The sequence below is a fragment of the Arachis ipaensis genome, chromosome B4, assembly GCF_059453495.1.
Source record: "Arachis ipaensis isolate K30076 ecotype BB chromosome B4, ASM5945349v1, whole genome shotgun sequence".
Taxonomy (NCBI): domain Eukaryota; kingdom Viridiplantae; phylum Streptophyta; class Magnoliopsida; order Fabales; family Fabaceae; genus Arachis; species Arachis ipaensis.
This window is the reverse complement of record NC_142439.1, coordinates 34,312,966-34,385,054: the sequence shown is the minus strand read 5'-3', so window position 1 is coordinate 34,385,054 and position 72,089 is coordinate 34,312,966. Positions and strand designations below refer to the sequence as shown.

The 72,089-nt window shown below is 40.2% G+C and overlaps 5 protein-coding genes and 1 non-coding gene across 6 annotated transcripts; 2 read left to right on the top strand and 4 right to left on the bottom strand.

The window, feature by feature from the left end:
* The first annotated feature begins 13,199 nt into the window (after positions 1-13,199).
* On the top strand, positions 13,200-13,589 carry LOC148567146 (uncharacterized). The gene has a single exon (XM_088484526.1). The coding sequence runs from the start codon at positions 13,200-13,202 to the stop codon at positions 13,587-13,589; it is 390 nt and encodes a 129-aa protein (XP_088340652.1).
* A 3,488-nt stretch (positions 13,590-17,077) lies between these two features.
* On the bottom strand, positions 17,078-17,536 carry LOC107636384 (putative F-box protein At1g67623). The gene has a single exon (XM_016339901.1). It carries the CDS (start codon positions 17,534-17,536, stop codon positions 17,078-17,080), a length of 459 nt encoding a protein of 152 aa, XP_016195387.1.
* Positions 17,537-20,983: 3,447 nt separating this feature from the next.
* Positions 20,984-21,595, bottom strand: LOC107636385 (uncharacterized). Its single transcript, XM_016339902.1, has one exon. The coding sequence runs from the start codon at positions 21,593-21,595 to the stop codon at positions 20,984-20,986; it is 612 nt and encodes a 203-aa protein (XP_016195388.1).
* Positions 21,596-23,252: 1,657 nt separating this feature from the next.
* LOC107636386 (uncharacterized) lies at positions 23,253-23,648 on the bottom strand. Its single transcript, XM_016339903.1, has one exon. It carries the CDS (start codon positions 23,646-23,648, stop codon positions 23,253-23,255), a length of 396 nt encoding a protein of 131 aa, XP_016195389.1.
* Positions 23,649-50,082: 26,434 nt separating this feature from the next.
* LOC148567144 (uncharacterized) lies at positions 50,083-52,890 on the top strand. Its single transcript, XM_088483543.1, has 2 exons — positions 50,083-51,651; positions 51,706-52,890. Exons 1-2 carry the CDS (start codon positions 50,083-50,085, stop codon positions 52,888-52,890), a joined length of 2,754 nt encoding a protein of 917 aa, XP_088339669.1.
* LOC148567145 (small nucleolar RNA R71) lies at positions 50,668-50,771 on the bottom strand. The gene has a single exon (XR_015883014.1). It is a non-coding gene; the product is annotated as a small nucleolar RNA R71 (small nucleolar RNA).
* Positions 52,891-72,089: the final 19,199 nt, after the last annotated feature.

The window sequence follows — 72,089 nt, the reverse complement described above, 5'->3', positions numbered from 1 at the left end:
TCAGGGTGGACGCCGTCCATTACATCGGCCTGGTTACTCATGGAGTATTCAGAGGTTGAAACAAGTCACCGTGCATATCAACAGTACATGGTTCGTGTTAAAACAGAGAACGTTAAATCATAGTTATGCATTCAACTAAACCACGTAATTAGGATTTGGCCGTACTGCAAAATTCGAATGCAAGCACCACACCGTTCGAGGATGATCTCCATCGGTTTCTCCCTCTGATGCAACCATGATCGTGATCAACTCCATTATCTGCAAATCATACCTGACAAAAAATCAGACTTCGCATGGAAATACTAAACCCGGGTCAGCGGAAAAATTTCATTAATTCGAAGAGGATACGATGGACTACTACGTGCCTTCGGGGTTGGTTGCCGTTTGTCTACCAGGCATCCCATGTCAGAACGAGTTGCATGTTGCGACCCGACGCGTACAACGATCTCTCTGCGGTCAACAAATGGAAGATGCTACATCCGCTAGCCCAATTTAACTGCGGCCTTCCAGCACTAATGACGCCACACGGCAGATTCAGTCATTGATGTTCAGATAGAATACTCACGTGGGGTCGGCATCATGATCGTAGACGTACTTACAGATGTCCATCTCGTGCTGAGAGATGGGCCATGCGTTGGTGGTGTTTACTCCCTTCTTGGTCAAGTTTGACAGGGGACATCACGAAATCTGCTTATAGGTGTCGGCTGTCCGTCCGTGGCTACTTTCCGGCTTCGATGAGCTCTCGTCGGATGACGTCACCATGTGGAAGGGAAAACTGCCTTTTCTGTTTTGCGTTGGCTGCAGTCCATTGCGCCCTGTCGGGTTGTCTGCATTGTTGCTCCGTTTAGGCGATATAGTCCCTCGGTTACACCCGTAAACCTTTTCTTTGAATCGAGTGAAGAAGCATGTGGCCTTGCTACCCTTTGGCCCATGTTCGACGCTGTGCGTGTTTGACCTGCACATCTTTGGGGACATGGCCCGTTTCTGATCGTCGTCGTCATCGTAAACAGACATGTCAACGTCTCTGCCGCTGCTTTTTGTCGACGACTGATGTAGTCTCTTTCTCATCATTTTTGGAAGCATCGTCTGTCTACGATTGGGAATGGAGGCACGTGACAATGGGTTCTGCTTGTATTTCCTGTCGGCGACCGGTAGTCTTTGTTTCTCAATCCGGTTTTCATCGGACGTTGCGTTGACTTTATCCGCAGGTCCCCTTTGCGCTTGGGTGAGAGGCTCTCTGAGACCGTCCACCAACAACTGAATCGTTACTATTTCCACTTCGACCCTGTCCATTCGGCGTTGTGTGCTCTTTTATGGAAAATCGGAACAGATCTGTCAGATGGTTGGATTTACCGAAATAGTTAGAGCGGAAATTGAGACGGGTGGTACCAACCTTTGTGTTCTCAGGCACCTCTCATTATTTCCAGCAACGCGTCGTTTGAAGTGTTGTCATTTGGGCCCGGTGCTCTCTGGTCCTCCTGGCATTGGGCGCTTGTTAGTAGGTTGTGGTATACAACTAACTCAGTAGAATCGGGAGCAGCATAAGTATAACTGAATATATATATATATATGTGCAAACTCGGCCAATGCACCACAACTGTACTAAGCCGTGTCGTCGTTCACGTTGTTGGATGCAGAGGGCGTTCCATGATCGGCCATTGTTGGTTGCAGTATCGGTCGTCGGCGTCCGATGGGTCGGTCCGCGTTGGTTGTGCGTGGAGATGGTTGTGTTTCTGCGATGGCTTGAAGTGTGAAGAGGATCGAATCGGCTAGATGTTGCCCGGCCAAAAAGTTGGGTCTGCAAATACCTTTCTTGGAGTATGAAGACGGTCAGCTCCATCGAGGCAGGATGCATCACATGCATTCAGAATTGCACCGCTTACGCAACCTCGGGTGCCGTCCAATGTTCAAGCCTTGGCAAAGTGGTTCCTAACATAGCAAAATGTCACCTGCCATTACATGAGATCAGTAGCATCTGCACAAGGCGATACGATATTAAAATCTATTTTAATTTAATTATGTGGCATGCAAAAAAAATAAAAACTTAATATGCAAAATGACAAAAATTCAAATAAAAACATTTAACATTATCATTATTACGGAGAGTAGAAGCTGAACAATCTATTTCCTATTATTATTTAATCTACAAAATGACGCGTTAATTGTTAGTAATCTAAAGTGATAAGAGTCAATAACTTATAATAGATGTATCAAATTGAAAATGACTTTTATTAATTTTATGTTAACGTTTAATAATAGGAGGTTAGAAGATACATACATATGAATAATTTTTTTCCCAACTATTGAACATACAATGCAGGGATCCTCTTCCACAATATTGGCCTCCGTCGATGCACCGATGCCTCGCTGTCACTATGGCGTGGGCAGCCTACTTGCCGCATATGTGATCGTCTTACACAAGCGGCCGCTCCTTCCGGGAACTAGAGAACCCACCCCCACAATTAAAGAACGCTGAAGGGACATGTTACTCGGCCACTCGCCTATGAATGTGGTGACTCTGTGTCGACTAACTAAATTAATCCTATCCAATGAGATCTCCGTCACCGAAACACCGTTAGCTGCTGTTGCTGCCCGTCTATGAATATTTTCACGCAACATAATCATACAATCACCCATGATTGTCACAGGATTCCATAGAACACCCAACTGACCAGCAACTCCTAGCTTGATGAATGGGACCACGCACATCGATTCTAAGTAAATCTTGCACCATATGGTCGATAGTCCGTGCGGTTTTCGTTCATATCCAACAAGATGTGGGATGCCATCGACCACACGCATAGCCTGCACGTGCTGAATTGAGCTACGGTTTATCCTTATCTTGCTCAGACGAAGGTTGCCTGCATCCAGAACGACCACATGCATTGCAACCATGGCATCACGTCCACCGTAGTTAACCCACAAGGCCTTACCAAGGTGGAACACTGAACTCGCACCGAGGTGAATGAGACGCTGATCGTTTATGTACTCGTATTTCCAGAATCCATCTGCGGAATTGAAAATATTACAGTGCAAAAACCTGTCTTTGAGATGCCTCTTTGAAATATAGACGACGTAGTAATTTTCAGTTCCCGCTGGATATCCAAATGCGTATCCGATAACGGCTTGTTTCCATAGAGTGTCTGCTGGGTCATCCAGTTGCCGAGCGACTCGCAGCAGTGGATTCCATACCATCAGTTCCGTATCAAAACCAGCCCGGCTATACCGGACACAGATCATACCGCAATCAGAGCCGATGACACTCCACCATCCGCGAGGACCCAGCTGTTCTGGCATTGGCGCGGGTACTCTTCCTCCGTCTAGACAGTCCACAAGACAGAAAGATACCCTTGAACAGTATGTATCCTGGTCACCAATCTGGAGTAGCACCTTGTGGTGTTTCCCGATGTTTGCGATCGTGTTGTCCCTCCTAAATTCGTCGAAAGTTAGTCGGAGACGCCAAGTTGTGCTGGCGGTTCTGCATCTCGCCGCCGTCTTCGGGTCTGTCCGGGTGAATATCTCCATCAATATATCGTTCGGAAAGACCTGGTCACCCATTTCATCCACTGAGTCCACCAACTAATTTGCCATATTCTAAGCTGCTTTTCTTCTCTTTTTTTTAAATGTTATCCAGGACTATATGGTTCAAACATTTAAGGAATGCGTGCACTATACACTTCCTCCCTCTTGCTAGATTGTAGCGTTGAGGCACGCGGTTGTGCATGATGATGGTTCTGACCATCCTGTTCCGCGTACAGCTACAATGAGCCGTCACTCGCGTCACATCAACAAACGAAAGTGGCCCATAAATACAAAAAAAGATGAATGTTATGATGCCTAAAAAGTGGTGTCTATTTGTTAAAAAAGGTAAAAAATTATTATTTAATCTAAAAAATAAAAAGAATAAATAATTTTTTAAAAATTAAAACTTACTAAAAAGATAAATTAGACAAAATTTAGATAAAATCCCATAGGCACCATAGAATTGGGTTATAAAAATACAAAACAATTTATTAACATCGTTTTTCAAGGAATAACAAGAAATTAGATAACAATAAATTCAAATTATTCCAATTTCAACAAACTAGGATGACTGCATTGGGGAATGGGGAGAGTCCCGCAACAATGACTACGGAAAATCTTTTTTTATATTTTATGTTTTTTTTAAGGCTTTGGGTCATCAGTCCCACCCGGCTCAAAACAGCATAAACAATTCACCCCGCATCCAAACCCAATCCCCGCACCGACCTAGATAAAACCGGACCCTACATAATATATAGACGATGGTAGCCCATGATTTTTCCGATATTTTTCCTAGAGTAAAATTAAACCCATCGGATATAACGGGGCACATATTTAATGTGAATGGTTTGAATCGTCAGATAACAACTCAGTGGGGGGAATATGCCTCCGCCTTCGAGGCTTTAATCGACCGGGTGGTGCCAGCTTTGCGTCATAGGTGTCAGTCAACAATAAGACCGTTGGAATGTAAAGGCAGGATGCCATTAGTAGAGACTTGAGTATGAACCCTCGTTTGCGCATTGCTATTTCAAAATCCAGTCTTTCACTCTCCCCGTGAACTATTGAACACACAATGCAGGGATCCTCTTCCATGAGCTCATCCTCCGTAGATGCACCGACGCCTCGTTATCACTGTGGCATGAGGTCGCCAATCAGAACTGCCTGGAAATGTGATTATCCAGGCAGAAGGTTTTACGGATGTTCTGGGTACGGAACCAACAGGAAATGCTCGTTCTTTCAGTGGTACGATCCATAGCCCCCGGCTCATTATTCAGATGTCATTTGCAAGTTGCTGGAAACCAACGAGGGCATCAGAAGCGAGAACATAGAGTTGAAGAAGAGCAAACAGGAACTCTTAGACGAAGTGCGTCGTCTGCAACAGCGTGTGCATGAAACGACGTCAGAGCTCGAGGCTGCCGTTGCAGCCTCTATGACTATTGAAGACAACATGCTTGCTATTGTCGCGATGATGAGGAGGCATGAAGTTGTGATTGCCACGCTGATTTCTGTGATCCTTTTGTTGGTTTCTGTTCCGATCAAAGTCATGAGTTGAGGGTTATTTTTTTTGTGTTGATGACTAAAATACGTTGTTAATTCAAAGGATTTGTTTAACATTGATTGTAGCGTGTAGTTGTTTGTATTGACACCATGTTTTCAAGCTAATTAGATAATTTTCATTGCCCGTAAACATTATACTAATTATAATAAACCATGAAACACATCAATCCAGTCAAAAATCATAATTTAAACATACCCAGAATAAAAACAACAATTACATCTGGTCCATACGTACTCGCGACGGATTTACGCAGCGACAGCCTACTTGCCGCATTTGTGATCGTCTCACACAAGCGGCCGCTCCTTCAGGGAACTAGGGACCCCATCCCCACAATTAAAGAACGCTGAAGGGACATTTTACTCGGCCACTCACCTTTGAATGCGGTGACTCTGTGTCGGCTATCTAATTTAATCTGATCCAATGAAATCTCCGTCACAAAACCACTGTTAGCACCTCTTGCCCGTTTATGAATATTTTCGCGCACTCTGATCAAACAATCACCCATGATCATCACAAGATTCCATGGAACACCAAACTGACCAGCAACTCCTAGCTTGATGAATGGGACGAGGCACATCGAGTCCAAGTCAATCTTGCACCATATGGTTGATAGTCCGTATGGTTTTCGTTCATATCTGACCAGGTGTAGGATGCCATCGAGCACACGCATTGACTACACGTGCTGAATTGAGCTACGGTTTATCCTTATCTTCCTCAGAAGAAATGTGTCTGCATCCAGAACGACCACATGCGTTGCTAACGTGGCACCACGTCCACCCCAGTTGACCCACACGGCCTTACCAAGGTGGAACGCTGAGTCTTCATCGAGGTGAGTGAGACGCTGATCATTTATGTACGCGTGTTTCCAGCTTCTCTCTGCGGAATTGAAAACATTGCAGTGCAAAAACCTGTCTAGTACTTGCCTCTTTGACATATGAATGACGCAGTAATTGTCAGTTCCTGCCCGGTATCCAAATACGTATCCGATGACGGCTTGTCTAAGTAGTTTGTCGGCCGGATCATCCAGTTGCTAAGTGACTCGCAGCAGCGGGTTCCATAACAGGAGTCTCAAATCACGACCAGTCGTGCTATACTGGACACAAATCACACCACAATCGGAGTCGATAACAGTCCACCATGCGCGGGGACCCAGTTGTTCTGGCATTGGCGCGGCTACTCTTCCTCTGTCTACACCGTCCACAATGCAGAAAGATTCGGTTGAGCCGTACGTCTCCGGGTCACCAATCTGGAGCAACACCTTATAGTGTTTCCTGATGTTTGCGATCGTGTTGTCCTTCCTAAATTCATCGGAAGTCAGTTGGAGACGCCAAGTTGTGCTTGCAGTTCTACATCTCGCCGCTGTGTTCGGGTCTGTCCGGGTGAATATCTCCATCAATATATTGTCCAGAAAGACTTGGTTACTCATCTCAGCCAACGAATCCGAAAACTGATTTTCCATATTCGAAGTTGCTTTTCTTTTCCCTTTTTTTCCTTTGAATATCGTGAGTTAGACTATCCACAACAATGGCAATCGAGTAAGCATTTAAGGGAAGCGTATAGTATACATTTTCTCACATTTGCTGTATTGTATAGTTGACGAGCGCGTAGAGTTGGGCATCATGATGGGTCTGACCATATTGTTCCGTGAGTCGTCTTGAGCAATCACTCGCATCAAGAAACGTAAATGCCCCTTAAATACAAAAAAATATGAAACAATTAATTACCATCATTTTTCAAGGAATATCGAGATATTAGGTAACAATAAATTCGATTTATTCTAAATTCAAAAAACATGGAAGAGTCCTGCAACAATACCATGGAAAGCTTTTTTTTTTTGGACGCGATTCTGGTCCAACAGTTCGCCCCGAACCAACACAACAGAAGTAATTTGCCCGAGTCCCAACCCAGTCCCCGCACCCGGTCCAGATGAAGCCCGACCATACAGGAACCTTATCTTTACTCTTCGTCCTCCTTCACGCTGTGTTCTCCCACTACTGTCGCTCCTTCAGCTCACCTGGGTTTGATGCATTATAAGATGAGGATATGTAAATTGATGGGTGGGGCTGTATGATCTGGATAGTCTTAACGGGCTTAGCCAATGAACGAAAGAAAAAATAGAACAAATAAATATTAATTTACAAATCACGGAAAAAAGAAAGACTCTAGACATAACAATAACAATAACAATAACAATAACAATAACAATAACAATAATAATAATAATAATAATAATAATAATAATAATAATAATAATAATAATAATAATAATAATAATAATAATAATAATAATAAGACCAGCTGGCCAGGACGAAGGTAGGCAGGTGGCCTCAAGAAATGTAGCGTGGTTTCCCCTCTCTCTTGTAATAATGTGAGGGATAAATGTTAACACTAAATAATAATAATGATAATAATATTAACATCGTTATTTATTTGTTAGCCGTGAAACAATAAATAAATATGGTATTTTAAAAAAGTCCAATTATAAAAAATTGTATTTTATAATACTTTATGTTATTCTACATTGGGGTTTAGGGGATTTAGGGTTTAGGGTTTAGGGTTTAGGGTTTGGGATTTATGGTTCATGGTTTATGATTTATGGTTTAGGGTTTAGGATTTAGGTTTAGGGTTTATGGGTGAGGGATTGGGGTCTATGGTTTATGGTTTAGGGTTGATGGTTTAGTGTTTATGGCTTAGGGTTTAGTGTTTATGATTTATGGTTTAGTGTATATGGTTTATGGTTTAGGGTTTAGGGTTTATGGTTTAGGGTTTAGGGTTTAGAGTTTAGGATTTTAGGTTTAGCGATTAGGGTTTAGGATTTATGGTTTAGTATTCATGGTTTAGGGTTCATGGTTTATGGTGAGGGATTAGGGTTTATGGTTTAGGGTTTAGGGTTTAGTGTTTAGTGTTTACGGTTTAGTGTTTAGGGTTTAGGGCTTATGGTTTAAGAGTTATGGTTTTGTGTTTACGGTTTAGGGTTTATGATTGAGGGATTAGGGTTTATGGTTTAGGGTTTAGGGTTTAGAATTTAGGGTTTAGTGTTTATGGTTTAGTGTTTAGGGTTTAAGATTTAGGGTTTAGGGCTTATGGTTTAAGGGTTATGGTTTAGGATTTAGGGTTTAGGGTTTAGTGTTTAGTGTTTACGGTTTAGTGTTTAGGGTTTAAGGTATAGGGTTTAGGGCTTATGGTTTATGGGTTATGGTTGAGGGTTTAGGGTTTAGGGTTTATGGATTAGTGTTTAGTGTTTAGGGTTTATGGTTTAGGATTTATGGGTGAGGGATTAGGGTTTATGGTTTAGGGGTTAGGGTTTAGGATTTAGGATTTAGGGTTTATGGGTGAGGGATTAGGGTTTAGGGTTTACGGGTTAGGGTTTAGGTTTACGGATTAGGGATTAGGATTTAGGGTTTAATGTTTAGTGTTTAGGATTTATGGTTTAGGGTTTAGGGTTTATGGGTGAGGGATTAGGGTTTATTGTTTAAGGTTTAGGGTTTAGGGTTTTTGGGTGAGGGATTAAGGTTTATGGTTTATGGTTCATGGTTTAGGGTTTGTGGTTTAGGGTTTAGGATTTGGGTATGACGGTTTATGATTTATGGTTTAGGATTTATGGGCGTGGGATTAGGGTTTATGGTTTAAGATTTAGGGTTTAGGGTTTAGGGTTTACGTGTAAGGGATTATGGTTTATAGTTTAGGGTTCAGGGTTTTAGGTTTTAGGGTTTATGGTTTAGGTTTTAGGGTTTATGGGTGAGGGATTAGGGTTTATGGTTTATGGTCTAGGGTTGATGGTTTAGTGTTTATGGTCTAGGGTTTTGGATTTAGGGTTTAGGGTTTAGGGTTTATGGTTTGGGGTTTATAGTTTAGGGGTGAGGGATTAGGGTTTATGTGTGAGGGTTTATGGTTTATGATTTATGTGTGGGGGTTTAGGGTTTATGGGTGAGGGATTATTGTTTAGGGTTTAGGGTTTAGGATTTATGGTTGATGGATTAGGGTTTAGGGTTTAGGGTTTAGGGTTTAGGGTTTAGTGTTTATGATTTAGTGTTTATGGTTTAGGACTTATGGTTTATGGGTTATGGTTTAGTGTTTACGGTTTAGGGTTTAGGATTTAGGGTTTAGGGTTTATATATTAATGTTGGTTAATGAACCAATAAAATTAAAACAAAACAATAAAATTAAACCCTATACTTTTTCCTTAAAAACAACGTAACGAGATTCGTGGGCAATGGTGCTCATAACCGGGAGAGGAATAGATACTACTAATCTGCGCACGATAGTGGAAAGCAACATCCACCACTAATTTCCTCGCAATGCGCACGATGCGAAACTTTATGATGCACTGACCTAGAGCCTGGGTAGCTGCAGACGAGCGGGTGTATATGTCAATTCGGGGTTTGGGACAATACACTGTGTATAGATATTTATGCTTAAACAAGTATGGCACAATCTTTGGACAAACCGGATAAAACATATGATAGGAAGGGAACCGGATAGCTAAAGGCATATAATTTATTAGCCATTTTGGCCTTGTCCCATCTCCCAACGAATGCCTTTTGACGGTGTACTGGTGTAGGAAATAAAGAATGACGCCCATTGCATTTGTAGCTCGCAGTCCCATGCCTGAACTATATAATCAATTAAAATAATGAGGTGGTGGGGAAGGCATGGTCAGATTTAGCACCGTATTGGAAGCTTGTCGATAGTTTTGGATAGATTTGACCGCAATCGTCCCAGAATAAGTGATTGCAAAAGGAAATTTTATAGTATAGTGTCACTCAGAACTTTCACTTTTGGATACGGAACAGACCCTAAAACGAGCCCGCATACGAACGTACCATACGGGTGAAAGATTTATCGCGAGTTTGATGATTACAACGAATACTCGTGACTCCACCCACAATACCCGACTACCCTAAACATAGACGCATCACACTCTGTAAACGGAGCACACAACCGTCGTCATTTGCAACGATCTTTGCAATTAAATAAACCCACTTACCCTTCTAAACCACCGTTATTCGAAACACAAAAAAAAAAAAAAAAAAACAATGGGTGACGGAGAAGCACGCTTGAGCTCCGACGGTGACACGCACAACAGGTTAGACAAGTTTCATTTATGACATTTAAAATACAACAAAATGCAGTACGTTGCATATGCATGGTAGACGAATATTCGCATTAATAACCACGTACGGGGTAGATGCAGGGACGGATGCGAGGAGGTCTACGACGCATATACAGTTGAGCAGTCGCAGACCTCGCAGGCATCTGAAGTAAATCTTCTGCTCAGGTGTACTTCACACATTCTTTCAACAAATAACTTGTTCGATTTTGGTCATTTTTTTTAATATGTAGTTCCTTGGTGGACCCAAAGCTGCCTCCGAAACCTCAGACGAAGCTCCAAAGCCGGATGATGTTAATGCGGTCAAAGGTGCTCAGATCCAGCCGGATGAGGACTGGTCGTTTCTGAAGATCGGTCTCATCGTCAAGGACTTGATGAGGGGCCTCGTGGAAAAGGTCCAGGTTAGGATTTACTCCTTCTTCATGTATGTAACGTGTTTTGTTGGTGTCCCTTATCCTAAACGGGTTTAGCTTACACTCTGACAGAGGAATCTCGAGAAGGAAATCGATAACGCAACTGCTGCAATCCCTGAAAAAACTGTCGTGTTGTTGGACTCCGACGGGAAGACAGATGAACAGTCAACCCGCAGTCCATGAAAGTTGCATCTGGAATCGCAAGTGGAACGCCGGTTGCCCCAGATTCGGCTGAGAAGAGTACTCCACCCTTGTCAGGAACCGACAACATCATGCGAAAGTTATTCCGCACACCACCATCAGCCACAAGGAACGCCAAGCAGCCACGTTTCGGTGAGGGAACGGATAGATCTGTGTGGACTGGCTCCAACAGGGAAAAGTCTACCCATTCAACGAGCAAGAAGGTAAATAATCAGTTAGTTAGTTTAACCCCAAATGCAACTACCGACTGACGTTAGACAAACCTGTGTCGTAGATGAGGTTCAAGATCACTCCTGCCATGGACTTCAACAACCGACAGTCGGCGTTATTCGCATACATGTTCGACGGAAATCTTGATCCATGGTAAAATTCGATCTTCTGTGTGTTTAAACCCACTTATCGCGATTATTTTAATGCCTTAACACTTTCATCCTACTGTAGCGAGGAACTTGTTCGTATTGGAGTCAAGTCGGCGGATAGAGTTGATTTACACAACTTACTAACGGGAAATGATGTTGATGACAAGGTATGGCACCTGTTTACGCTTGTTTTGACGAGGAAAAACACATATAAGGTATTGCGAGACATCATTGGAGTTTTTTTTGCTTTTCTTCGTTACCATATCATCCATATGGTTGCCATGACAATGACCGGTGCTGAGATCCTTGTCACGTCCCCCTCGTACTGGTGCCTTCTGCCGTCTGTCTCGGTAACTTAACTCTCTCTGCTGTTGGTACTCGAAATGAGTCATTGCGCCATTAACGCTCGTTGACAGTCGTCGGCGCTCGGATATATATATATATATATATATATATATATATATAACACAACTTATTTTATTCGTCAACGTTGTCTTTATAGGATGATATTTTGAATGGGGAGACGACAGAGCTAATGCTCAATCGTTACATGGAGAAATGGATGAAGCCATCCAGATTCGTTGAACTTGACTGTTGACGGAGAACTATTTGTTAATCGAAACCCAAACCACGAACAAGTGTCTTCTATGGATTAACTATACATGTTTATTTTGTGCATATATATCTCCCCATGCTGGACGCGTTGGGCCACTGGTTGTTGATGCTTGTGTCTTTCAAAGTCCGGACAGTTTACAACCTTGATTCATCGCCGAACCAGTTCGAGACGCCTCACCGGAAATACCAGATCCGGAAAACGGTTACCAGACAATTTTGATTGTAGTGTTTACTTTAATTTGGCATAGCATGCAACACGACGTGCATAAAAGCGTTCTGACTTAAGTTTCACGGTTCGTGTAGGCAAGGGTATTATACGACGTCACACAGACAGTTTACGAGAAGCACTTGATGAACATACCAAGCAACTTCGGAAATTTTCCGATAAGGAGCCGCATAGGGATACCAAATTGTGGGCAGAGGTACGTTATTACCCAGTAAAACATGCATGTATGACAGCTAAGCATTTCCCGGGTTATCCATAATACGTACTGACGGTTACTGTCTATTCGTCCGATCAACATTCAGTATGAACTCTGGGATATGGGTCATTGAGTGGCTCAACATGGGAGACAACTTCAACCCGATCATGGACGGGATTGTAAGTCCACTCAAATAAAAAAAGTATATTACGGCTATTATATTATACGGGCACATTAAACCCGAGTGTTTACCATTTTACAGTTACGGGAGAACGAGATCAGGGCAACAACTGCGGTGAACCTGACCAACACACCATTTAACAAACTCAGGGAGCGTGTGTTGAGCAAGGCAGAGTTATGGAGGAAGAAATCTAAAAATAACACCTAAGTCAACCGCCTGGTACAGCATAGGATACATGGTTCAACCAGCCATGGCGCTAATGCCCCCATGCCCAAGTTAGTATTAGGTTGCTTCTTTCTTTAGTTTTTTATTTGGGTACACTGCGAGCATGTGTGGCGATTCAAGTTTGTCTTACTCGCAGATTAGAACTTTGTGTGTTTACGGCATTTCCCTTCATGTTTCGTCTTTCGTGCATGGACGCCTGTTGCAATTTCCAGGACTGTATATATATATATATATATATACATATGAATGCGATGATGATTTGTTAAAATATATTTTATTTTGATTTTATTTTAACCCTCATAGCCATCGACTAAATACCCACCAGCGAGTAACGACAAATCTAATAAATGCCCTCAATTAATAATGTTATTTATTATAATTACAATGCAAGTGCATAGAAGCCTATTTTTTTTTCGAAAAAAAGCGAAAATGGATTTCGCCAAGGATAAGATGCGACGGTTAAGTCCGAGGGAAGTAGATTCCAAAGGGCAACCCTAAACCATAAATATACTAGCATGCGTATTCTCAACACCATTGGATAACACCGTGTTAAGCATATACACTGCCAGGCCCTCATCCAACGAAAAGTTACAATGGAGCGTTTGTCTACCGCCCTCGAACTACCCCGCGACGTTTGGTTAGCCATAGCCATTAAAGTCGCGACAAACTCCATTGAGGACCTGTGCAGCTTCCGTATGACGTGTTGCGTTGCGCGTGATGTAGGCGATGAGAAAACTGTGCTCAGGATGGTTGCCATACCACCCCCGCATGAGATGAATTGGTGGTGGATACGGGACCCGGTAGGGCAAAGATTTTTCGAGAGGTGCTTTGAGATTGGTCACCCAGAGCTTCTGTTTCAGGAGGCGCTGTGGGAGCTCTACATACGACAAAACCACACCATCGGATGGGAAATGCTGCAGAATGCAGCAAGCACTAGGTTGGACGCTGCCCAGTACGCACTTTCAATGGAGTTGCTCATCTGAAGGGACGACAGCGAGGCCAAAAAAAAGGTTTGGAACTATTTCGCATGCTCGAATCGGGTGGCTTACTCCCCGCATGTTTCTCGAATTGCTTCACGGTCCTCGCAATTTCTTGGTCGGATGAAGTCCAAATGCCGGAAAAGGGAGACGATCATACGGTCTGTGACTCGACCAGATGCTTGACCCGAGGCCATATGGGTCTTCTGTATGACTACCACCGAAGGGTGGCAGAGCGGGGCTCCGTCCACGGTGTTGGAGGCGCGGACCATATTCCGTGCATTTGGTGTCGCGCCGACTACGAGGTGGAACGATACGTAGATATACCGAGGATTTAGGGTTGTCAGGCATATTGTGGTTGGTTGATCAACACACAGTTTAGAGCATGGGGTTTAAGTACACTATGAAAATATCACTGTTAACTTTAGATTAGATATCTAATTTTGATTCGAACAAACATATTTCGATAGCTAATAAACATATTTAAATATATGAATTATGACTTATTTTGTAGTTTTTTTTACTATTGAAGAAAAAAACTTATTCAAATTTATTAATATAAATATTAATCTAAAAATATGTTGATTTCTTTAAACTTACACCGTATATAATTTGAACCTAAGATTTAATTTAATATATAACTTAATAAAACTAGATCAAGTTAAAGACCCACCCAGCTGAAACATTTGTCTTAATCTAACGGGTGACTTCAGTTAAAGCCATGGATCCTCACTTCATTGTGGTGGCCGCCTATAATTAGTTACGAGTGTCATGACCGGAAAATCTAAAAAAAAAAAATAATAAAAAAATAATTTTAATACAAGGGATGTGATTGCTAAAGGAAGCGGTGTGAGTGGCTGCCTTGGTGTAGAGGCACGGTACGCAACCGATGGGACACCATCGCAAACGGCGCCGGGTGCCTATAAAGGCACCTTAAACAACAGCCATCGACAGTATACTATCGGGTCCCTTCTGTTTTCCACTACTTACACATAACCGCCCATTCATCGATCGTGTCAGGCATTCAATACTAGGAGAGGAGATGGAGCGTCCGACAGGCCCCGCCAACCTTCCCCACGATGTTTGGACCTTAATTGCCGGGAGGACCGCAGCACAGTCCGTCAGGGACTTGTGCAGTCTCGGGATGTCGTGCACCGCTGCACGCAATGCAGGGGAGGAAGATTTCGTTTACCGACACGCCTCGATTCCAGTTTCGGATCAACGGTGGTGGAGTTTGAGTCCCATGCACCAGTCGGCAAGAAACTTCTTAGCGCGATGCAGGCAGAGTGGGCACCTGGATGTTCTGTATCGGTCTGCTGTGTCTGACCTTTTTCTCGGCGGGTGTCGTTTCGCGGGGATGGAAACGATGCACGTTGTCGCAGTCTAGGGCCATTCGGCAGCCCAGTACACAGTGTCCATGATGCTAATGCTACGCGACGACTTCGAGTCAAAGAACAAGGGCTTAGAAACATCTCGTGGGCTTGAGGCGGCCGATGCCCTAACAATTTGAAAATTGGAGTTCCGCGGCGTGCCAATGCTAAACGCAGAGAATCTAGTCTGTTCTTCGCATGCATGTCCAAGCCGTGGAAACATCGGTGCTATTTACCGCCATCAATGCTATGGAAGAGGGTGGCACGTAAACGACGGTGATGGAGGTGCTGCTCATATTCCGTGCGTGCATTGTCGGGCAGACTATGAGTTAATCCTGTTTGTCCGCCTCTTTGACTGATAGGATAGGATTGGGTTCACCATATTTGTTTAGTTATCCTACCTAGTATATGTATTATGTATTATGTATTATGTATTATGTAATGATTTTGCGATTGTGTGACTCGTGTTGGTATCATTTTATTTATGTGTTTTGTGTTTCGTATTAAAAATTTTAGTTATGGAAAAAACAATTGTACCCCGTTACTGACCTCCCATTCGGTGACTCCCCATTGCCTAGCCAAGTAATAATTTTTTTTATAAACTCACCGCCAGTCCCGTCTGCCATGTTATTCATAGCAGTCCATAGCCGTTCAGCCCTTCCTGTCTACTCTAACGTCACATTGCCAAGATTTGCATTTATTGCAAATTTTGCGCAAGCGATGCAGCATACGTTTCCCCAGACTTTTTCTTTGTTTTTCGATAAAACCACCAGGGGCATTATTATATTCATTTTTCAAGGAATAGCAGATTGACATTAATTAGACACATTAAAATGTATTACTTTATTTATTCGCAACTTAAATTTTGATTTTCATTAATGTATATCAATGTACAAGTCCGTCACAAGTCATAACCATTCGTCAGTTCCTACAATCCTTACCTTTATCTCTAACCTCTCTGCCAGGAGAAAAATCATTGCTTGAAGGGCCTTCGTCGTCTAGCAGACCTCCCCGTCTTCATCCGAGAAAATGTCGCACGAATCCCTCAACGACCACGCCATTAGTCCCGGCGACCTCGAGGAACCTCCGACCGCAGATCTGATCGACACCCTCCAACGGAGGATGAGGTTTTTGAGTGATAGTCTTCATAAGACACAAGACGAAGCAAGGACGGCGAGGATGGAGGCAATCCCCGCGAAAGTCAGGGCGAGTATAAGGAAGTGTGAACTGGATGAAGGCCGCCGGTTGGAAAAGAAGTTGTGCACGGAGGTGGAACAGCATCAAACCACCGTTCACGAACTCGAAGACAAAGCAAACGAGTTGAAAGCAGAAATTGCCGATCTTCGTCAAAGGGAACAGCAACAGATGGCACCGTGGCATGAAATGGAAGGCAGGCTCGAGGCTGTGGAGATCAAGTTAGGGTTATTGGTCCGCCAATTGTATGGTCAAGATCCGGCAACGGCACACGGCTCTAACTATCAGGAGCCCTCCGGGCAGAATGAAGACGATGTCGAGGCTATATGACCAACGACATCTATGTTGAAAATCTTTATTTTCTTTGTTTCTTTAGCTGTTCTTTTGATGTTCTGTAACCCCTACATAAAACTCGGTTTTCTTAATTATATCTAATTTCTGCAGCATTTGAGTTTTTTTTTTCTATTTTTGGATGAAGCTATTTAGTAATGCGTGAACAACAATGCGCGTTAATTATGATAATTTATTGGATCAAACTGCCATTTTTTCAACAAGAAACAGATTCTTAACAAATCGCCAGTTGCTAGCTACTGTTTTGGCAGATTGCATAAAGCTAACCCCACAACAGTTCATTCAGGGGGTAGATTGGCAAGAGTTGATAAACAATCACGTTCACTAAAATCTAAACATCTCCAGGAAAACCCTGACCTCGTAATCCGCCAGGCAATGCACACACGAGACACGGGACACATCATTCATACAAGCCATGGTGCCGCGGGTAGTGCAAGTGGTGGACCGACAAGCCACGGCATCTCCCGGATCCGATGGTCTCTCGTCAACCCATCGCTCCCAGAAAATGTCCGCGAAGAACTCCCTACAGCTTTCAACGTCTCCGGAAGTACGGACAGACTCTAACATTTCAACACCCCTTTACATTTCTTCTTCGTTCTCATGATCACACAGTAGCAACATGGCAGACAGGTAACCTGCTTCGACGCTGACCTCCATCCAGGCCCTAGAAAGTAGTTCCATCCCAATGCCACGGCGTCCAATCCAGAAATACTCCGTCAACCCCTGTCGGAGTATAGCATCCGCATTTCCTGCTTCAATGCAGCGATCGATGAACCTCCTCTCTGGCCAGTCAAGGTAAAATAAAAAAGACACTAACGGTATAACACGCATCGTCACATGTTGGTACACAGTTTCGGAACTCGCTGCATCCAGAAAAACTTTGCAACTCGCCTGCATGTTGAACATATCATGAATCGAATTCGATGCAACCTTAGTGGCAATTCTCACCCATATATTGCGAGGAAGAAGATTCAGTGGACATTCATGCTCGACGGGTACGTTCCCTTCCTTTCTGTTTATCTTGGAAGATCCAACCATTTGCAAGGGCTCGGCAGAGGCAGGAGGGTGGTTGTTAAGGGATTATCGAAAATTATTAACTTATCGTGATAATACCAATTTCCAAAATGTTTATATCCTCAACTGTAACACTAATTTTCTATCCTATAAAAGTTAATTTATCTATAAATATATATGTATATAATATATTATATTATATACTGACATTAATTAATTATTACGGCTTAGCGCGTCAGTCGTTTCATTGCTCAGCGTTATGGATAATACCGGATAATTAATACATTTAATATATGTACTTATACCCATATTTATATATACGTACAAGAAGAAGTGTCTTTCTTGGGCTGCCAAATGGCGGTGGACAGTCTCGTTTTTATTTTCCAGTTTGCCTCGATGTTCGAAAATAGGAAATGGGAAATGGGAAACATGAAAGACGTTTTTGTTGTTTGCAATTTTAATGAAGCTCATCGATAATAGTTAATATTGAGAAGCATCAGATAAAACAATTAAATACATGTTGTAACTGTGTAGATTAGGGAATCTTAAACCGATTAAAAAACCGTGAATGATCACATTCGAATTAAATAATAAATTTTTTATTTGCATTTAATTGCATTCAATGTAAAATGTTGATAGACAGAACAAAATTTTTTTCTTTCTATCTAAGTGGGGTGCAGTACACCCCTACCCCTGACTCTGGTATCCCTGCACACCTGCTCCTGAACCTACTTCGGCTTGAAGTACACGCTTACTCCTGAACGTGGGGTCCGCGTGAGAGTACACTTCTACTTTTCCACTTCTGAGCATCCAGGCGAGGGAAAACCCCTAATCCAATTTACACAATCAAGCTTAACCAAGTCAAACTAACTAAGATCTATACACACACGAAGACAGAATTCAGTCACCAACGCAGTCTAAAACCAGCCGAATTCAGTCATCCCTACCCGGAGTAGGGCACCCGGATTTTCTGCCTCAGTACATAGTTCTATGAACCTGTATTTAAGGCAGGCCATAGCAGTTTAAAAGGGACGCAATCGGCAACTCCAACATCGACGCCTCCTGGTAAACAGCGTCGGACCTCGCTGCATCCAGAAACACCTTGCAACCCGCCTGCATGTTGAACAAATATTTAATCGAATACGACGCAACCCTCGTGGCAATCCTGACCCATATATCGCGAGGAAGAAGATTCAGCGAACAGTCGTACTCAACGGAGATGGTCCCTTTCTCTCCGAGCTTCTTGGCTGCCTTCCTTTTTTTTCTGTTCTTCATGGAACCTCCAGCCATTTGCAAGCAACTTAGGCCAGGGGTTTTGGAAAGTATAAAGACGACATACGACCACCAACAATACGTTTTGTGTTGTTATGATAATACCCTTTTTTTGTTTTTGTTTAAATGGTTCAGTGCCTCGTACGTTTCTCTACCGATGGTTCTGGAAAAGATAAGATAATTAATTAATAGGGGACGAACAAAATACTAATGTGCTATCCTATTCAACTGATTTGGTTTTACGACGCAAAAATTTAATGTTGACTGTTCGATTTTTGTGTTATGACAACTTTAATTGCTTACTTTAATTACTCGCTGAATAAATGTATCATGAATAAACCCCATTATTGACACATTAGATACGAAAAAAACGATTCCAAGAAACTTTCTACTATATATATATATATATATATATATATATATATATATATATATACGTGCCCGTTATTCACAATCCCAAACCCTACTAAGTACTAACTCTTCTTCATTTCTTCTTTGCCGTAACTTCTTCTCTCAACTCTCTGTCTACCCTTCTCCATTACTGCCATATGTCGTCATCTTATCCCAAGAAAATGTCGGAAAAATCCGTCACCGACCACGCCATTAGTCCTGACGACCTAGCGGATCTCTCGATCGATGCAGTTATCGACATCATCTGCGTAGATGAACTGTCCGTAGATTATGACGTCGTTGAGCCCGCACTGGTCAAGAGGGAGGAGATGTGAGGGCTACACTCGTTACGACCGACGCAGAACTGAGGCAGGCGAAGGTGGAGATGATGGGCGCCAAGTTTGTTTTCGATGCAAAGAAGGATGAACTGGAGGAAGAGGTGCAGGAAAGGCAACAGCTGAAAAGGGATTTGAAAATAGAGCAGCAAAAAAATGATGTGCTCCTTCACCAATTGGATGTCACAGAAAAGGAATTAAAGGCAGAAATTGCCAAGCGCCGTGAACAAAAATAGCTGGAGGCTCTACCGTGGCGTGACCTGGAACATAGGATCAACGTTTTGGAGGAAAAAGATAAGTTTTTGCTTCGTCGGGTTCGTCATCCAGCCGAGCAGAATGAAGATGGGGCCGGAGTTATTTGACCTGCTGTACATGCAAGATATCTGAATGTCATGTTTTCCGTCGAGGCCTGTATGATGCTTTTATTTTCTTTTTTCAGTCTGTCTCCCGTTTGATCTTCTGTAGTGGAACTTAAACTCTGATAATATAATTATATCTACTTTCATCCGTTTGTGCGTAACCTGTTGAAACACAATTAGTTCTATTCTTTGATTGTCACGAATGTTTACGGGTTCCTTCTGATTTAAGCAACACGCATCATCATTTTACACTAGACACTAGATAATAAAACAAAGAAATGCAGACATAGTATCATTTTTTTGATATCCTAATATTATATTAAGATTAGATTGCTTGGACGAACAAAGAATACGAAGCCATTGATCGTTACAAAATTCAAATTAGTTCTCTCTCAGGTTATATAATAAAACATACATTTAGTGCAATTACATAATAAAAACTCCTTAAAATATGAAAGCAAATTTTGTTCATTAAAAGACAGGTATTGAATCTCTCAACCAGTTATATTATACGAATACAATCCCGTGGTTCAATTGGAGCATATCCGCATGTTCGTTATTCAACCTCTGTATAGATTTTATACACCATCGTCAATTATCATTGCTCATACAAAATTTATCCCGTACCCATTTTTTACATGACTCCTTTTGATCACTTCCTATTTCCTATCCAAGTTACCAGTTTTGCATAAATTCACTGTCACGGTCTCAGTACCCAGCCCCAGAAAAAAACCTTCCGATGGTGTAAAAGGTTGATTGACTAAACAGTCTTCTGCCCATTCAAACGTCACTTCAATAGTGCAAGGTCCAGATCATATCCCAGTCAAGAAGAAAAAAATTATTTGGACTAAATTATAGCCAAGATACGCATTAATTGCGTCGCTTGTGTACTCCACATGATAATTGATCGAACAGACTGTTCTTTAACAAAAAAAATTACAAAAATAAAATAAAATACACCATCAGTACGTATAGCAATTAGCAAGGGGTTAATGAAGGATCGTAACAAACTGGCAATTGCTAGCCACTGTATTGGTGGATTACATTTTAGTCTGACCGAAAATGCACGGACGGAGCATGATTAGCACCTCCATCATCGGGGTTTAGAAAACTACTTAAACGCAATAAGTCCCCAAGAACTTCCGCACCTCGTATTCGGTCAGGCATTGCACACACGACACACTGGACAAATCTCTCGCATCATCAATGGTTCCACGGTTACGGCAACTGTCGGAACGGCATGACACGGGCTCTTCTGGGTCCGCCGGGGGTATATCCGACCACGGGCCCGCGAACACCTGCGTGAAGACCTTTCTGCACCTTTCGACTGCGCCGGACTCACGGACCACGCCAAAAAATTCGAATCCACGGTGGATCTCATCATCGGTCTTGTCACCAAGCGACAGTAGCAGCATCGCAGAGATGTAGCAGGCCTCCACATCGCCCAACTCTGCTGGCTCAGTCAGGGTCTCTATACAACCTCTGCGGTGGCCACACCAGAATAAATGAAACATCCCCACGCTGAGCATAGCGGCCGGATTCCGCGCTTTGGCGCATCGACGTAGAAATGTCATTGCAGAATGCCCAGAGTAGTCCAGGAAGCAAGCGATCGGCAACACCGACACCAAGGCATGCCTGTACACGGCGTCAGAATTGCATGCAGATGCAAATAACCTGAAACTCGCCTGTATGTTGAACAGATCCTCAATCGAATTCGATGCAACCATCGTGGCAATACTCGACCATATTTTGAGAGAAAGAAGATTCGGCAGACATTCGTGCTGAATAGATACGTCCAGTTTTGTTTTGCCCTTTTGGGAACTTCCGACCATTTGCAGGGACTTCGTGGATAGATTATTGGAGATTACAAAAAGAGGATGGACGAATTTGTAAATGACCTTGTGGCATTTTGCTTTTAATATACTGCCATTGGGGGGGTAGGGGACGGGGGTTGTGGTTCAGTACCGCATACGTTTCCCTAGATATTTTCATTTACCGATGCGTTCAGATAGTATAATAATTATATTGATTAAAGAAGCATTTATCGTATTTAACTGGATTCCCATTTCCTAGGAGGGGCTAATATTCTCAAAAATGAAGTAATTTAAAGGAGCCTTAATAGTGGTGAATAAGATAAATGTTATTAATTTGTTCTTTGCTGGTGCAAGTACACCACTATTCGTGAACCTAGAGTCCCTGCACCCCTACTCTTGAACATAGGATCCGCGTGAAAGTAAACCTCGACTGCTATTGCATCCCCCACCATTCTAGTTGCTTTACTTGTTTACTCTTCTATTTCTTAGCCTCCAGGTGAGAGAAAAACCCATAAACTGTATATTCCACCATCAACCCAAACCACCTCTCCCTCTTAAGGGTGTACCAGATTTCCTCTAACAGTCGGATGGAAATGCGCACAGAAGATGTCTGGTACGTCATCTTTAGAGGGAGGATACCCGGAATATACCCCAACAGCGAGACGGCAGCGGCTTAGGTGGATGGCTTTCTACGGAACCTGCTTCTTCGTTACCAGAGTTACCAAAAGGCCGTGAACGCCTAGAACAACTACTTCCAGGTGAATTCATTGCCTGTTACGGAGTTGGACAGCGAGCTCCCGCCGGCATCAGGGTTTAATCAACTCATTCGCAGCGGACAGCACGATTCGACGGTGACGACGACTCCGCCTGTTCCGGGTCTGGGCAGCGAGCTCCCGCCGCCGTCTGAGTTCAATCGATTCACCGTTCATGGCAAACAGCACGATACGACGGTGAGAAATAGTCCCGCAGCGGAACCAGGTGCATCTGGTAAGCAAAAAATGTGTTCTTGCGACACCTCCACGTCTAGTCACTTGCGTCGGTATCAATACGTTGCTAATAAAGTTACATCTCTTGCAGCCAGCCAATCGATTGAGGACATACAACGGGCCGTTGCGTCGATCGAGTACCGTGTATCTCAGATGGAGAGAGAGAGACAGGAACTCAGGACTCAATTGGGAGAAATCATACGGCAGCTGGCTGACATTTTGCTGGACAGGTGAAGTCCCAGGTCTTAGGGGTCAGTGAAACAATGGGATGGAGACACCGTAAACCGACCCCTCCCCTCCCCGGCAATGTATGTTTAGGTCTAGTATTGTACTGTTTAGGCCCAACGCTAATATTGAACTGTTCTGGTGTGTTTGTTTTTTTATATTCCGCTTGGCCTATTAGCTAATGAAGTTATAAAATAGTGCTTCTATTGAAGGTTATGCGTGTGTGCATTTAAAAGTTAAAACACGGTGATATGCATCAGTTCGAATATGTCATTTGTCTGACCCACGAAAGCAGGACTTTACAAAGCCACCCAACTCAACTGCACGAATCATTAGCAATGAAATACATTCAACTTTGGTTACAACGAAGCTTCATCTGAAAGTAAACAGACTAAGGAAATGCAACACATGTAGCGGGCTTGGAGGCCGCCCGCATCGGCGGCGTTAAGCAGGGTGCCGCACCCACCGACTTCTCGGCCCATCCAGAAGAATTCCCTCATCCCTATACGGAATATAGCGGCCGGATTTCCTGCGTGCGCGCTTTTATAAAGGAACCCATCCTTAGGACGGTCCTCCATGTCATAACCGAACACGCCGGGTATCTCCGCCATGGAGGCCACCTTGTACACCACAGATGAGCGGGCTGCGTCCAAAAACACTTTGCAAGTCGCCTGCATGTTAAACAGATCATGGATCAAGGCCGACGCAACCCTTGCTACAATTTTCTCCCATATTTTGCGAGGCAGAAGAGTCATCGGACAGACGCGTGGTGGCACCCCTTTCCCTTTCCCTTTCCTTTTCCCATATCCGGCCTTCTTCCCCTTCCGCCTTTCTCGGAGGTTGCACCAAATTTCATCCTATTTGATTTAAATTTATTGAATAGGTGGTGGAAGGGGAAGGTTACAGCAGGACCGTCGTTAGTATGGATCACCAGATGCAATGAAGGAAAGCTGGGTAGTGAACTTATATACTGCAAAACGGCTCACAAGATAAGTTAGGTACCGTGTCACATACGCCTTCATTTACGCCCACTGTAACCGATGCTTCGTTTTTGGGTTTGGCACGGGAATCGAAGACATCGTAAACGTAATTTTAAAAGCTGAACACTGAAAAATAAATTTAAAACTATATTAAACTTGTTATCCCTTCTTTTTCCTTAAATATAAATCGTTTATTTTCCCAAAAAAAATGAAGTATTACTCATTTTCTACGAAAAAAAGTGTTCGAAGCAGCTTCCCACTTTACACTATATATGTATACCGGCCCGTTAATGACAAACCCTATCCCTCCTAATGCTTCTTTCCCAGTTCTTATCTGCCATAACTCCTTCTCTCACCTCTCCGTCTATCCTTATCCCCCTCCTTATTTCTGTCACCATCCACTGCTCTCTCCGCTGTGTACTTTCGAGAAAATGTAGAAGGACACCGTCACCGACCACGCCGTTAGTCCCGTCGACCTCACAGAACAGCCGATGTCTAATCTAATCAACATCGTCCGTACAGATGAGAAGTCCGCGGATTGTGACCTTGTTGAGGCCGAACTTGTCAGGAGGCAGGAAATTTGGGAGGCTAGGCTTGAAAAATTCTCAGATGAACTCTTTGACGTCAGGTCCGAGAGGTTGAAGTTAATGGTTAAGTTGAAGAAAAAAGAGGATCAACTGGAGGAAGAGGAGAAGGCATGACGCCTGGAGGAAAAGTTGCTGCGCAAGGAGCAGCAAAAGTGTGAAGCGACCGTTCGCCGAATGTATGACAAAGCAAACGAAATGATGGCGGAGAGCTCAAAGTGGTGTGACCTGGCACAAAGGGTCGTCGATGTTTTGGAGGTCAAGGAGAAATCTTTGTCCCGCCAGACAGGCGTTCAAACGGTGCAAATTGAAGAGAATGACGGAGGTATTTGACCTGGTGCACATGGGTGACATCTTTATGTTGTTTTGGTTTTTTGTCGCGGCCTGAAGCCCTGAATGATCTATCTGGTTTGTTTGTTTGGTCGTTCTTTTGATCTTATAAAATGCTAATTAAAACTCTGTAGCGATTATTATATCTACGTTCATCGGTTCGATGTTAAAAATCTGTTTATCTTCAATTGTTAATCGGTTTATCCTTCCTCGCCAATGAGTATCACACAAAAAGAACAAAATTTCTGAGTTATTTCCATTTTGTTTGCCATTGATTCGGAAGATTAATATTCTATGCTTCGTAGCCAATATAAATTCGTTTAATCCAAATGCGGTTAACAATCAATATCTTCTCATCTCCTTGCTTGTTAGTAATAGTTTGAATTGATTTAAATTGAAATAAATATTTCCTAAACATACGCAAAATACGCTTTTCGGTGACTCCTCATTGACTATCCGAGTTACCAATTTTCTGGGCTGTTTGGTATAAATTAGTTGTGACGGTATCAGATAGTTCACAACCCCAAGCAAAAAATGAGGGATGTAAATCATCCAATATAAAACAAGTCATTTGAGCGGTTGATCCATAATTAGGGAATTATCTTGCGTTGTTAGCATGGAAGACCAGACGCGATGAAGGAAAGCTGGGGAGGAAACTTATATACTGCAAAACGGCTCGCCAGATAAGTCAGGTACTGTGCCACATACGCCTTCATTTACACCCACCGTAACTGATGCTCCGTCTGTGGGTTTGGCACGTGAATCGAAGAGATCCTAGACATAATTATTAAAGCTGAGCATTGAAATTGAAAAACAAACTTAAAACTATATTAACGCGAAATGTTAATTTAAGCTATTATGTAACTAAATTATTATCTCTTCATTTTTTTTCTTCCATCGAACTAGTTTAAATATAAATCGTTTATTTTCCCAAAAATAAACGAAGTACATTAATTACTCATTTTCTACGAAAAAAAGTATTCGAAGCAGCTTCCCACTTTACACTATATATATATATATACGTGCCCTTTAATGACAAACCCTATCCCTCCTAACGCTTCTTTCCCAGTTCTTCTCTGCCGTAACTCATTCTCCCACCTCTCTGTCTATCCTTGTGCCTCTCCTTATTTTTGCCACCCTCCACTGCTCTCTCCACTGTGTACTTCTGAGAAAATGTCGAAGGAGACCGTCACCGACCCCACCATTAGTCCAGTCGACCTCACGAATGAGCCGATGTCCAATCTGATCAACATCGTCCATACAGATCAAAAGTCCACAGATTGTGATCTCGTTGAGGCCGAACTTCTCAGGAGGGAGGATTTTTGGGAGGAGAGGCTTGTAAAAGCCTCAGGTGAACTCTTTGAGGTCAATAACGAGAGGTTATCCTTAATGGTCAAGTTGAAGAAAAAGAAGGATCAACTGGAGAAAGAGGAGAAGGCACGGTGCCGGCAGGAAAAGTTGCTTCGCAGGGCCTTGCAACAGTCTGAAGCAACCGCTCGCCGACTGTATGAAAAAGCAAGCGAAATGATGGCGGAAAGCTCAAAGTGGCGTCTCCTGGCAAACAGTGTCGTTGATGTTTTGAAGGTCAAGGAGAAATCTTTGTCCCACCAGGCAGGCATTCAACCGGTGCAGATTGAAGACAGTGACGGAGGTATTTGACCTGGTACACATGGGGATATCTTTATGTTGTTTTGGTTTTTTGTCGAGGCCTAAAGCCCTGAATGATCTATTTGGTTTGTTTGTTTGGTCGCCCCTTTGATCTTCTGAAATGCTAATTAAAACTCGGTAACAATTATTATATCTACTTTCATCGGTTCGTTCTCTGCTTATCGTGAATTGTTTGGAGTTACTCATAAATTGGTCCCTCTGCCTATAAATAAGCCAAATAAAACAAGTCGTTTGAGCAGTTTAAATAAAATTAGGGAATTATCTTGCGCCGTTAGCATTTAACGTTTCCAAATCATGATCCCAGAACATTTCGGCAACTATTTATGGGTGCGTTATGAAAGACCTGTCTATCGAGTTATCCTTGCAAATCAGTTTTACACTACCGGAATAAACATTTGGAATTACTTTTATTTACCGTATCGTAATGTTATGCCAAATTCCGTTCCTTTATAAAGGATAAACCTGTTTCCAACTAAAATGCTTGGATCAACAAAGAATACGAAGGGACTGGTTTAAACAAGTTTCAAAGTACGTACCTCAGTGTGAGGCTATAATAAACCAATTAGTGAAATCAAATAATAGAATCTCCTTAAAAAACCTCATTGCTCATTAAAGGACAGGTATTGAACCTCAACCAACTATATTGTACGAATACAACCCGTGATCAACTGGAAAATATGTGCATCAATATTTCTATAATTTTATGCACCAGCATCATTTTTTTAGTGCACATCTGGCAAAACCTTACATTAACCCGCTAAGTTTGTTTTGCATACTATTTTAATTATTATATCATACAGAAAATTAATATTGCTGTTAAACGGTTTAACAAATTATTATACATGCAATAAATATTTTGGTGTTCCTCTTCCTTGTGCAGCCATGTGAGGATTTTTTTTGTGCAGTGAAAAGGACCATACTAAACCATTTATCTAGTTTTAACAATATTTTTAATAGCCCAACACTTGAGCCCAGCATTGGTTCAGAAAAATGTGCATCTCAAGAAAAAAAATACTCCAGAGGCCCATCAGGATTAACCCAAGTTCAACCAACTGTGTTAAACGACGCTTTTCCTTCCCTCCCAGTCCTCCTCCATCATCTCTGATTTAGCGTTAAACAGAATCGCTAACTGCCATTAATTTAGTTCTTAAAATATGATAAACTAATTCTACATAAACCCAAATAATTTTTTATTGTAACAAAAATAACCAGCTACAAAGTGAATTTTGCAAACTAACCCCTTTGACACATGATGCCTACTAACCAATCATAGGAGGAGAGAAAAAGAGTAATCTCTACCATTAGATTGAAAAAACAGAGAGATCCGACGGCCAACATCAAATGGCACACCGGTCAGCCAAACATAAGTGTCATATGCACTGGTGTGCCAAAGAATTTCGGCACACCGAATCCGCGCCCTTCTATTATTATTATTGTTTCGTATGGTAACTCAGTAATGAGTTAAATGGGAGGACCCCATTCATTTTTTATTGTCTTAGTAATGGATATTTACTATTTTATCCTTAATAAATAAAATATCATTTTTTAATAATTAATTTATTAATTAACTATTTATTAATTTTCAGAGTTTTACACCATCTGCATCCATCTTTAATTATATTGCTATCTACATATAATATGAATGGCTAGCTCATTCAAGATGCTTAGGGGACTTACCATGACTGAAGAGAATCAAGTCTATAGGATCAAAGTAAGGTTGAGCAAGACATGGTCCTTACATGCTTTGAAGCTTAAGTTCCAAAAACCAATGATGAGATGGTGGTCATAGGCCAAGCGATAATATTATATATTATTTCATGAGTTAGTTATTAACTTATTGTATATATAAATTCATATTTGACATACTATACCGAATTTGTTCATATAGGACCGGACCCAATGCTAAATAAGAAATCCATTAAGGAGGTTGTTTGAGGACAAGATTCACGAGGGAAGAGTATACACCATATCCAATTTCTCTCTAGCAATTAATGACTAGAAGTACAAGCTAACAGACCATCCTACTCGCATATATTTTAAGAGGAACATTCAGCTAAGGATTATTCCTAATAAATACATCCCATCTCATCATTTTAAATTTGTATCAAATGATGAAATTCTGAAACATACGAACCTGCAATCTCATCTTGTTCGTATAGTTTATAATTATTATGAATCATTTTCATTAATAAATATAACATTTTGTCTATCTATTTATGTCAATAAGGCTAATTATTACCAACTTTTAGACGTGATTGGGTTGCTAACTGAAAAAGGTGATATCAATGAGTTTACCAAGCATGGAAAAAGTTGTGTTTACATTGTCCTAGAGCTCGATGACATGAAGTAAGTTATTCTTTTTAATTCCATAACCTTATATAAAAATGATAAAACTATTCTTGCCTCTCTATTTTTCATCATTATTTCAGGAAATTTTCCTCACACACCACTTAATGTTTTGGTATAGAAGGAATGAGAAAATTAGGTGCACAGTTTGGAAGAAATTTACCATTATTTTTGTTAAGATATTGAAAAGTGTTAGAAAAAACTCAACACAGGTTTAAAACAAGAACCTGTCTAACAGCGGAAGCACCAAAAATAAATTTCCGACAACCTGTGCGATTAAATAGGCAATATCAAAGATACTCCAAGCAATAATTATAATGGCAGAAATTAAATGATCAGACACCAGAATTTTAACATGGAAAAACCCTCAAAAGAGGGACAAAAAATCCACGGGACCTAGTCCAAAAAAATCTTCCACTATCAGAATAATGGGTACACAAACAGTCTTCCTAGTGACACTAGGGCATCTCAACAATCAACAAAATACATCATCAAAACTGATAGAATCAACATAAACCCTCCACAGAGTGGGTATCTCAAATCAGGCAAAAGAGAAGGCAATACAACTAGCAAGTTATATCCTAATGTTCATCTCTACACCAGGAATAACATACTAAAATTTCATAAGAAATGGAACAAGTTTACAAAGTCAATGTGATCAAAGTAGCCATGCTCTTTTTCCCCAAATTCTTCTCCTCTTCGGTGCTGAAGCAAACCTTCGTTTCTTTCTTTTTTTGAAATTGAAAGAAAGCTTCAACTACTGTCCCGTGGCTAAAGCCACTTTGTTTCTTTATTTCCTTTTTTTATATAAAAGTTGTGGGCCTCACTTGGTTGGGGACCCTCCAATAAATCTCTCCCTCACCAACTCAAGTGGGGATAGGCTGCTCCACCAAGCCTGCCTTCTCTTTGTAGGAATCAAACTTTACTGCAGGTAAACTCTTAGTCATAATATCTGAACCATTATCATCAGTATAGATCTTCTCAAGTGAATATGACTTCATCTCAAGCGCTTGACGTATCCAATGATACCTCACCTCTATGTACTTCGATCGAGAATGAAACGTCGGATTCTTGCTAAGATGGATAGCACTCTGACTGTCACAAAATAACACAAACTTCTCTTGATTGATGCCTAACTCTTGTAGAAATTTCTTCATCCACAAGAGTTTCTTAGAAGCTTCAACAACAGCAATGTATTCTACCTCTGTAGTAGACAAAGCAACACATTTCTGAAGTCGAGATTGCCACGACACAGCTCCCCCTACAAAAGTCATCATATAACCAGAAGTAGACTTTCTTGAATCAAGATCCCTAGCCATATCTGCATTTGTGTAACCATCCAACACAGGTTGGCCACTCCTAAAAGCGTAAACAAACTCTGAAAGTACCATTAAGGTATCTGAGAATCCACTTCACTGCTTGCTAGTGTTCCTTGCCAGGATTAGAGAGAAACCGACTAACCACTCTAACTGCATAAGCAATATCCGGCCTGGTGCAAACCATAGCATACATCAAACTGCCAACTACAGATGCATATGGAATCTTCTTCATTTATGCTTTCTCTTTCTCACTTGTAGGACATTGCTGCGAACTCAGCTTGAAATGACTAGCAAGTGGAGTACTAACAGCTTTGGAATTACTCATGCTAAACCTCTCTAAAACCTTCTCAATGTACTTCTGATGCGACAACCACAGTTTCCCATTCTTCCTGTCACGAGTGATACTCATGCCAAGGATTTTCTTTGCAGGACCCAAATCTTTCATAGCAAAGAATATGTTCAAGTCTTTCTGAAGACTTTCAATCTTCTTAGTGTCATGACCAACAATCAACATGTCATCAACATAAAGCAAGAGAATTATAAAATCACCATCAGAAAATTTCTTAACATAGACACAATGATCAGAAGAAGTCTTACTATACCCATGACCTTCCATGAAGGAATCAAACTTTGTGTACCACTGCCTTGGCACTTGCTTCAACCTATATAAGCTCTTCTTCAACTTGCATACAAGGTGCTCCTTTCCTTTAACCTCGAAACCCTCTAGTTGCTCCATATAGATTTCTTTATCTATGTCACCGTGAAGGAATGCAGTCTTCACATCAAGCTGCTCAACCTCTAAATCAAGCTAGCCGCCAATCCAAGCACAACTCGAATAGAGGACATCTTCACAACTGGAGAGAAAATCTCCTCAAAATCAATACCTTTCTTTTGCTCAAAACCTTTCACAACCAATCGAGCTTTGTACCTTGGCCATGAGACATTTTCATCCGCTTTCAATTTGAACACCCATTTATTCTTGAATGCTCTCTTACCCTTCGGCAACTTCACCAATTAAAAAGTATGATTCTCATGCAAGGATTTTATTTCTTCTTGCATGGCCTTCAACCAATCTTTCTTATGCTCATCAGACATAGCTTCCTGGTAGCTTTCTGGCTCCCCAGTCTCAGTGTTCATCACATACTCATGAGGAGAGTATTTTTGAGAAGGATGACGCTCTCTAGTAGATCTTCTCAGTTCAGGCTCAACTGGTGGTTCTGGTGGAACTTCAACATCTGGCACCTCAGGTTGAGGTGTAGGTTCATCATGCAAATCATCACCATCATTATCAACTTTTACATCTCCCCCATCAACAGGAGTTCTAGTGGAAGGACTAGGTTCATCATCAGCAGAACGTCTAACAGTTACTGTTGGCTTATCTGTCTTCTCAAGATCTTTAATAGTTTGGTCTTCAAGAAAAATCACATCTCGGCCTCTAATTATCTTCTTGCTCACCGGATCCCATAATCTGTAACCAAAGTCCTCGTGACCATAACCCATGAAGATACACTGCTTTGACTTTCTATCAAGTTTAGACCTTTCATCTCTTGGAATGTGAACAAAATCTCTGCAGCCGAACACTCTCAAGGGACTATAGGAGACATCTTTCCCTCTCCAAACTTTCTCTGGAACATCACCATTTAGTGGAACTGAAGGATAAAGGTTGATCAAATCTACTGCAGTCCTCATCGTTTCACCCCAAAAGGATTTAGGCAACTTTGCATGAGAGAGCATACACCTGACTCTATCATTGATAGTACGATTCATTCTCTCTGCAACTCCATCATATTGAGGAGTCTTAGGAACTGTCTTCTCAAGCTTTATCCCATGTCCTTTACAATACTCTTCAAACGGACCCCTATATTCACCATCATTATCTGCTTGAACAAATTTCAATTTCCTTCCTGTTTCTCTTTCAACACTTGCATGAAAGTGTTTGAAGATTCTGAGCACCTGGTCTTTAGATTTCAAAACAAAAGCCCACACTTTTCAAGAATAATTGGTGCACGAAATTGGAAATCACAGTTCTTCACAAATTCGCACAACTAACCAGCAAGTGCACTGGGTCGTCCAAGTAATACCTTACGTGAGTAAGGGTCGATCCCACGAAGATTGTTGGCTTGAAGCAATCTATGGTTATCTTGTAACTCTTAGTCAGGAAAACAATAAAATAATTCACTTATCAAATTTGATTGCAAGGAATAAAAGGGTAGAACACAAATTATACTTGTATGCAATGATGGAGAATATGTTGGAGTTTTGGAGATGCTTTGTCTTCTGAAATTTTGCTTTCCTCTATTTCTGATTCATGCACGCATGTCCTCCTATGGCAAGCTATGTGTTGGTGGATCACCGTTGTCAATGGCTACCATCCATCCTTCCAGTGAAAAGGGTCCAGGTGCGCTGTCACCGCACGGCTAATCATCTGCAGGTTCTCAATCGTACCGGAATAGGATTTACTATCCTTTTACGTCTGTCACTACGCCCAGCACTCGCAAGTTTGAAGCTCGTCACAGTCATTCAATCCCTGAATCCTACTCGGAATACCACAGACAAGGTTTAGACTTTCCGGATTCTCTTGAATGCTGCCATCAATCTAGCTTATACCACGAAGATTCCGATTAAGAGATCTAAGAGATATTCATTCATTCTACAGTGGAACGTAAGTGGTTGTCAGGCACGCGTTCGTGGAGGAATGATGATGATTGTCACGTTCATCATATTCATATTGAAGTGCGAATGGATATCTTAGATAGGAACACGCATGTTTGAATGGAAAACAGAAATACTTGCATTAGTTCATCGAGACACAGCAGAGCTCCTCACCCCCAACAATGGAGTTTAGAGACTCATGCCATCAAAAGGTACAAAGTTTAGATCTAAAATGTCATGAGATGCAAAATAAGTCTCTAAAAGTTGTTTAAATACTAGACTAGTAAACTAGGTTTACAGAAAATGAGTAAACTAAGATGGATAGTGCAGAAATCCACTTCTGGGGCCCACTTGGTGTGTGCTGGGGCTGAGACTTAAGCTAATCACGTGCATAGGGCTTTTTTGGGCGTTCAACTCCAGCTTTGGATCCTTTTCTGGCGTTGAACTCCAACTTGCAACTTGTTTCTGGCGCTGGACGCCAGACTACAACATGGAACTTGCGTTGAACGCCAGTTTACGTCATCTATCCTTGAGCAAAGTATGGACTATTATATATTGCCGGAAAGCCCTAGATGTCTACTTTCTAACGCAATTGGAAGCGCACCATTTGGACTCTTGTAGCTCCAGAAATTCTATTCCGAGTGCAGAGAGGTCAGAATCCAACAGCATCAGCAGTCCTTTTTCAGCCTGAATCAGATTTTTGCTCAGCCCCCTCAATTTCAGTAAAAAAATACCTGAAATTACAGAAAAACACACAAACTCATAGTAAAGTCCAGAAATATGAATTTTGACTAGAAACTAATGAAAATAAACAAAAAACTAACTAAAACATATTAAAAACTATATGAAATTAACCCCAAAAAGCGTATAAAATATCCGCTCATCACAAGACCAAACTTAAACTGTTGCTTGTCCCCAAGCAACTAGATAAATAAAATAGAATATTAATAAGTCAAGAAGCAATAATGTCTCAGAGTTTTTGAGTGAAGCTCAGATTCTAATTAGATGAGCGGGACTAGTAGCTTTTTGCTTCCGAACAGTTTTGGCACCTCACTTTTTCCATTGAAGCTTAGAGTGATTGGCATCTATAGGAACTTAGAATTTAGATAGTGTTATTGATTCTCCTATTTCAGTATGATGATTCTTGAATACAGCTACTTTATGAGTCTTGGCCGTGGCCCTAAGCACTTTGTTTTCCAGTATTACCACCGGATACATAAATACCACAGACACATAATTGGGTGAACCTTTTTAGATTGTGACTCAGCTTTGCTAAAGTCCCCAATTAGAGGTGTCCAGAGTTCTTAAGCACACTCTTCTTTTTTGCTTTGGACCTTGACTTTAACCGCTCAGTCTCAAGTTTTCACTTGACACCTTCACGCCACAAGCACATGGTTAGGGACAGCTTGGTTTAGCCACTTAGGCCATGATTTTATTCCTCTAGGCCCTCCAATCCACTGATGCTCAAAGCCTTGGATCCTTTTCATTACCCTTGCCTTTTGGTTTTAAGGGCTATTGGCTTTTTGCTCTTGCCTTTTGGTTTTAAGAGCTTTGGCTTTTTCTGCTTGCTTTCTCTTTTTCTTTCTCTATATTTTTTTTTCTGCAAGCTTTGTTCTTTGCTGCTTTTTCTTGCTTCAAGAATCATTTTTATGATTTTTCAGATTATCAATAACATGTCTCATATTCATCATTCTTTCAAGAGCCAACATATTTAACAGTCTTAAACATCAAATTCAAAAGACATATGCACTGTTCAAGCATTCATTCAGAAGACAGAAAGCATTGCCACCACATGTAAATAATTAGAATTTTTTCTTGTTAAAAACTCGAAATTTATTGCATCTTATTCTAAAGATCTACTATTTTATTCATGTTTGCTGATGATGAGAAAAATAAATTATAACTTAATTGAAATTAAGATCAAAATAGGTATGCTGATTACTACTACTTATATCTACTTTCTAAGGTAAACTCCTATAATGACAACTATCACAGAGTTAAAGAAAAAATTAGAATTTAACAACCTTTGTTCTGGGAAGTGGATGTTCCTCTAATCTGCGGGGTGCTTGGTCCTTCAAGAGATAATTTTTAGCGCTTCAATTCCCTTAAATCACGCTCTTGCTCCTCCTTTTCTTTAAGTAAATAGAAAATAATGCTACTTTGTTCCTTCTGTTCTTTCTTTATTTGTTCCATAGCTTCTTGCATCTTGGTAATAGATGTTTCAAAATACTCCCAGTATTCAGATTGAGGGATTTCTGGGAGAAATTCCTGTGTTTTCTTCTTGATGGGGTCATCCTGTGCTTGTTGTTTTTCCATTGATGCTTTGGTGATTGACCGCTCAACTGAGATATACTCAGTTATTCCCATCCTTACTCCAGCGTCCTTGCAGAGCATAGAAATCAAGCTTGGATAAGCCAACCTGGCATCTTTGGAATTTTTGTTTGCAATTTTGTAGAATTCAGTTGAAATCAGTTGATGAACTTCCAATGGATCATCACTGCTCTTCTAATAGTGACTTCAGAACGGTTGCTAGTGGGCAGCAGAGAATGCCCAATGAAGTCCAGCCATCCTCTGGCGACTGGTTTGAGATCTTCTCTTTTGAGTTGATTTGGGACACCCTTCGTGCTGGTGGTCCACCTGGCTCCAGGGATACATATATCCTCTAGAATCTTATCCAGGCCATTGTCTGTTCTCATTATTCTCCTATTGAAGGATTCTTGATCATCTTTGAGCTGAGGTAGCTTTAAGATCTCCCTGATCTTGTCAGGGTGGGTATGAACAATCTTTCCTCTGACCAAGGTCCGATAGTCATAGATAGCAGATCCAGATAGTCTTTGCCTGTCTGTTTGCCACATATTAGCATAGGACTCCTGGACCATATTCCTTCCCACTTTCATTTCAGGATTAGCTAGGATCTCCCAGTTCCTGATTCGGATTTGCTCCTGGATCTCTGGATATTCGTCTTCTTTCAGATCGAATCTAACTTCCGGGATCACTGATATTAGACCCATTATTTTGTAATAGTGGTCTGAATGTTCTTTAGTTAAGAACTTCCCTTGATTCCAAAGTGGTTTTGGAACGCTCTCTTTCTTGCCTCTTGGAGTGGGTTGTTTTCCTTTAGGAGCCATGATCTTAGTGATCACGGATAGGCACACCAAACTTAGAGGTTTGCTTGTCCTCAAACAAAAAAGAAAAGAAAGGAGAGGGAGAGAAGGAGAGCTAGGTGCAATTGTGGATGGGAGGGGAGGGAGGCCAAACCCATATTTAAAGGGAGAGGGGGGTGGGTTTTTTTTCGAAAATACAAAGAAAGATAAGATAGAAGATATGATTTAAAATTGAAAAGATATGAAAGATATTTGAAAAAGATAGATTTTGATTTTTGAAAAAGATAGTATGGAGATTTGAAAAAGATATTGATTAGTTGAAAAGATTTTTGAATGAAAAGAGATAGATTTGTTTTGAAAATTTTGAAAAAGAGTTGAATTAGATAAAAAGGATTTGTGCTTATGGATTAAGATACATTTGATATTTTTAAAATAGGGTTTTTAGAAATTAGGAATTTTAGAAATCAGGGTTCTTAACATGTTTATGAAAGAAATCATGAATTGAAACATGAAAATTAAATTTAGAATGAAAAATATGAAGTAAAAACGAATTCACCTCCTCCCCACCATCCTGGCGTTTGAACGCCCAAACACTGCATGTTTTGGGCGTTCAACGCCCAAATGCTGCCTCTCCTGGGCGTTCAACGCCCAGCTGTTGCTTCTTTCTGCTCCTTTGTCACTGGGCGTTTTTCTGAACGCCCAGGACGCTGTAAATCTCGCATTAAACGCCCAGAAGGAGCTTCTTTCTGGCGTTCAACGCCCAGAAGATGGTTCTTTCTGGCGTTTAACACCCAGATGGCTATCCTTACTGGCGTTCAACGCCCAGTGGATGCTTCTTTTGGGCGTTGAACGCCCAAAACAGACTCTTACTGGCGTTTTCTTGGCAGTGAACTCTTTTTCTCTGTTTTGTGTGCAGAATCCTTCTGTAACCCTGTGAACTTATACAATTGACTCTTTACCTTAGTATCAGTGAACTTTATATAAACAAATAAAATCAAGAATAGGGCAAAATGCTTAGAGGAAGTGATGCCCCATGGCTGGGTTGCCTCCCAGCAAGCGCTTCTTTATTGTCTTTAGCTGGACCTTGCTGAGCTTTTAATCTAGCTTCAGCCTTGAGCACTCTTGCTCAACATTGCCTTCAAGATAGTGCTTGATTCTCTGTCCATTAACAATGAACTTCTTGTCAGAATCAATATCTTGAAGCTCCACATAACCATATGGTGATACACTTGTAATCACATATGGTCCCCTCCACCAGGACTTCAGTTTCCCGGGGAATAGCCTGAGCCTAGAGTTAAACAATAGAACCTTTTGTCCTGGTTCAAAGATTCTAGATGACAGCTTTCTATCATGCTACTTTTTTGACTTTTCTTTATAAAGCTTGGCATTTTCGAAAGCAGTGAATCTGAATTCCTCTAGCTCATTTAGCTGGAGCAATCTTTTTTCTCCAGCTAATTTGGCATCAAAGTTTAGGAATCTGGTTGCCCAGTAGGCTTTATGTTCCAGTTCCACGGGCAGGTGGCATGCCTTACCATACACAAGTTGGTATGGAAAGGTCCCTATAGGAGTCTTGAATGCTGTTCTGTAAGCCCACAGAGCATCATCTAAGCTTCGTGCCCAATCCTTTCTATGGGTACTTACAGTCCGTTCCAGGATTCTTTTTAGTTCTCTGTTAGAGACTTCAGCTTGCCCATTTGTCTGTGGATGATATGGAGTCGCCACCTTGTGGCAAATCCCATACCGGACCATGGCAGAGTAAAGCTGTTTGTTGCAGAAGTGAGTGACCCCATCAATGATTAGTACCCTGGGGATACCAAACCTGCTGAATATATGTTTCTGGAGGAATTTCAACACTGTTTTAGTATCATTGGTGGGTGTGGCAATGGCCTCAACCCATTTTGAGTATGATGGTGGGAAAGGCCCCATGAAATCAATACCCCATACATCAAACAACTCAATCTCCAAGATTCCTTGTTGAGGCATGGCGTAACTGTGAGGCAAATTACCAGCTCTCTGGCAACTGTCATAGTTACGTACAAACTCTCGGGAATTTCTGTAGAGTGTAGGCCAGTAGAAGCCACATTGGAGGACTTTGGTGGCTTTTCGCTCACCTCCGAAATGACTTCCATATTGTGACCCATGGCAATGCCATAAGATCCTTTGTGCTTCTTTTTTAGGCACATACCCACGGATTATGCAATCTGCACATCTCTTAAAGAGATAGGGTTCATCCCACAAGTAGTACTTTGCATCAGTAATTAATTTTTTCTTTTGTTGCCTGCTGTACTCCCTGGGAATGAACCTTGCAGCTTTGTAGTTTGCAATGTCTGCAAACCATGGTGTCTCCTGAATGGCAAACAAATTCTCATCCGGAAAGGTCTCAGAGATTTCAAGAGAGGGGAATGACATCCCTTCTATTGGCTCTATCCGGGACAGATGATCAGCCACTTGGTTCTCTGTCCCTTTTCTGTCTCTTATTTCTATATCAAACTCTTGCAGAAGCAACACCCATCTTATGAGCCTGGGTTTTGAATCCTGCTTTGTGAGTAGATATTTAAGAGCAGCATGGTCAGTATACACAATCACCTTTGATCCTACCAAGTAAGATCTAAACTTGTCAATGGCATAAACCACTGTAAGCAATTCTTTTTCTGTGGTTGTGTAATTTTTCTGGGCATCATTTAAAACGCGGCTAGCATAATAAATGACATGCAGAAGCTTGTCATGCCTCTGCCCCAGTACTGCACCAATGGCGTGATCACTGGCATCACACATTAGCTCAAATGGTAATGTCCAGTCTGGTGCAGAAATAACTGGTGCTGTGACCAGCTTGGCTTTCAGCGTTTCAAACGCCTGCAGACACTCTGTGTCAAACACAAATGGTGTGTCAGCAGCTAGCAGATTGCTCAGAGGTTTTGCGATTTTTGAAAAATCCTTTATAAACCTCCTATAGAATCCTGCATGCCCCAGAAAGCTTCTGATTGCCTTAACGTTGGTAGGTGGTGGTAATTTTTTAATTACCTCTATTTTTGCTTGATCCACCTCTATTCCCTTGTTTGAAATTTTATGCCCAAGGACAATCCCTTCAGTCACCATAAAGTGACATTTTTCCCAGTTTAAAACCAGGTTGGTCTCTTGGCATCTTTTCAGAACTAGTTTCAGGTGATCAAGACAGGAGCTGAATGAGTCTCCATATACTGAGAAGTCATCCATGAAGACTTCCCAAAATTTTTCCACCATATCAGAAAAAATAGAGAGCATGCATCTCTAAAAGGTTGCAGGCGCATTACACAGCCCAAATGGCATCCTTCTATAAGCAAACACTCCAGATGGACATGTGAATGCTGTTTTCTCTTGATCTTGGGGATCTACTGCAATCTGGTTATAGCCTGAGTAGCCATCCAAAAAGCAGTAATAATTATGACCTGCCAATCTTTCTAGCATCTGGTCTATGAATGGTAAAGGAAAATGATCCTTTCTGGTGGCTGTATTGAGCCTTCTGTAGTCAATACACATGCGCCACCCTGTAACTGTTCTTGTAGGAACCAGTTCATTATTTTCATTATGAACCACTGTCATGCCTCCCTTTTTGGGGACAACTTGAACAGGGCTCACCCAGGGGCTATCAGAAATAGGATAAATAATTCCAGCCTCCAGTAATTTGGTGACCTCTTTCTGCACCACTTCCTTCATGGCTGGATTTAGCCGCCTCTGTGGTTGAACCACTGGTTTAGCATTATCCTCCAATAAGATTTTGTGCATGCATCTAGCTGGGCTTATGCCCTTAAGGTCACCTATGGACCACCCAAGAGCTGTCTTGTGTGTCCTTAGCACTTGAATAAGTGCTTCCTCTTCCTGTGGATTTAAAGCAGAGCTTATGATCACTAGAAAAGTGTCACCTTCTCCCAGAAATGCATATTTTAGGGATGGTGGTAATGGTTTGAGCTCGGGTTTAGGAGGTTTTTTCTCTTCCAGAGGAAATTTCAGAGGCTCTTTCATTTCCTCTGAATCCTCCAAATCAGGCTGGACATCTTTAAAGATGTCTTCCAACTCTGATTCGAGACTCTCAGCCATGTTGATCTCTTCTACCAAAGAGTCAATAAGATCAACTTTCATGCAGTCTTTTGATGTGTCTGGATGCTACATGGCTTTGACAGCATTCAACTTAAACTCATCCTCATTGACTCTCAGGGTTATTTCCCCCTGTTGGACATCAATGAGAGTTCGTCCAGTTGCTAGGAAGGGTCTTCCTAGAATGAGAGTAGCACTCTTGTGCTCCTCCATTTCCAGCACTATAAAGTCAGTGGGAAAGGCGAATGGCCCAACTCTGACAATCATGTCTTCAATCACGCCTGATGGGTATTTAATGGAGCCATAAGCAAGTTGGAGACATATCCTGGTTGGTTTAACTTCTTCAGTTAAACCAAGCTTTCTGATAGTGGATGCAGGTATTAGGTTGATGCTTGCCCCAAGATCACATAAAGCTGTCTTGGTGCAATTACCTTCTAATGTGCATGGTATCAGAAAACTCCCAGGGTCTTTAAGCTTTTCAGGAAAGCTTTTCAGAACGACTGCACTGCATTCTTCAGTGAGGAGAACTCTTTCAGTTTCTCTCCAATCCTTCTTATGACTCAAGATCTCTTTCATGAACTTGGCATAAGAAGGTATTTGCTCAAGGGCCTCTGCAAATGGAATCTTTATTTCAAGAGTCCTGAGATAATCTGCAAAGCGAGCAAATTGCTTATCCTGCTCCTCTTGGCGGAGTTTTTGAGGATAAGGTATCTTGGCTTTATATTCCTTAAACTTAGTTGCTGTAAGTTTATTTCCTACAGAAGTGGTTGAAGAAGCCTTTTTAGATGGGTTGTTATCAGCACTTGTGTGTGTCTGATCCCTCACTGGCAATTGAGTACCAGAGTTAGAAGCTGGAGTGACAATAGACGCCAGCTCTTCATCTGTTCCTAGCGTTTGAATGCCAGAACTGTGCTTCTTTTGGGCGTTCAACGCCAGATCCTTGCTTGTTTCTGGCGTTGAACGCCAGTCCTGAGCATGGTCTGGGCGTTCAGCGCCAGCCTTCCACCCAACTTCTGGCGTTTTGGCGCCAGAATTATTTTTCCCTGGGCTCTTACTGTCCTCAGATGGATTTTGGGTGGTTTGCTCATTTCTTGGTTTCCTGCTGCCTTGAAGTGGGGGTATTTAGTACTTCCCCACTTCTTAATTGAACTGCTTGGCATTCTTCTGTTATTTGTTTTGACAGCTGCTGCTTTGTTTGCTTTAATTGTACTTCCATGTTTATATTAGCCATCCTTGTCTCTTGTAGTTTATCCTTGAATTCAGCTAACTGCTTTGTTAGAAAATCCAATTGCTGATTGAATTCAGCAGCTTGCTCTGCAGGACTGAGTTCAGCAGTTACTGTTTTAACCTCTTCTTTCATGGAAGGGTCACTGCTTAGGTACAGATGCTGATTTCTAGCAACTGTATCAATGAGCTCTTGAGCTTCTTCAATTGTCTTCCTCATGTGGATAGATCCACCAGCTGAGTAATCTAGAGAGATCTGAGCTCTTTCTGTAAGCCCATAATAGAAGATGTCTAACTGAACCCACTCTGAAAACATTTCAGAGGGGCATTTTTGTAGCATCTCTCTGTATCTCTCCCAGGCATCATAAAGAGATTCATTATCTCCTTGTTTAAAGCCTTGGATGTCCAGCCTTAGCTGTGTCATCCGTTTTGGAGGAAAGTATTGATTCAGGAATTTTTCTGTCAGCTGTTTCCATGTCCTTATGCTAGCATTAGGTTGGTTATTTAACCACCTCTTGGCTTGGTCTTTTACAGCAAATGGAAACAGTAATAATCTGTAGACATCCTGATCTACTTCTTTATCATGTACTGTGTCAGTAATTTGTAAAAACTGTGCCAGAAACTCTGTAGGTTCTTCCTGTGGAAGACCGGAATACTGGCAGCTTTGCTGCACCATGATAATGAGCTGAGGATTCAACTCAAAGCTACTGACTCCAATGGAGGGTATGCAAATACTACTCCCATATGAAGCAGTAGAGGGGTTAGCATATGACCCCAGAGCCCTCCTGGACTGTTCATTTCCACTTAGATCCATGATGGAGAAAGGGAGATGATGTAAAATAAAAAATTTTATTTGTATTTATTTATTTAATTATTTCAAAAATAAAATAAATTAAAATAAAATAAATAAAATTAGGTGAAGATTTTCGGAAAAAATGAGGAAAGAGAAAGTGGTCAGGAAGTTTTGAAAAAGATATGATTTGAAAAAGATTTTAAATTTTGAAAAAAAATCTGAATTTTAAAAATAAATTTCAAAAATTTGTTTTAAAAATAGAGAGAAAATATATTTTTGAATTTAAAGAGGAAAGAGAGAAACAATAAGATAACCTAAGATTTAAAATTTTTAGATCTAATGCTCCTTGTTTTTGGAAATTTTGGAGGGAAAACACCAAGGAACACCAAACTTAAAAATTTTAAGATCAAGACACAAGGAAAACTCAAGAACACTTTGAAGACTCACAAGAACACAAGAACATGAAGAAAGAACACCAAACTTAAAATTTTTAGAAAACCAAAATAAAATTTTCGAAAAATAAAGGAAAATCTACAAGAAAACACCAAACTTAAAGTTTGGCACGAGATTTAATAGAAAAATTATTTTTTTGAAAAATTTTTGAAAAGAAAATAAAAGACTCTGACCAAAAAGGCAAAAATTTCCTAATCTAAGCAACAAGATTCACCGTCAGTTGTTCAAACTCAAACAATCCCCGGCAACGGCGCCAAAAACTTGGTGCACAAAATTGGAAATCACAGTTCTTCACAAATTCACACAACTAACCAGCAAGTGCACTGGGTCGTCCAAGTAATACCTTACGTGAGTAAGGGTCGATCCCACGAAGATTGTTGGCTTGAAGCAAGCTATGGTTATCTTGTAACTCTTAGTCAGGAAAACAATAAAATAATTCACTTATCAAATTTGATTGCAAGGAATAAAAGGGCAGAACACAAATTATACTTGTATGCAATGATGGAGAATATGTTGGAGTTTTGGAGATGCTTTGTCTTCTGAAATTCTGCTTTCCTCTGTTTCTGATTCACGCACGCATGTCCTCCTATGGCAAGCTATGTGTTGGTGGATCACCGTTGTCAATGGCTACCATCCATCCTTCCAGTGAAAAAGGTCCAGGTGCGCTGTCACCGCACGGCTAATCATCTGCAGGTTCTCAATCGTACCGGAATAGGATTTACTATCCTTTTGCGTCTGTCACTACGCCCAGCACTCGCGAGTTTGAAGCTCGTCACAGTCATTCAATCCCTGAATCCTACTCGGAATACCACAGACAAGGTTTAGACTTTCCGGATTCTCTTGAATGCTGCAATCAATCTAGCTTATACCATGAAGATTCCGATTAAGAGATCTAAGAGATATTCATTCATTCTACAGTGGAACGTAAGTGGTTGTCAGGCACGCGTTCGTGGAGGAATGATGATGATTGTCACGTTCATCACATTCATATTGAAGTGCAAATGGATATCTTAGATAGGAACATGCATGTTTGAATGGAAAACAGAAATACTTGCATTAGTTCATCGAGACACAGCAGAGCTCCTCACCCCCAACAATGGAGTTTAGAGACTCTTGCCGTCAAAAGGTATAAAGTTTAGATCTAAAATGTCATGAGATGCAAAATAAGTCTCTAAAAGTTGTTTAAATACTAGACTAGTAAACTAGGTTTACAGAAAATGAGTAAACTAAGATGGATAGTGCAGAAATCCACTTATGGGGCCCACTTGGTGTGTGCTGGGGCTGAGACTTAAGCTAATCACGTGCATAGGGCTTTTTTGGGCATTCAACGCCAGCTTTGGATCCTTTTCTGGCGTTGAACTCCAACTTGCAACTTGTTTCTGGCGCTGGACGCCAGACTGCAACATGGAACTGGCGTTGAACGCCAGTTTACGTCGTCTATCCTTGAGCAAAGTATGGACTATTATATATTGCTGGAAAGTCCTGGATGTCTACTTTCCAACGCAATTGGAAGCGCGCCATTTGGACTCTTGTAGCTCCAGAAATTCCATTCCGAGTGCAGAGAGGTCAGAATCCAACAGCATCAGCAGTCCTTTTTCAGCCTGAATCAGATTTTTGCTCAGCTCCCTCAATTTCAGCCAGAAAATATTTGAAATTACAGAAAAATACACAAACTCATAGTAAAGTCCAGAAATATGAATTTTTCCTAGAAACTAATGAAAATAAACTAAAAACTAACTAAAACATACTAAAAACTATATGAAATTAACCCCAAAAAGCGTATAAAATATCCGCTCATCAATAATCATCAATAAAAGTAACAAAATATGATGCACCACCTAGTGTCTTAGCATCCATAGTGCAAACATTAGTGTGAACTAAATCTAAAACATGTGATCTCCTATGAGGTCCAGAATTATAAAATGATACTCTAGCATGCTTTTCAACAAAATAATGAGTGCAAGTATTTAAAGTTGTACCTTTCACAGGAAGTGAGTGCTTCTTGGCTAAGACGCTTAGTCCTTTCTCGCTCAAGTGACTAAGACGTATATGCCATAAATCAGAAGAGGAATCATCAGCTACATTCACCTCTTTTTTGCACAACTTTGCTTGCAACCGGTAGAGAGTAGTGAGACTATTGTCTTCACTAGCAACAATGAGAGCCCCTTTGGTAATCTTGCATTTTTCGCTACCAAAGGAAGTGCAATACCCTTCTTGATCTAATGCCTTCACTGAAATGAGATTGAACTGCATATCTGGCACATGCCTAACATTCTTCAACTGCAACTTGCATCCCATGTTAGTTTCAAGCCACATATCACCCATACCAATAATATCACACACTCTTTTATCTCCCAATTTGATCTTGCCAAATTTCAAGCAGTATAGAAAGTGAAAAATTTACGCCTCGGAGTGACATGACATGAGGCACCAAAGTCCATAATCCAAGTGGAATCATCACAGACAAGATTCACATAATTTTCATCATATGTGATAAGAACATCTTCATAAACAATAGTAGCAGTTTCTTTATCACTATCTTTGCCGTTGTCTTCGTTTCTTCCCCTTGATTGTTCTCTTTTCAAGAACCTATGATGACCGGATTTCTGCTAATAGAGAAATTCACAAAAATAATTATGTTGTAAGTATAGTTTCTAAACCAACAGAGAATCTTTTCGTATAAAACCCAATAAAATTTATAACCGAAGTATTTAAACCTCGGGTCGTATCTCAAGGAATTGCAGGGAAGTATGATTTATTATTGGTTATGGAAAAAAGGGATATTTTTGGATTTTTGAAATAGAGAACAAGTAATTTAAATGGCAAGAAAAATAAATTAATAATTAGTAAAACTCTTGGCAAGGTATGAGAACTGGAAATCCCATCCTAGTTATCCTTATCAGGTGTGATGAGAATTGTTTATTACTCCCACTTAGTTAACCCTTACTAAATAAAGGAAAGTCAAGTTGACTGATTAACTTGATTCCTCAAGTCCTAGTCAACTCCTATGGAAAGACTAGCTTTAGAGGGATCCAAGTCAATCAGCAGTTTCCAACTCTCAATCAACCGCTGAGTTTGACAACTCAAGTGTTACCAATTAGTTAACCAAAGCCAAAAGGGAAAACAAATCTAAAAAAAATTGAAAGCATCATAAATAGAATAAAACAATCATAAATCTGAAATACCTCAAATTATATTAAATAAAGATATCAATTCTAACATGGGAAAGTTCATAAGCCAATTTGGCAACATAAGTAATTAATAAATAAAAGCATTAGAGTAAATAAAAGTAGAAGAGAAACATAAAGTAAAAGAAATATTGAACCTAGCATTGAAGTAATAATCATAAAATAAAAGAAATCCTAATCCTAAAACCTAAGAGAGGAGAGAGCCTCTCTCTCTCTCTCTAAAACTACATCTAAAACCTAAAATTGTGAATTATGAATGTTGTATGAATTGTGTCTCTTGATTCTCCCATTCTCCTGCTTCTATTCTGTATTTCTGGGCTTGGATTTGGGCCGAAAAAGGGTCCATAAATTGCTGGGGGCGACTTCTGCAATTTTCTGTACGTGGCGTCCGTCACGCGTGTGCGTCATTTGGAGTTTTTCCTTGTCACGCGTACGCGTCATTTGCGTTTTGTACTAGGCACGCGTTCGTGTCATCCATGCGTGCACGTCACTTGCGTTTTATGCTAGGCACGCGTCCGCGTCGTCCATGAGTGCGCGTTGCTCCCATTTTCTTCAAAACTCCTTTTTGTACGTTCCTTCCATTTTTGCATGTTTCCTTTCCATTCTCTAAGCTATTTCTGCCCTATGTAGCCTGAAATTACTTAACACACAGATCACGTCATCGAATGGTAATAAAAGATAATTAAAATAAATATTTTCAAAGCATAGAAAACATATTTTCACATATATTATAGAATAAGGAAGGAATTATAAAACCATGCAAATTTTATGAATAAGTGGGTGAAAAATTGATAAAAACACTCAATTGAGCACAAGATATATCATAAAATAGTGGTTTATCAACCTCTCCATACTTAAACATTAGCATGTCCTCATGCTTAATTCAAGAGAAATGGAAAAAGAGTGAAGGTAGAATGGTGGAATCTTATGCAATGCAATTTATTCTAAATGCAAGCTACCTAAATGAATCATGCAATTCTAATTACTATCCACTTATATATACAAAGCTTAAATATGATTAAATTGAGTCAATTTCTTCAAGGAATCATATATGCATAGCCAAGCCTAAATCATGTTAAAGCACTTTTCACAATTGAGTTGAGTTAAAGGAATTCACAAACTTGCAAGACAATTAATAATTAAATTTGGATATATGGAAATGAGCTATTGAACCCTCACTGGATTTGTGTTTACTCTCTAGTCACTCAGTGTTTGGGGTCAATCACTCTATTCTTCTCTAGTCACGCTTTCTTAAACTTTGTTCTTCATCTAACCAATCAACAAATATCTAATGCATACATACAAACATCATGAGGTCTTTTCAAGGTTGTAATGGGGTCAAGGTAAAGGTGACGGTATATATATAAGGCTAAGTGAACTATAAATTGAATCCTTGATTAGTCTAAGATCTCACCTAACATATACATACTCTATACAATTTAAAATGATGCCTAGTCTTCCCATAATTTTCCCACTTTCTTATCACATACTCATGCACCAATTTTATTTTTAATTTTATCCTATGTGCATTGATTTCTTTACTAAACTCATTATTGGAGTAATTTTGTCCCCTTATTCATTTATCTAATTAAAAGGAATTTTTTTAAGCATAAACAAAACATATCAATGCATATGGTATTTTAACTATTTTGGTTTCACATGAGCATGCTCCCAAATTTCACATGATTTATAGAGTTAATACCTTCCTATCTGATGCCAAGGCATCTTAGCCTAGTTTCACTAGCATTTTTCTGTTAGTTTTAGTTGTTTTATGCATTTTCTTGAGCTTAAAGTAACCAAACATGGTTAAATGAAGAACAAAGCAATGAACCATCCAAACAGTATGATTTTAATGCAAATTCCATGAGTTTTAGTTATATTACTTGAATGCTATGAATGGAAGATTTCTCATGAAAATTTGCAAGACTTTGATGCATTTGTTTGGATGATTTCAGGGAAGAAGAGGCTAAGCAAGGAAGCAACAAAATCAATTAAGGAAGCTTGAATATCACATGTGGAGTTTAAGTTCCAGTTTAAGCCTAAACTGGAGCTTAAACGCCAGAATCATGAAGGCTAAGAAATGCTGGGATTGAAGTTTAACCTCCAGTTTAACCTTAAACTGGAGGTTAAACGCCAGAATGAAAAGTCTCACCAAAGAAGCATTCCACGTTTAACCTCCAGTTTAACCTCAAACTGGAGGTTAAACGCCAGAATGATAATGCCACTCAGGAAGGAGTTCCACGTTTAACCTCCAGTTTAACCTTAAACTGGAGGTTAAACGCCAGAATGGGAAAAGCACCAGGGAGCCATTTCCACGTTTAAGCTCCAGTTTGACCTCAAACTGGAGCTTAAACGTGTTCGACCAAGAACTCTCCTCCAGGGTTGCTCTCTCCATTTCCACGTTTAAGCTCCAGTTTGACCTCAAACTGGAGCTTAAACGTGTTCGACACCTCCAGGGCTACCCTTCCAAGCTTCCACGTTTAACCTCCAGTTTAACCTTAAACTGGAGGTTAAACGTGTTCGACCTCCAGGATGCCTCCTTCCATTTCCACGTTTAACCTCCAGTTTAACCTTAAACTGGAGGTTAAACGTGTTCGACCTCCAGGGCTGCCCTTCCTATATCCACGTTTAAGCTTCAGTTTAACCTTAAACTGAAGCTTAAACGTGTTCGACTACATGACTCTCCAGGGCTGCCTTCTTCCATTTCCACGTTTAAGCTTCAGTTTAACCTTAAACTGAAGCTTAAACGTGTTCGACTACATGACTCTCCAGGGCTGCCTTCTTCCATTTCCACGTTTAAGCTTCAGTTTAACCTTAAACTGAAGCTTAAACGTGCTTCTACAAAAGGCCTCACTGGAAGTGTCTGGCGTTTAAGCTGCAGTTTAAGCTTAAACTGCAACTTAAACGCCACTCTTGGAAAAGGTTTCTGGACCAAAAATATTGTGGTTTAAGTTAGTATTTGAGCACAAACATTAACTTAAACTTATTCTGGTATGAAACCCAATTGAATATCATGGTTTATGGGATTGGGCCTGAAGGATTGATGAGTTTGAAATTTCAATTTATTGAGTCATGTGTCATTATTTGATTATCACTAAGTTGGCTCAATGAATGTTACAGAATTTGGATCAACAGCCTCATCAAGATTATGGATCATAAACCCAAGGCAAAAGGAAAGCAGGGAGAGGCCTCAAAGCCCAAGAAACACAACAGAAGCTCAATATAGAAAGTGTATAAATAGGATAGAATTTAAGTTAGAAAAGGACTTTTGGGAACTTTTACTTTTGCATTTAGCTAGTTTTCATTTCTTTGTAATTGAATTCAGAGCTATGACTCACTAAACCCCTTTCATTGGGTTAGGGAGCTCTATTGTAATTCAATGAATCAATAATAGTTTATCTTCTTCTTCAAGCTTTTCTCTTAAATTTTGTTAGAAAGCTTCTCGATCTAATTCCATTGGATAGTTGTCTTGGGAAAGAAACTACCCATAATTGGAATCCTTCGGAACCTTGGGAAAGGAATGGAGGATTCATGCTAGAGAAGCTTTCTCACAGTGAATTGGATTGGGGTTTGGATGGATATTGTGACATGTAATCCTACCAAATTGTGGTTCATGAAACTGTGTGGTATAATCAGTGATCGAGCATCATCTCTTCTTATGAACATTTAAACCAAGGGATTGGGAATTTGTTTGTTTTTAGAGAGAATTGGTGAGCCAAGGGATTGGGATCCAATCATATAAGATTGCCAAGCAAAATTTAATGAACGCATTGGTTGAGGAAGAGATATTCATGTTTTGATTCGGGGATCTCAATATCTCCTAACACCCAATGAATTCCCCATTTCTGATTCCAATTTCTCTTTACATTCTGCAACTCAATTCATGCAATCACCCCCATTCCCTTTTAATTTCAGCAATTTAGTTTCTGCTCTTTAATTCATGCAATTTAAGATTCCGCCATTTCAATTTCTTGTCATTTACTTTTCCCGCCAATTTTACATTCCGCAATTCTCATCTCAATCTTGATTCCGCTCAACTAGAACACACTTCTAATCCGAATTGCTCACTCAACCAATCCTTGTGGGATTCGACCTCACTCTATTGTGAGTTTTTACTTGACGATAACCGGTGCACTTGCCGGAAGGAATTTTTGCCGATCGTGCAATTTCCTAAATCGTAGCATAACTAGTTTATGCGCATCAAGTTTATGGCGCCGTTGCCGGGGATTGGTTTTCGATTGACAATTCTCAAATTGGAAGTTAACTAGATTGAGCATTTTTTTGTTTTGATTAATTCAGTACAAGTTACTTGTTGAATTTTAATTTCTGCACATGTTTTCTTTCTTTATGCCTTTAAATTCAAGCAACTAACTCACTGACTCACTAACTGTTTGAATTAATTCCTCAATTGCTCTAACCATACTCTTCCATTAACCAAGAGTATTTCACTTGTTTATTGCCTGTGTTGTGTTCTTGTATGACAGGTAGGAGAGGAGAGACATCAACTCCTCCATATACCGAACCAGAGAGGACCCTTCATAGACTGAGAAGGGAAGCAAGAGGGAAGAGAATAGTGGGAGAAGAGGAATCTGAAGGAGAATCTGAGGACAATTTTGAGGAAGCTTTAGATCTCAACATGGATAGAGAAGTTCACAACCATGAGAGAGCTGATGGAAACAATGCCATTCCTGAGAGGAGGGTTCTTAGTTCATACATAAACCCAACCTCTGGGAATTGTGGTAGCAGCATCCAGAAACCACCCATTCAGGCCAACAATTTCGAGCTCAAACCACAGCTAATATCACTGGTGGAGAATCATTGTTCATTTGGTGGAAGTGCTAATGAAGATCCCAACCAACATCTCACAAAATTCCTGAGAATTTGTGACACTGTGAAGTCCAATGGAGTCCAGGAAGATGCCTATAAACTGCTTTTGTTCCCATTTTCACTTAGGGACAAAGCGGCTAAGTGGCTTGAATCATTCCCAAGGGGGAGTCTAACAACATGGGATGAGGTGGAAAGCAAGTTTCTGGCACGTTTCTACCCCCCACAAAAGGTCAATAGGCTTCGATCTGAGGTTCAAACTTTTAGACAACAAGATGGTGAAACTCTCTACGAGGCATGGGAGAGATTCAAGGATTTGACAAGGAAATGCCCACCAGACATGTTCCATGATTGGGTGCAATTGCATATTTTCTATGATGGACTCTCTTATGAATCAAGGAAGGCTGTGGACCATTCATCAGGAGGTTCATTGAACAGGAAAAAGACTGTGGAAGAGGCCATTGAAGTGATTGAGACAGTGGCTGAGAATGAGTACTACTATGCATCAGAAAGGCACAACACTAAGGGAGTCATGGAGCTGAACCATGTTGATACAATTCTAGCCCAAAACAAGGTGTTTGCCAAGCAACTAGCAGAGCTTACCAGGCAATTAGAAACAAAGCAAGTGGCTGCAATACACACACAAGATCAAGAGGAAGTAAGCATTGAAGGAGGTGATTGGGAAGAGGCCAACTATGTGGGAAACCAACAAAGGCAATCATATGATCCACACTCCAACACTTACAACCCAGGATGGAAAAATCACCCAAACTTTGGGTGGGGGAACCAACAAACCCAACCACAAGACCACAAACCTTACAACCACAACCAACATAACAATTCCACATACCAAAACTCCAACCAAAGATCATACCAAGCCACACAAAACACTTACCCCCAACCATCATATCATGGCCAAAATAATCAACCTACCCAACTTAATCCGAACCAACAATTTCAAGATCAATTAAACCGGATAGAAGGAATGATGGCAACCATGAGTCAAGACATAACCGAATTGAAAAGCTTCAGGGATGATGTGAGAGCTACCTTAAGGAACCATGGTGAAAAACTCAAGAGGATGGAGTCTCAAGTAGGAGAGCTATCTCAACAGGCCGTCAAATCAACTGCAGTGTTCCCTAGTGACACAGAAAAGAATCCTAAAGGGGAACAAAAGAGAGTGAGATGGGAAGAATGCAAGGCCATCACCATATTGAAGGAAGTTTCAGAAGAAGAAGGAATCAGGCCCTCAGAGCAGGAGCCAGAAATCTTGAAGGAAGGTGTGGAAGAAGTTAAGCAGGAAAGTGGAACTGAGCAAGCCAAGGAACTGCAAAAAGGCATGCTGGAAATATACCAACCAAAAGCACCATTTCCTCAGAGGTTAGGAGGAGGTGAAAAAGGGAAAACCTATTCAAGGTTTTTAGAGACATTTAACTCTCTCCATGTCAATATTCCCTTTCTTGAGATTCTCCATCAAATGCCTACACACATCAAGTACTTAAAGGAATTGTTAAGCAAGAAAAGAGTTTTGAAGGGAGGACAAACGGTAACAATGAACAAAGAATGCAGTGCTCTCATCAAGAAGGACACACTCTCTAAGAAAACGGACCCAGGAAGTTTTCATATCCCGTGCATCATAGGGGAAACAAAAATTGACAGAGGATTCTGTGATTTAGGAGCTAGCATAAATGTGATGCCTCTAACTCTTATGAAGAGGCTACAACTGAATGAGGTGAGATCCACTGATGTAATCATACAACTGGCTGACAAAACTCAGAAGCGAGCTGAAGGGGTAGTTGAAAATGTGCTGGTGAAAGTGGGGGATTATTACTTCCCCACAGACTTTGTCATTGTGGACATGGAGGAAAGCTACTTACACCCTATCATTCTGGGCAGACCATTTCTAGCCACTACTAGAGCCCTCATAGATGTAGAACAAGGAGAGCTAATTCTGAGAATACATGATGAACAGCTCATTTTCAAAGTTTTCAAACCTGCATCTGAGCCTGAACCAGAACCTGAAAAGCCTAAGGATGAGAGTAGCCATGTGTGTTTGGAAGAAGGCAATCCGGCAGCTGAAACTCTGAAACAGTCCTTGGAAAGCAAACAAGAATTGCAAGAGTTAAAGCCACAAGAATCAGCAGAAACAGATCAGAAGGATCCTCCCGGCATAAGGGTCAATGAAGAAAGCTTCAAGAGAAAGGGAAGAATTGTAAAGAAATTGCCAAGAGGGTGGCGAAACAAGAAAATTCCCACTGAAGGTTTTTCTCCGGGAGATAACGTGATATCAAGTCATTATCTGCCAATCCCACCTGGCCTCAAAACCATTCCTTCCCAGCTCCCTCAAGTGTTCACAATCAGGAAAGTTCTTTCTATGGAACATTTAGAGGCCATGAATGAGTCAAGTGGGGACGTTTTCATAGTGAGAGGAGAAGACGTCAAGCACTACAATCCACCCTAACAAGGGACAACCGTCAAGCTAGTGACGTTAAAGAAGCGCTTCATGGGAGGCAACCCATGTTTTAATATCCTTACTTTTTTTTGTTTTGTTGTGCATCTAATAAAGCATGGTTTCTTATGCATGAACTTGAATCCTCAGGACAACTGCTGAAAGAGTGCACTAAACATTGCATGTAAAATGCAATTTGCCTCTAAGTTTGGTGTGCCTGAAGGCACCCCAAATTTTATTCAAAATGCATTCAATTTTTCATTCAAAGTGCACAACCAAAGATTAAGTTTGGTGTTCCTCTTTGAACACGGTTCATGAAAGGCAAGAAGTTCCTCTGGATTTCGAAATTCATGACAAGTATACCATTCGCATGTTTTAATGTTTTGGTTTCAATTACTTAGGGTAGTAAATTTGTTTAGAATCAAAGAGCCAAGGTGACTATGATTTATTAGAATTAAGCACATTCATTAAGGACAACCAATATGGATTTCATGTCATCAGGAGACTTGACCAAACACTAAGTTTGGTGTCCAAATAATAAGTGTGCATATATGTAGAAGTCACGGCTATAAGCTCATAAAGACAATCATTGATTTACATGTGCAAGTACTATTCATAATTCACATGGACCGAAAAATGATAGCAAACTTGTTTGTTTGTGCAGGTACAAAAGAAAAGACAAAAATGGAGGAAAAAGACAAAGGGAGGTACGGTGCTTGGTCAAAAAGAAAATTTACAAGTCTTTGAAACCAACACATGGGAAAAGGAAGTTCTGCAAGAAAAGATAGCTACATGTACAACCTAATGCACCCAGAATACTTCCAAGAAAATGAAAAGCAATTCGTCCTTCTCCCTAATTCATATATTTACCATCAAGCCACCCTTCAAAAATCGCCCTAGCCGTCCATTTTGCACTTACGGGCACTATAAAGAACCACTTGGGGAACAAGTTCAACACCACCAAATCTCCTTCATGCACATTTCCTTCATCCTAGCATAAACTATCTCTTGCCGAAAACAACCTCCCCACACTTCCAACAACACTTCTTGCTTCACCTTGTCAACTTTAGCTTGTCACTTACCAAAACTAAAGAACCAATGGCAGCTTCATCTAGCCACAAAAGAAGAAAAGACAAGCAGCCAATGGAGGAAAACAGGGAATTCGATGCATGGAGATACAGATCAGTTTTCCATGAGATTCAAGCCGAATGGATGAGACCTAAAACGGTACTAGCTGAGGTTCCCTTTGACCTTGAAAAGGATGAGTTCCCAGGTGTTTGGGAAAAGATCAAAAAGAGGAAGTGGGAGCTCCTGACTAAGCCAATCACTAAAATCAACATCAACCTGGTGAAAGAGTTTTATGCAAATGCAGTAAGGGAGGATCCAACCAAGAAACCCACATACAAAAGCTATGTGAGAGGGGTGGAAGTTGACTTCAGTCCCAAAGCAATCATGAAAACCCTTGGCCTGAAAAACATACATTTCAGCCAAGCAAGTTATGAAGAAAGGATGATAGGAGAACCTGACTATGCAACTATTGCTGAAGACCTTTGTGCCATCAGAGCTGAATGGGTGAGAAAAACAAGAGGGGCTCCAAGAGTCTTGAGAAGGGGAGACCTAACACCTGAAGCTAAAGGGTGGTATGCCATAGTTAGGAGATCCATCCTACCCACTGCAAACTCTTCAGAAATAGTCCCTAAAAGAGCCATCTTGCTACATTGCATTATGGTGGGAGGGGAGATCAAAGTTCATAAACTCATTGCTGAACAGATACAAGAGTTTAGTGAGAAAAGTGACCCTGAATCCTGGCTCCACTTCCCCAGCACTATCATTAGACTATGCATCGATGCCCAAGTACCACTTGAGGATGAAAGACCTAATTGGCTATATCCTGGATTGGCCATAACTGCGTACAGAATGACTCTTGGCCCAACTCCTCCAAGACATACAAGAAGAAGAAATGAAGAAGGGCAACAAGTGGAAGCCGAGCAAGAAGCAGAACAAGAAAGACAGGAAGGAGAAGACAGAGAAGAAGAGCAAGAAGAGCAAGCAATTCCAGAGAGAAGACAACGAATTCCCAGAGACCCCATGGATATGAGCAGAATGCAGGAAATCATGGAAGGAATGTCTCAACAATACATGAGGTCTCAGGAGAGACAAGAGGACTTTCACCTAAAAATGATGGATATGCAAAGAAACTTTGAATCAAGATTCTTCGATCTGCAAAGGGAACAGAATTTACACTTACAGGAATCCTTCAGCCACATATGCCAACACCAAGATGCCAATGTCTTGGCAATCAAGGAAGCCACCACTTTACAGAATGCAAGATACTCAGTCCAAGCTGATTACAACATCAGTTCGCAAATCAAGCTTAACTACATAGGGGAACATCTACACAAGATGGACCCAGCATTCCCAGCTTTTGATGAGTATTTCAAAGGGAGGAAAGAAGGAGAAATAAACAAGGCAATGATCCTTGAAAAAGGAGTGGAAGAAACGATGAAAAAGGCTGGATTCTGGAAAAAGCTCATAAGAAAAGACAAAGGAAGCACAAGTGGTCAAAAAGAGGCAGGAAGCAAGAAGAAGCAGGATCCCAAGAAGTAAGAAGAACCAAGCAATAAATAAGAGGTGGTCTCGTTCCTTAATAATCAAATGATCATTGGTGGATTATCTTTATGAGCTTTCTTTCATCATAAGTCATTTAAGTGTTGTGTGGAGTTTTTTTTTTTTTTTTAGTATGAGTGTCTGTTTATTGCTTTGAATAAAGTGAATGCCTAGATGTTTGGATATAACTTCACCTTCTTAAACAAGTGCTTGCCATGCTTGTTCTGTTTCCAAAAATAAAAGAAAAGTTTGAACAAAAGTAACTTGGCTAAATTAGTGACAAATCAAGTAGAATTAAGTGGTGGTATGCATGCTTGATTGTTTAGTCAGATCACTGGAATTAGAGTGTAGAATTATCATTCTTTGTGTAGAAATTGAAAACTGTCTATGGATCTTGATGAATAAATGTCTTTGGCCATGAAAAAGAAAGAAAAAGAAGAAGAAAAAGCCACTGAAAAAGGGCAACCAAAAAGCAAAAAAAAAAAAAAAAAAAAAATTTTGAGAAAATAAGCTAGGCACCAATGGTTTGAACTTCTGAGACAAATGCCTGTGGTGTTTATGTATTAAGGATATGCTTGGATGAATAGGTTCTGAGGAGTGTTTCAACACTTGGTAACTTGGGCTAACTAACCCGGGATTATCAACCAAAAGTCCATTATCAAGAGCAACCTAAATACAAAACATTTAGTCACACAAAGAGGTGCTGGGCACCAATGTCTCAAGAAGAAATGTGAACTAAAATGCCTAAAGTGGATATGTGTAGTGCACTGATAAGAAAAAGAAAATGCCAAAGGCTTGTGCAACACATGACACTAAGCAAACAAGGAGCAAAAGAAGCTCAAAGAAAAAAAGAAAAGAAAAACAAAGAAGAGAAAAGTGCCAAAGACATAAGAATAACAAGAGGCCATAGCAGTGTTTGATGGATGCAATGAAAAAGTGATAATCTTACCTGATAAGTATAAAAAAGTGATGCTGCAACTTTCTGCATAAAACCCTTCTGATGAACTTCAAATGCTTGCTAATATAGCCAATGTAATTGCTTTCTGTTTCATACTTTCTTCTCAAATAACTCAGGACTTGCTTAGGGACAAGCAAGTATTAAGTTTGGTGTTGTGATGCCAAGGCATCTTAGGCTAGTTTCACTAGCATTTTTCTGTTAGTTTTAGTTGTTTTATGCATTTTCTTGAGCTTAAAGTAACCAAACATGGTTAAATGAAGAACAAAGCAATGAACCATCCAAACAGTATGATTTTAATGCAAATTCCATGAGTTTTAGTTATATTACTTGAATGCTATGAATGGAAGATTTCTCATGAAAATTTGCAAGACTTTGATGCATTTGTTTGGATGATTTCAGGGAAGAAGAGGCTAAGCAAGGAAGCAACAAAATCAATTAAGGAAGCTTGAATATCACATGTGGAGTTTAAGTTCCAGTTTAAGCCTAAACTGGAGCTTAAACGCCAGAATCATGAAGGCTAAGAAATGCTGGGATTGAAGTTTAACCTCCAGTTTAACCTTAAACTGGAGGTTAAACGCCAGAATGAAAAGTCTCACCAAAGAAGCATTCCACGTTTAACCTCCAGTTTAACCTCAAACTGGAGGTTAAACGCCAGAATGATAATGCCACTCAGGAAGGAGTTCCACGTTTAACCTCCAGTTTAACCTTAAACTGGAGGTTAAACGCCAGAATGGGAAAAGCACCAGGGAGCCATTTCCACGTTTAAGCTCCAGTTTGACCTCAAACTGGAGCTTAAACGTGTTCGACCAAGAACTCTCCTCCAGGGTTGCTCTCTCCATTTCCACGTTTAAGCTCCAGTTTGACCTCAAACTGGAGCTTAAACGTGTTCGACACCTCCAGGGCTACCCTTCCAAGCTTCCATGTTTAACCTCCAGTTTAACCTTAAACTGGAGGTTAAACGTGTTCGACCTCCAGGATGCCTCCTTCCATTTCCACGTTTAACCTCCAGTTTAACCTTAAACTGGAGGTTAAACGTGTTCGACCTCCAAGGCTGCCCTTCCTATATCCACGTTTAAGCTTCAGTTTAACCTTAAACTGAAGCTTAAACGTGTTCGACTACATGACTCTCCAGGGCTGCCTTCTTCCATTTCCACGTTTAAGCTTCAGTTTAACCTTAAACTGAAGCTTAAACGTGCTTCTACAAAAGGCCTCACTGGAAGTGTCTGGCGTTTAAGCTGCAGTTTAAGCTTAAACTGCAACTTAAACGCCACTCTTGGAAAAGGTTTCTGGACCAAAAATATTGTGGTTTAAGTTAGTATTTGAGCACAAACATTAACTTAAACTTATTCTGGTATGAAACCCAATTGAATATCATGGTTTATGGGATTGGGCCTGAAGGATTGATGAGTTTGAAATTTCAATTTATTGAGTCATGTGTCATTATTTGATTATCACTAAGTTGGCTCAATGAATGTTACAGAATTTGGATCAACAGCCTCATCAAGATTATGGATCATAAACCCAAGGCAAAAGGAAAGCAGGGAGAGGCCTCAAAGCCCAAGAAACACAACAGAAGCTCAATATAGAAAGTGTATAAATAGGATAGAATTTAAGTTAGAAAAGGACTTTTGGGAACTTTTACTTTTGCATTTAGCTAGTTTTCATTTCTTTGTAATTGAATTCAGAGCTATGACTCACTAAACCCCTTTCATTGGGTTAGGGAGCTCTATTGTAATTCAATGAATCAATAATAGTTTATCTTCTTCTTCAAGCTTTTCTCTTAAATTTTGTTAGAAAGCTTCTCGATCTAATTCCATTGGATAGTTGTCTTGGGAAAGAAACTACCCATAATTGGAATCCTTCGGAACCTTGGGAAAGGAATGGAGGATTCATGCTAGAGAAGCTTTCTCACAGTGAATTGGATTGGGGTTTGGATGGATATTGTGACATGTAATCCTACCAAATTGTGGTTCATGAAACTGTGTGGTATAATCAGTAATCGAGCATCATCTCTTCTTATGAACATTTAAACCAAGGGATTGGGAATTTGTTTGTTTTTAGAGAGAATTGGTGAGCCAAGGGATTGGGATCCAATCATATAAGATTGCCAAGCAAAATTTAATGAACGCATTGGTTGAGGAAGAGATATTCATGTTTTGATTCGGAGATCTCAATATCTCCTAACACCCAATGAATTCCCCATTTCTGATTCCAATTTCTCTTTACATTCTGCAACTCAATTCATGCAATCACCCCCATTCCCTTTTAATTTCAGCAATTTAGTTTCTGCTCTTTAATTCATGCAATTTAAGATTCCGCCATTTCAATTTCTTGTCATTTACTTTTCCCGCCAATTTTACATTCCGCAATTCTCATCTCAATCTTGATTCCGCTCAACTAGAACACACTTCTAATCCGAATTGCTCACTCAACCAATCCTTGTGGGATTCGACCTCACTCTATTGTGAGTTTTTACTTGACGATAACCGGTGCACTTGCCGGAAGGAATTTTTGCCGATCGTGCAATTTCCTAAATCGTAGCATAACTAGTTTATGCGCATCACTATCAACCCAAGTTTCCACAGTTTTCTCACACTTAGTTTGATGCACAATTTCTATCTTAAGCTAACCAAAGATTCAATTTGAGATTTTTAATTTATTTTTCTGCTTAAGGCTAGTAATGTGGTTATAGAACGGAAAGGAATTAAAAGGCTCAAGGGGGCTAACAAGGGTGACATAAAAGGGGAGGCTTAGTTGGGATAAGTGAGCAAAAATTCAAATAATGGCCTCAATCATATGCAAGTATGTAAATACATTCTATATTGGACATATAGACTGAAACAAAGTAAATATTGCAAGTATAGAAAAGAAGGGCGAAACACACAGGAATGAAAATCATGGTTAAATATAACCATGTAATTAAGTTCAAAAACTCACGGGTTGTGTGTTCTTTGGCTCAAAAACTATATATCAGTTATGTATATCATGCAAGTAGAGATCAAGAATTTCCATTAAACTCAATGTGAGTCTTATAATGGCTCAATATTGTCAATTAACCAACATTTATTGCTATATATATATATATATAGTGTGTGTGTGTGGATTGTTGTGATTCTGAAAAACTAAAATTTCTAGTTTACTCTTTTTATTCTCAATTAAACCAAATTATCATATGCTAAAAGGGTAAACTAAACTAATTAATCCATATTTTCTATATCACAACTAATAAGCTAAAAGTGCAAATTAAGCTAAATATCTAAGATATGTATAAACCAAAGTGCAAAATATGATAAAGTAAACAGAAATACAGTAAAAGAAAATGTGCAAGTACTGAAAGACAAATAAGATAAAATAAAATAAAAATATAGAAAATAAACAAAATAGGATAAAAAGAGTTTGAAAGTGGTTCACCAAAAATAAAGTTCGCCGGAGATGGTGACCTCCCCACACTTAAATAATAGCATCGTCTTCGATGCTCAATCAAGCTGGGTGTGAAAAAGTGGCATCTCCGGAAGGATGTGCTGCTGGTGTCTCTGTGGGCTCTGGTAGTGATAGTAGATGAGGCTCTGTCTGAATCGGTGCTTGTGAGTCTAATGGCTATGTCTGCGGAGGCTCCTCATGCTGGGGCTCTGCTTGCTGAGATGCTGCCTGCTGATGCTCTGCACGTGCCTTTGCTTCATGATCATCCGCCTCCTCCTCAGATGGCTCTGATGGTGTGTCAGGCTCGTTGGGGATGTCAGGGTTGCCTGACCAGATCATTAGCTTCAGATGCTCATAACGTCTCTTGTCGCGGCGCTCCATCCGATCTAAGCGCTCGAAGAGTCGGCGCACCAAGTGGTAGATGGGCTCGGGAGCAGGTGATGGTGCTGTGGAGGTGGCTGGTGCAGCAGGTGCGAAAGGGGTAGCAGAAGATGTGGCTGCCTCAGTGGAGGCAGTGAGAAAGGGTGGTCTGTAGCCCAAAGCCTGGAACTTCCTGCTATGAGGGATAATCTTCTTGCAGTCGGCGGCGGTTGGCTTCTCATCCGTAAGCTCCCAGGCCACCTCAGCTCAGCAGCCCAGCTGAGTAATCAAGTAGGGAAAGGGCAGAATGCCTCTGACATAGACCCTGGCCATGTAGTACCGGATAAAGCGGGAAAGATATAGGTCTTTGCCCTCCATCACACACCAAATGAGGATAATCATGGCAGCTGGCACCTCAGTCTCATGAGTGCTCGGCATCACGTAGTTGCTCAGAATTTGCTGCCAAAGTCGAGCCTCATCATTCAGATAGATAAGCTTTATTTCCTTTGGGGCCACTGTGGACTTGCCCATGACCCATGGGACAGTAGGATCAAGAGCTATAGTCCACTTCACTGCGTCCCAGTCAAACCTCATGAATCTCATATCCTCTTCATCCTTTTGGTAACCATCTGGCTGATCTGATTTAGGCTCGAGGTTGAGGATTTCTTCAATTGCTTCCTCAGTAACCAGAATCTGCTTGCCTCTAAGCTGCACTGCATCCAGGGATGTTTTGAAGTAGTTGCAGTAGAATTTCCTGACCCAGGATACATTGACCTCAGTCAAGTTCTTTTCCAGGAAGAACCAGCTTCTCTGTTTAATTTGTTCTGAGGTGTATTGTTGTAGTTCTTTTGGAATTTTGAGGGTCTTTTCCAGGTACAGGTTCCTTGAAGTTGCAAAGACCGGATACTTTAGTTCACAGTATCTGTTGGCGAGCTTGACTGGGTCTGTGGTAGGTAGTAGCTGATCAACTTTTTTCTGTGGGGTAAAATTCTTTTCCCGCCAGGAATCATCATGGAGGATATCTAGGATAGTGGTCGAGGATTTGCCTCTTTTCCTTTTGCATGTGGTTTCCTTGCCCTTTCCTTTACTTTTGGGATCAAACATCCTGAAAAGTAGAAGTACCAGGATATAGTTTAAGAAACTAAAGCAGGAAAACAGGTAAGCAAATAGGAATTTAGCAATATAAGCATAGAAAGGCAAAATATGAAAAAAAGAGCTATATAATCATGAAGTGAGTTAAATATATGTAAAATTTGGACTGTATGCAAGTTAAAAGTACGAGAGTAAAAATCACAATCCAAAATCTATGATATGCAGAATTCTTGTTAAGCAGGAACAACAGTCATCATGCCTTGAGATGGTTTGAAAGTAGTTAGGTAAAAAGAGAAGTTAGAAAGTTAAAGCAATTAAGAGTTAAAAAGTGAAGTTAAAGTAAGTGGCATGGTAACCGGGTTCCTAGTTTACAAAAAAATTGCACAAAATTGAAGAACAAGCAACTCATATTCAAGCAAAGATTGTAGTTTATAAATAAAAGAATTGTAAAATGAAAATGAAATCATCAATAATGCTATTTAATTAATAAGGAAACCAGAAAGAATAAGAATGCTAGCTCATTCATTCATGAATTGGCTTGGTTGTAACCAATTAGTGCAAAATCCTAAATTACCAAAACCAATTCATGAGTGGGAGTTGAGTGAAACAATTTGAAAAAAAATCGGGCAGCATTCCGGCTAAAAATTGGACGTTCCCGGGTAATAAACAGCAGCAAAAAAAAAACAGTTCATATGATAATAAAGTAGTGCAGAAAAGAGTAACAAATAGCAAGTAGCATAAATTCAGAATAAACAAACTCAATCTACAGTAAGGAATGCAATTTAAATCAAAACAACAGTAACAGTAAGGAATAGCATATTAGTAGCATCAATGTCAGAATTGCGAAACAGATAAAATAAGCAGCAAGAATGGCGCAATTATCAGACCTAAATCCACTAACCACATCCTAGCTACCTAGCCACCTAAAATCCACTACGATCATGCATCTCTATCTATCCTAATTTGAACATAATTTGAAAAAAAAATATGCAACTAACTAACTAACTGGAAAAGGAATCGGTGTTCAGCGGAACCTGGTGGGCAGAGGAACAGAAATTGGACTCAGAGAGATGGGGGTGGTGTGGTAGTGGTGGTGGCGATGCGGCGACGCTAGGAGGCAGCATGGCTACGGTCCTTGGTGGAAGCAGGGCGGCGGTTCGGTGGTTAGGGAAAAAAGAGGGTTATGGAGAGGAAAAGAAAAGGAGGGGGCGAGGAGGGTGAGGGTTGTGGGGGATGTGGTGGCCGGCGGTTCTGGGTGAGGCGGCGTGGTGGGGGCTCGGGGGAAAGTGGAGGGAGAAGAGTGGAAGGGGAGGAAGGGGGAGAAGAAGAGAATGGGGGGGGGGGCGAGGGTTGTTCCGTGACGGAAGGGCGCGGCGGCGTGGCTGGTGCTCGCGGCGGCTGGTCGGCGATGGGTGCAGAGGAGAAGAGAGAAGGCTGCGAGGGAGGGGAGGGGAGGGAATGGTGATGCGGGGGTTAGGGTTCCGCGTCAAATGGGGTAAGTGGATTCAAATCCACGCAGACGCGTGGGTCACGCGAACGCGTGAGTGAGGGATAATGAAAGGGACGCGTAAGCGTGAAGTACGCATACGCGTCGCTCAGAATTGTGCTAAACGCACAATTACAGCGTCGTTTTGGCACAACTTTCTATTTCAATTGAGGGGACAATAATTTCCACGCGATGCGTACGCGTGGCCCAAATTGTGCCTAACGCATATCAGCCGCACGATTCCAGATGTTATGAAGGATGCAGTATGCAGGATGCAGATGTTATGAAGGATTCTAGGGAAAATAAAATAAAATAAAACCAAAATAAAAGCAAACAAAACGAAATAAAATTAAAATTGAAAAAAATGATTGATCATACCAGAGTGGGTTGTCTCCCACCTAGCACTTTTAGTTAAAGTACTTAAGTTGGACATTTGATGAGCTCCTTGTTATAGCGGTTTGTGCTTGAACTCATCCAGAAATCTCCACCAACGTTTGCAATTCCAATATCCTCCGGGGTCCCAAACTAGGCATGTAAAGCCCTTGAGCAGGTCAAGGCAGGTTTTCAGGCTCCAGGAGTGTTGATTATCAGAATGAATCCCAGGATCCCAAACCTTGCTTTTGTACCTGTCTTTGTATTGATCTTCATTTTTCCAGCCGGATGGTACGTAACCTGAATTTTCACTTAGATACCTGAACATCTTCCGAAACCCATTAAATCTAGCTCTAGACCAATCTTTGCACTACCAATCGAAGCGTGGAACCGTATTGAACCTTGGATGCCAACTTCTATTACTAATCATCTCCCTCTTACTCTTAAAGCCGCAAAGAGCGCTAAGCTGGCCATCTGTTTCAAGCAAGCCATATTCAAGTGGAAAAGTAAAGATGAAGGCTAAGGATTTCACCCACTTGAAGTTTGTATTTGGTGGTAATTGCCGTGGGAGAGGTGTTTCCAGTGGTTTTTCAAGCTCCACTTCCTTGTACTCCTCTGTGAATTCTTCCAATTCTTGATAAACCTCTTCAATTGCAACTATGTCTTGATCAAAGTCTTCGATTTCTTCCTCATCACTCAAGTCATAAGTTGGAGGTTGAGAAAAGTTTACCTCCACATCATCTTCAACTTGCATACAAGTTGCTCCTTTCCTTTAACCTCGAAACCCTCTGGTTGCTCCATATAGATTTCTTTCTCTGGAACATCACAATTTAGTGGAACTGAAGGAGAAAGGTTGATCAAATCTACTGCAGTCCTCATCGTTTCACCCCAAAAGGATTTAGGTAACTTTACATGAGAGAGCATACACCTGACTCTATCATTGATAATACGATTCATTCTCTCTATAACTCCATTACGTTTAGGAGTCTTAGGAACCATCTTCTCAAGCTTGATCCCATGTCCTTTACAATACTCTTCAAATGGACCCCTGTATTCACCACCATTATCTGCTCGAACACATTTCAATTTCCTTCATGTTTCTCTTTCAACACTTGCATGAAAGTGTTTGAAGATTCTGAGCACCTGGTCTTTAGATATCAAAACAAAAGCCCACACTTTTCGAGAATAATCATCAATAAAAGTAACAAAATATGATGCACACCTAGTGTCTTAGCATCCATAGTGCAAACATTAGGGTGAACTAAATCTAAAACATGTGATCTCCTATGAGGTCCAGAATTATGAAATGATACTCTAGCATGCTTTCCAACAAAACAATGAGTGCAAGTATTTAAAGTTGTACCTTTCACGGAAAGTGAGTGCTTCTTGGCTAAGACGCTTAGTCCTTTCTCGCTCAAGTGACCAAGACGTATATGCCAAATATTAGAAGAGAAATCGTCAGCTATATTCACCTCTTCTTTGCACAACTTTGCTTGCAACCGGTAGAGAGTAGTGAGACTATTGTCTTCTCTAGCAACAATGAGAGCCCCTTTGGTAATCTTGCATTTTTTGCTACCAAAGGAAGTGCAATACGCTTCTTGATCCAATGCCTTCCCTGAAATGAGATTGAACTGCATATCTGGCGCATGCCTAACATTCTTCAACTGCAACTTGCATCCCATGTTAGTTTCAAGCCACATATCATCCATACCAATAATATCACACACTCCTTTATCTCCCAATTTGATCTTGCCAAATTTTCCAACAGTATAGGAAGTGAAAAATTTACGCCTCGGAGTGACATGACATGAGGCACCAGATTCCATAATCCAAGTGGAATCATCACAGACAAGATTCACATAATTTTCATCATATGTGATAAGAACATCTTCATAAACAATAGTAGCAGTTTCTTTATAACTATCTTTACCTTTGTCTTCGTTTCTTCCCCTTGATTATTCTCTTTTCAAGAACCTATGACGACCGGATTTCTGCTAATAGAGAAATTCACAAAAATAATCACGTTATAAGTATAATTTCTAAACCAACAGAGAATCCTTTCGTACAAAAATTTGGTTGTCACAAGTAACAAAACCCAATAAAATTTATAACCGAAGTATTTAAACCTCGGGTCGTATCTCAAGGAATTACAGGGAAGTATGATTTATTATTGGTTATGGAAAAAAGGGATATTTTTGGGTTTTTGAAATAGAGAACAAGTAATTTAAAAGGCAAAAAAAAATAAATTAATAATTAGAAAAACTCTTGGCAAGGTATGAGAACTGGAAATCCCATCCTAGTTATCCTTATCAGGTGTGATGAGAATTTTTTATTGCTCCCACTTAGTTAACCCTTACAAAATAAAGGAAAGTCAAAAGGACTAATTAACTTGATTCCTCAAGTCCTAGTCAACTCCTATAGAAAGAGTAGCTTTAGAGGGATCTAAGTCAATCAGCAGTTTCCAACTCTCAATCAACCGCTGAGTTTGACAACTCAAGTGTTACCAATTACTTAACCAAAGCCAAAAGGGAAAATAAATCTAAATTAAATTGAAAGCATCATAAATAGAATAAAACAATCATAAATCTGAAATACCTCAAATTATATTAAATAAAGATATCAATTCTAACGTGGGAAAGTTCATAAGCCAATTTGGCAGCATAAGTAATTAACAAATAAAAACATTAGAGTAAATAAAAGTAGAAGAGAAACATAAAGTAAAAGAAATATTGAACCTGGCATTGAAGTAATAATCATAAAATAAAAGAAATCCTAATCCTAAAACCTAAGAGAGAGGAGAGAGCCTCTCTCTCTAAAAATACATCTAAAACCTAAAATTATGAATTATGAATGTTGTATGAATTGTGTCTCTTAATTCCCCCATTCTTCTGCTTCTATTCTGTGTTTCTGGGCTTGGATTTGGGCCGAAAAAGGGTCTAGAAATCGCTGGGGACGACTTCTGTAATTTTCTGTATGTGGCGTCCGTCACGCGTGCGCGTCATTTGGAGTTTTTTCTTGTCACGCGTACGCGTTAGACACGTGTACGCGTCATTTGCGTTTTACACTAGGCACGCGTCCGCGTCACCCATGCGTGCGCGTCGCTGCCATTTTCTTCAAAACTCCTTTTTGTGCGTTCCTTCCATTTTTGCATGTTTTCTTTCCGTCCTCTAAGCCATTCCTGCCCTATGAAGCCTGAAATTACTTAACACACAGATCATGGCATCGAATGGTAATAAAGGATAATTAAAATAAATATTTTCAAAGCATAGGAAACATGTTTTCACATATATTATAGAATTAGGAAGGAATTATAAAACCATGCAAATTTTATGAATAAGTGGGTGAAAATTGATAAAAACACTCAATTAAGCACAAGATATATCATAAAATAGTGGTTTATCAACCTACAATACCTCCTGATATGCCCCGGCTTGCCACAATGGTGACAAATGAACTCCTTTCTTGGCTTGTACTTTCTTCTTGACTTGCTTCGACTCTCTGACCTATCAGAACTGTAAGGTTTTCTACTTGGACTTCTCCCCCGTGACTTTGAAACAAGTGCTTCTGACTGTGAGGAGGCATTAGTCAAACCTCGCTCTCTTCTTCTGGCTTCTTCATTCAACATGCTCTCTTTAACCATTGCTAAAGTCAACTTCCCATTTGGAGCTGAGTTAGTCAGTGTCACAACCAGAACTTTCCAACTATCAAGCAAAGAGCTCAACAACAACAAGGCTAGCAACTAATCATTCAAAGTGATTTCATTATTTTTCAGTTGGTTCACAGTCTCCTGAAAAATGCTCAAGTGCTTTGGTATTGATTTACCTTCAACATACTTCATATTGACAAGCTTCCTAATCAAGAATGCTTTGTTTTGCACATTCTTTCTCTCATATAACTCCTTCAATTTGTTCTACATCTTCTCAGCATTTGTTTCGGTGTCAATATGTGGATACACGCTAAGATCAAGCCATTGCCTAATCAAAACAACTGCCTTCCGATTCAGCTTTTTCCATTCAGCATCGGATTTAGTACCTTTAGATTTATCCCCTTCCATAGGATCATACAAGTCCTTGCTATACAACATATCTTCCATGAGGGTCTTCCAAATTGAATAATTTTGGGAATTCAGTTTGACCATATTCTGTCCATGAGTATTTTCCTCCATTTAATCAGCACAGAGACAAATAACCAAAGCTCTAGATACCACTTTGTTGGAAAAAACTCAACACAAGTTTAAAACAAGAACCTGTCTAACAGCGAAAGCACCAAAAATAATTTTCCCACAACCTGTGCGATTAAATAGGCAATACCAAAGATACTCCAAGCAACAATTATAATGGCAGAAATTAAATGATCAGACACCAGAATTTTAATGTGGGAAAACCCACAGAAGAAGGACAAAAAACCCACAAAACCTAGTCCAGAAAAATCTTCCACTATCAGAATAATGGGTACACAAACAGTCTTCCTAGTGACACTAGGGCATCTCAACAATCAACAAAATATATTATCAAAACTGATGGAATCAACATAAATCCTCCACAGAGTGGGTATCTCAAATGGAACAAGTTTACCAAGTCAATGTGATCAAAGTAGCCATGCTATTTTTCCCCAAATTCTTCTCCTCTTCGGCGCTGAAGCAAACCCTCATTTCTTTCTTTTTTTGAAATTGAAAGAAAGCTTCCACTACTGTCCCGTGGCTAAAGCCACTTTGTTTCTTTATTTCTTTTTTTTATTTAAAAGTTGTGGGCACCACTTTGTTGGGGACCCACCAACAAGAAGCAACCCTGTTCCATAATTTTATAGCTTGTCAAGTTTTACATGTTCAAGAGTGAATTTTTTTGTCACCTTTAAACTCCATCAAATGCTTTTACTAGATCATTGTACTTTAACCATCACTTTCTAATTTACTTTGAGATTTGTTTTATGATAGGATCAATGGGTGTTTCTAATACTAATTATAACACCAATCTATATAAGAATGCATACATTTCCGAGGTTAAGCAGTTCAGACAAGGGTAATTTTTATGACAACGAATCCGTTTGTTACTTAATTTGTAAAATTTTATCCCCTCATCTCATTTGGAAATGAATGAATTATATGCAGTGTTATGATATCTGAAAGGCAACCTGCAAATCAATTGACTCAAATATCTGCTTGTCTATCCTACTCCATTGAAGAGGATTTAATAAGCCAGAACACTTTTAAAACCATTGTTATCTGAAGGACTCTATGGTGGTATGTATTCAATTTCGAGATAATTTTTGTGCAAGATGGTATATATTTAACAATTGGAATGGTGACTGCCATTGATATCAAAAGTGGATGGTGGTACAAGAGTTACAAGAATTATTACCATTCTCTAAAAGAGGACGAGAATTCATTCTACTGTGCCAAATGAGACACATTCCCAAGCACTCATATCCCTAGGTTTTAATTTATGATTTAGGAATCTTAATTGACAACCCAATATTCTTATTAAAATCTTCAGTAAGTCATCAATTTTTTAAACATAGGTACAACATAAATATAAGAATTGCCGATGACATTGACACTGCTTCTTTTATATTATATGATAAAGAAGCTAGCAAATTTCTTGGTATTATTGCCTCTGATCTTTGTGTTGCTCACCTTAATAGGGTTAGTAGCTCACAAGATTAAAATGTCTCAGTTCATAACAATCTTTAATGCATTAGCTCTCAACATTCTTCAACTTAACTTTATACATGATACGGAGGTTCCAAAGAAGAATATTGATAAGCCACAATTTTATGGTTTATTTTGTATTGAAATGAGTGGATTTTATCAACTTATCATGTATTTATTCATTGAAATACCATGATTTTGTGAATGCTTAAGATTAAAAATATGCTTTTTAAGCCCTTAAATTGATAAATTTAATTCACTTTAATTTTATTCGATGTCTTGATGTGTTTGTTGAATTGATTTCAGGCTTAGAAGGCAATGATGGCTTGAAGAAGTGAAGAAATAGCATGCAAAGTAGAGAATTCATGAAGAAATGAAGTTTTGGAGCATTTCAAGGTCATGTGTACGCATGCCTCATGCGTATGCATGTTTTGAAAATTCACGAATTTGCGCGTATGCATGCCTCATGCACTACCAGCACGTGATTTCACTTAAGTGAACACGTGGGTGCGATTTCAGGGCTTTCATGGGCCCAAACCCGCTCATTTCTGAAGTATTTCAACCCAAACTCAAGGAGGATCAAAGGGGGAGAGCAATTAGGATTGTTTAGTTTATGTTTAGGGTAGATTTCTAAAGAGAGAAGCTCTCTCTTCTCTTTAGAATTCAGAATTTCTTAATTTAAATTCTCTATAGATTTAGGTTTTAATTTTGTTTTAGTTTAGTTTTCTTGGCATTTTCTTGTTCTATCCTCTTAATTCACTTAGCTTTTATTGTTAGTTTCCTGTTTTATGCTATTTTAGTTTCATGAACTCTTGTGAATTTTAGTTTTCTATTAATACAATTTTGATGTTTCTCATGTTATTGATGCTTACTTGAGTTGTTATTCTTGCTTTCTTGAGTTTGGTAGTTATAGCTTTTATAATTCATGTAATTTATGATGTTTTTCTTTTATGCCTTCTAAGTGTTTGATAAAATGTCTCTTTCAATTATAAAGTAGATTTAATACTCTTGGCTTGGGATTGAGGACTTAGGTGACCTTGAGTCATTGATGTTGAATATTGAGTAGTAATTTAGGGTTGTTAGTTGATTAGGTTTCCACTAATGCTAGTCTTTCACTAAGCTAATTAGTGAGTTGACTAGGTCTTGTTGATTGAGATCAATTATGCCTATCTGACTTACCTTCGATATTAGGGTTGACTAAGTGTGATTAACTCTTCATAATTGCCATATTTATGGCCAATGAATAAGATAGAAAACCTTGACTCTCAACCCTTGCCAAGACCCTTTTTAGCATTTGAATTTCTTTTCCTTTATTAGTTAATTGTAATTTACTTTCCTGCTATTTAATTTTCTGTCAGTTGCTATCTCACCACCGATTTCTCATAGCCAATGATACGCACACCTTACTGCAATTCCATGAGAGAACGACTTGAGATTCTACTCTTGGTTATTTTAATTTGTATTGTGACAACCTTTTTAAACTTTGATTGAAGGTCAATTATTGGTTTGGAACTATACTTGCAATGCAATTCTTTTTGTGAAAACTCTAAACCGATGTTTGGCCCTCATCAAGTTTTTTGCGTCGTTACTGGAGAATTACAATTGTGTGCTTGTTATTGGCTATTGTGAATATGTTAATATGTAAATAGCTTACTTTTTGGTTATCTTCTTTTTTTTGTTAGTAGTTAAGATTGTGTTTTTAGTTGCTTTTTTATAGCTTTAGTTTTATTTTATTTCTCTCTTTTCTATGAATTCTCACCATTTTGGCTTGGAGTTTAGTTGTAATTATATTATAGGAAATGGTAACTTCAATGCCGGTTTGCATTATGAGTTGGAAAATCAATTGAGGGAGGAGCCACATGCGTTTGGACTACCTTCATGGCAACAACCTCTTCTGGACTACTATGAGCACAATCCTCCCCATGGTGCATACCAATCCAATGGATATGGTGATTCTTATTATTATGAACCTCCACCACCATATAAGTATGAACCACACCCTCAACATAGCCCTCAACCACAACATTCTCAAGCTCCACACTACCACCATCCACCTCCATATAATCCAACTCTATATCTACCATGCCACAAATCTTATGTGCCTCATGAACAACCATGTGAGCCACACTTTGAGCCACCACCCTTTCAATGCCAATACCCTCAAACCCCTTTTGAACACTTACCTCCATACACACCACCTCAATATTCTCACCAATATGAACCACATTCCATATATGAAGACCTTTTCCCAGTTGATGAACCCTCTTTCTCTCCACAACTCTCAACGGAGGAAGCATTCTAATTGTTCCTTTAGGAGCAAGAAGAGTATCAAAAGAGACAAAAAAACATCATGGCTACCTTAGCCAAAACTCTATCTCATTTAGCCTCAATATACCCTTTCAACAATTCAAGCACTTTCACGAATAAAAGTGAAGAACCAACTTCAATTAGAGCATGTGGAGTGGAAGAGAGCTTGGAACTTAAAGTGAAAGAAGAAGAGTTGAAGCATGCATTGCAACAAGTAGAGGATGTTGAGATAAAAAAAATTGGAAGAGATGGTTAAAGAGTTTGGAGAAGTTTAACAAGGGATCGAACTTAAAGAAGCTTGTCAAGAGGTGCAGATCATACAAGAGGAGCAAAAGAGAGTGAAAATCACATTGTCAAAGCCATTGGAAGTATCTCTTCCTAAGTTATCACCATCCAACACACAATTTGAACGGGTAAAATTCTTATCCTTTAGCTTTATTATCCTGCTTGAATATGGTTTGCTTGAAACGGATGGTCAATTTAGGACTTTTAGTGGGTTGGAGAATAAGAGGGAGTAAGGTAGTGGTTAGAAATATAATGCAAGGCTCATTAATGTTAAGTCCCCAAGGTTTGAGTCCCATGGTTGGTGGAATACCAAATTGAATGGATCTCGGAGGATGATTTGGTGTTTTAAGGAGAATTTTGGAGTCTTGTCACCTGGATGAAACTATGGGACTCAACTAGAAGACGGGTGCAAAAATAAGGTTTGGGATCTGATGAAGAGAATTCTTGCCGGTTCGAAATCAATAAAAAACAAGCATTAATTCGTCGGTAGCATAGTCCAAACCAACAATAAATTATCAACATCAAATAATAAATCTAATACAAAATAACCGAGATCGAGAGTAATTCAACCTTGGGTCGTCTTTCCTAGGAGTTGCAAAGAAATGTACGATTATTAGCTATGAGAGGGAGAGCATGGGGATTGTGAAAGTAAGAGAGAGCAAGAAATGTAAATAGTA

Coding starts and splice junctions, on each gene's coding strand:
- LOC107636384 (XM_016339901.1), bottom strand. CDS start 17,536: ATGGTTGGATCTTCCAAGATAAACAGAAAGGAAGGGAACGTACCCGTC.
- LOC148567144 (XM_088483543.1), top strand. CDS start 50,083: ATGACAGGTAGGAGAGGAGAGACATCAACTCCTCCATATACCGAACCA. Junction 51,652..51,705: donor CCATCACCATATTGAAGGAA/GTTTCAGAAGAA, acceptor GAAATCTTGAAG/GAAGGTGTGGAAGAAGTTAA.
- LOC148567146 (XM_088484526.1), top strand. CDS start 13,200: ATGGAGCGTTTGTCTACCGCCCTCGAACTACCCCGCGACGTTTGGTTA.
- LOC107636385 (XM_016339902.1), bottom strand. CDS start 21,595: ATGGTTGCATCGAATTCGATTGAGGATCTGTTCAACATACAGGCGAGT.
- LOC107636386 (XM_016339903.1), bottom strand. CDS start 23,648: ATGACTCTTCTGCCTCGCAAAATATGGGAGAAAATTGTAGCAAGGGTT.